The sequence below is a fragment of the Rhinatrema bivittatum genome, chromosome 5 (genome assembly GCF_901001135.1).
Source record: "Rhinatrema bivittatum chromosome 5, aRhiBiv1.1, whole genome shotgun sequence".
Classification (NCBI taxonomy): domain Eukaryota; kingdom Metazoa; phylum Chordata; class Amphibia; order Gymnophiona; family Rhinatrematidae; genus Rhinatrema; species Rhinatrema bivittatum.
In genome coordinates, this window is record NC_042619.1 from 312,323,006 (window position 1) to 312,395,094 (window position 72,089).

General features: G+C 46.7%; 1 protein-coding gene across 1 annotated transcript; it reads left to right on the forward strand.

Moving 5' to 3' along the window:
• The first annotated feature begins 12,063 nt into the window (after positions 1 to 12,063).
• On the forward strand, positions 12,064 to 45,584 carry LOC115092906 (neuropeptide Y receptor type 1-like). The gene is made up of 2 exons (XM_029604321.1): positions 12,064 to 12,259; positions 40,714 to 45,584. Exon 2 carries the CDS (start codon positions 40,819 to 40,821, stop codon positions 41,923 to 41,925), a length of 1,107 nt encoding a protein of 368 aa, XP_029460181.1. The 5' UTR covers positions 12,064 to 12,259; positions 40,714 to 40,818; the 3' UTR covers positions 41,926 to 45,584.
• The last annotated feature ends 26,505 nt before the right edge of the window (positions 45,585 to 72,089 follow it).

A 72,089-nucleotide genomic window follows, 5' to 3' on the forward strand; every position in this document is an offset into this window, starting at 1 on the left:
GACTTGCGCTGCAGATGTGAAGACAGGCCTTGTGCACGAAGCGCCCTACACAGCCCCGCATGGGCTGGTCATGGACCATGACGAAGGCACACCAAGAAGGAAACTTAGAAGCAGGACAAAGAACCAGATGCTGGTACATCAGGACCCAGACTGGAACATCAGGAACATGGAATGTCAGGGACACTGGACAGACGACAAAGGAGCTCCAATGAAGAACACGACCAGGAGAATTCACAGCAGACCAGGAACATCTAACATGAAAACCATCAAGAGAGGCGAAGACCACGGAGAACCTTGCATGATGAAGGAAGCACAGATGACCATGAGGATTCATGTGAAGGCACGTGATGGCATCATCCGTTGAGGCCGCGGGGCTTTTCCCACCGCTGGCCCTTTAAATATCCAGAAGAGGCACGCGCCTAAGTAGGGCCCAGAGACAGGCAGGAGCGGAGCAGCAGCGTCGGCGGCGTTCCTGCTGCGAAGAAGTGAAGCACAGCGACGGCGGCAGAGGGCTGCGAAGAGGAGCGTCTCATCAGCGGCTCCATGCTGTGAAGAGTGGAGTCTGTGGCAGCCCTCCCTGCCACGGAGCATGGCGTTGGCAGTGGCACCTCTGCTGCAAGATGAACATCCCAGCAGCGGATTTGTGCCACGAGAAAGAGGGATCAGTGGCGGCCTCACCGCTGCAGACAGTGGCGACGAACATCGGCAGCATCCAGGCCACACAGAAGCGGCCGATAACAATGGCCGATAACAGCGGCCACAGCCGCGGACAAGCAGCAGGGCTGGCATCAGGCCCGGAGGTGAGTGATGCTGCTTGCGGGATGAGCCCCGCGGCCAGCAAGCACAACACTTACCTGCTCTTCTGAGCAGAAGTAAGTTCCATGCGCTGGCAGCACTGTCCCAGCTGGCCCCTGCCCCTGGCACTCCCCTGTCTCGCCCCTTTTTAGAAACCTGACTCTTCCGCAAGTACCGGGAGATATGTGCTTGGAAAATACGCGCGGTGTGCGTGGCCCAGCCAAGCGCATTATCTCCCGGTTTTTGCGCATACCGACGATTAAAAATTTGCCCGAAATAGAGGCAATTGTTGAGTTTAATTATCAGAATCTCAGGGAAGGCCTGTGGGCCTGAAAGTTAAAATGGGGAGTATCTCAAGATGGGAAAATCTAGGGAATGTAGAAATGCATTGGGCAAAACTAAAAGGAGATATTGTAAGGGCCTATTTTGTTAGGGAAAATAAATGAAGGTAACAGGAAAAAGAGCGCACTAAAGTTTTCTTCAGAAGTAGCTTGAAAATTAAGGAGAAAAGGTTAGAATTCATAATTTACAAGAGTTTGCAGAAAGAGGAAGAGAAATTGAGAAAGCAGTCAGGTGAAGATACAAATGGAAGTAAAAATAGCTAGTACAGTAAAAATGGGGGGGAGGGGAAACGACAAGATTATTTTTAGATATCTTAGTGACAGAAGAAGTGCAAAAATGGCATTGTGAAACTCAAGAGGTGATGGGAAGGAATATGTAATTATTTGTTATGTACAGGCTGGTGCAAAAAAAGCAGAATTACTTAACAAATATTTCTGTTCCGTGTTCATAAAGGAGGGACCAGGAGAGTAGGACCACAGAAAAAGGGCACAAATAGGGGATGAAAGTGAGGTAAGCTTCAAATAATTTTCAGAAGACTGTGTTCACGAGGAGCTAACCCAACTGAAAGTGGGTAAAGCGATGGGGTCAGACAGGAGACCTCTGAAGGTTGTGGCAGTTCTGTTTGACCGACCTTTTCAATGCTTCCTTAGAGTCAGGAGCAGTTCCGGAGCACTGGAGTTAGGCAGATGTGGTTCCTCATGACAGAAGTGGAAGTAAGGAGGTGGCTGGGACCTACAGGCCAATTAGTCTGACCCCAGAGATGAGTAAATGAATGGAGAATCTCTGCCCAAACAGAGGATAGTGCAGTTTCTGGAATCTCATGGATTACAGGATCCAAGGCAGATCTTGTCAGAGAAATCTGATACAATTGTTTTGACTGGGTAACCAGAGGGTTGGATTGGAGAGCACTAGATTTAGTATACTTAGATTTCGGTAAGATGACATAAACTGGGTTAGAAACTGGTTAGAAACTGGGTTAGAAACTGGTTGATCAGTGACAAAACGTAGTGGTAAATGCTGCCTCGGATCCTGAAATCCATGGATTCCAGCTATAGTACTATCTTCTGTTTTAGCAGTGATTCTATTAGTTTGCTCACCAGTTTTCTGTTTCTTACTTCCACTTTTGAAGAAATACCTCTGCCTGTCTCCTGACCTTTAGAATCACTCCTGACTCTAAAGAAGTGTTATTTATATCAGACAGTGGCGCTGCCAGAAGTTTCCTAAGAACCCTTGGATGTATCCCGTCCAACCCTATTGCTTTATCTACTTTCAGTTTTGCTAGCTCCTCGCAAACACAGTCGTCTGAAAATTGTTTGAGGTTTACCTGGCTTCCAATCCTATTTGTGGAAGTCTTTTGTGATCCCACTCCAAGTCAGTGAACAGCAAACAGAAATATTTCTTAAGCAATCCCACTTTCTCCTCATCAGTCTCTACATACTGTACTCCCCCTTCACCTTTTAGTTTTACAGTTCCATATTTGAACTTCCTCCTGTCATTAACATATCTAAGAAGAAGTCTTGACTGTTTCTTCAATTTGCACCTTTGCTTTCTTGACTACTTTCCCAGATTGCCTGAGCTTTTCCAGATATTGCAGCCCCCGTCTTCCTCTTTCTGCAGTCTCCTGTAGTTTATGAATGCTAACCTTCTCTCCCTTACTTTTTCAGCCCATTTTAGTCTTGCCCACTGCTCTTCTACTTCCCCTAGCTTATCCAATCCACTTAATGACTCCTTGAGGTACTCCCCCCATCTTGACAGTTAACTCTCTTGAAGTCCAGCATGCTTGCCTTTGAATGAACCACCACTGTGGGTGATGTTAATTACCTCAGTATTAGCTGAGTGAATGTTACATCAAGGGCATGCTAGAGAAGTAAAGTTCCTAGATGAAATAAATGACTGCTTCAAGGAGCAGCTGATATAAGAACCAACAAGAGGGGAAACTATTTTAGACCTCGTCCTTAGTGGAACACAGGATTTGGTGGGAGCTGTAACCATGTTAGAGCCACTTGGCAACAGTGAACACAACATTATCAAATTTGACTTAATAACTGGAGGAAGCACAAAAAAAGAAATCAATTATGACAGCATTTAACTTTCATAAAGGTGACTATGATAAAGTGAGGAAAATAGTTAGGAAAAAACTGAAAGGAACAACTGCATAGGTTAAGAGTTTAGCTCAGGCACGGATGTTTGTCACAGAACCAGCAACCAGAGCTGGTCTCTGGGGATAGCCCTCTGCCACTCCGAAGACCCTTTTGGATCACAGGTATGCGTGAGCCACAATGCGACAGACACAAGCCCAGGGCTGGCCATGGTCCACATCACTGGCGGGTAAGCGTATCCAGGCATGGACTAGGCAATGACAAGGATCCACTAAGACCAGAACCAAGACTGCAGCAGCACCAAGCTGGAACTGAAGACTGAAGTGGAGCCAAGCTGGAGATTCAGAACCAGGATCAAGGCTGAAGACCACAGCAGGCAGAAAATAGAGGTCCAGGCGAAGACGAGGAACCAGACAAAGACTGAAGACAAGGTCCATACAATGATGAGGAAACAGGCAAAGAAAGACTGAAGACAGGGATCCAAACAAAGGCGAGTGCCAGGCGAAGACTGAAGATAAGGACCAAGTGGACACTGAAGACCAGGATGGACCACAGGCTGGAGCAAGTGCTTCGAAGACCAGGAACAGGACTCAGGAACAAGGAACTCAGAACTCTGGAACTTGGAACAAGACTCTAAAACTAAGAGGACTCCAAAAACTTACTCTAACGAAGGTGGACCCAGGACAGACAAGACCACAGGAGACCTGGAACAGATCAAGGACTTCAGAAGACCACAGGAGACAAGAACTGACAACCATAGAAGACCAGGACAAGATACCAAGAGACAAGAGACTTGCAAAGGTCCTGATGTAGAGACTGAAAAGCCCTTTTATAGGGCAACATGAGATGACATTATCCAAGGGCGCTGTGGGCTTTTCTGCCACAGGCCCTTTAAGAAAGGCAGAGATATGCGCCTGTGCACCTAGAGGACAGCGTGACGAAGGAATGTCGGTGGCGTACAGCCACATGGATAACCAGTGGGATCCATGCCACGGGAGGTGGCAGCATGGGTCCAGCAGCATCGGGGTAAGGCCACTCAAAGGACTGTCCTGTGAACGGCGCAGCTGATCATGTTGTTTAAAAATACCATCTTGGAAACCCAGAACAGATATATTCCAAAGATTAGAAAAGGTGGAAAGAAGGCTAAATGAGAACCGGCATGGTTGAAAGTTGAGGTGAGAGAGGCTATAATATCTAAAAGAACAACTTTCAAGAAATGGAAAATGGATCCACATGAAGGAAACAGGAAACAGCATAAGGACTGGCAAGTCAGGAGCAAAGCAATGATAAGGAAGGCAAAGAGAATCTGAAATGTAAAATGTTACAAAGTTCAAGCTAAAATGTTACAATGTTTCAATGTAAAACAAGAAGTCTACATTATTAGACTCCTCTGTTACACTGTAAACCGGTGTGATATGTCCGCTGAACATCGGTATAGAAAAACAAATAAATAAATAAATGAAGCTTGCCGTGGAAGCAAAAACTCATAATAAAACATTTTCAGGTACATTAGAGGTAAAAAGCCTGTGAGGAACTCAAATGGACCATTAGATGATCAAGGGGTAAAAGGAGCACTTAGGGCTGACAAGGCCATAGCAGAGAGACTAAATGAATTCTTTGCTTCTGTATTCACTGAGGAAGATGTAAGAGATATACCCATGCCAGAAATGATATTCAAAGGTGATGATTCAGATGTACTGAAACAAATCTCAGTGAACCTGGAAGATGTACTAGGGCAAATTGATAAACTAAAGAGTAGCACATCACCTGGATCAGATGGTATACATCCCAGATTGCTGAAAGAACTGAGAAATGAATATTATGGGAATGCTGGAGGCCATGACACAACTGCAGAGGAGCTCCGGAAAGCGCCGAGGCAGGCGAGGAGTGTCCAAGCACAGGCTAGAAATGCAGAACCTTGACCTCTGCTGAACCTGATCGCATAGAAGACACCCAGCAACGCAATGTTGCTCTCTGGAGTAGCCCTCCGGCCACTCGATAGCCCTTTTGGACCTGTGGTACGGGAATGGCAGATGCGACAGGATGGACAGAGGCTGAGGGCTGTAACAAATAGGTTCAGACAAAGACTCAGGATACTTGGAGTGAGACAAAGACTCAGGATACTTGGAGTGAGACGAGACTCAGGATACTTGGAGAATTGACACAAAGACTTGAAGGACTGAGACGGAACTCAGATTGGTTGAAGAAGGTCTGAGACGGAACTCAGATTGGTTGAAGAAGGACTCCGAAAGAGTCACAAATCAAGAGTTCTGAATTGGTACTGCCACACCAAGCACCCTATACAGCCAGTCAAGGCAGGTAACAGACCATGTTGGTGGTTACCCACTCAGGTTGCTTGGATGGTTCAACGACGAAGACTCCGGCGAGGCCCGCACCGAGGCGTGCCCTCCACCGCCAATCAAGGCCAGGCGCAGACCACGCTGGTACGGAACAGGTTTATGCAGAGTTCATTCACATGACTGAGGCAAACGCAAGGGGCTCCGAAGACCCGGACAGGATTCAGGATACAAGGCTCAGGATACAAGACTCAGGACTTGGAACTCTGAACTTTAAAAGCAAGGGTCTTCCGGAGGCTTGCTCTGCTGATGAGAAGGACATCTGGATACAAGATCATCTGGACCCAAGGACATCAGGAGAACAAGACATCTGGGACTTCAGGGGATCTAGAAGAAAGAACAACTGGAACATCAGGACATCTGGAATTTGACAAGACAAAGATGCAGGATTAGACAAGAGACCAACACGAAGACATGGAATTCCAACATGGAACGGAGTGCCTAGGAGAAGCTGGATGCAGAGAAGTCCTAAGGAGGACTGGCTTCTTGCGAAGGCAACAAAGCAATGAAGACAGGCCCTTTTTATAGGGCTGAAGAGGAGGCTCCCACGATGACATCATAGGAGGACCACTCCCACGCTGGCCCTTTAAGAATAGAGAGGAGGTGCGGCCCTGCGCCTAAGGAGATGGATGACAGGACCCTGGAGAGCGGCGCCCCCGCCACTGCACAGTGCAGGAGGAGAGCTGAAGCAGGAACTACGCCGCAGAACAGACCCCGAGGTCGGAGGCGGCACTCTGCCGCGGAGGAGGGGACTGAGGGTGGCTCCAGCCACTGAGCAGGTTCCAGGCACCCAAAGAACCTACGGCAGCCCTGCTAATGCAGGGAAGGTGTCAGCGGCCACTGGGCTGAAGAGGAGCTGGAACGGCACCCCGCCATGCGGGGCTCAGCGTCAACGGCCTCCAGGCCATGCAGGAACGCTGACGGCAGCTTCCTGGTAGCAAGGACAAGATCCGGGCGGCTCCAGCTGCAAGGTAATCATGGCAGCGGTTCCCTCCCATGCTCTGCAGAACGTCAGTGGCCTCCGAGCCGCATGGGGACAGGCAGCGGCCCCGGCCATGCAGGGAACGTCAGCGGCCTCCGGGCTGCAGAAGAAGCCGAAAAAGGAGGTAAGGAGGGGTGAGAGGTTGCCCGTAGCTCCGGCTGCGGGCAGAATCATAACCATGAAATTGCAGATCTGCTATTGGAGAAGAAATGGCTGATGGGAGATATGATAGAGGTCTATAAAATAATGAGTGGAATTGAATGAGTAAACATTAATCAGTTGTTTATTCTTTCAAAAAGTACAAAGACCAGGGGACATACAATGAAGTTACTGGGTAATACATTTAAAGCTAACAAGAGAAAATATTTTTTTACTCAACGCATAATTAAGCTCTGGAATTCATTGCCAGAGGATGTGGTGAAAGCTATTAGTGTAGCTGCATTTAAAAAAGGTTTGGACATGTTCTTGGAGGAAAAGTCCATTAACAATTATTAAGGTGGATTTGCAGAAATCCACTGCTTATTCTTGGGATAAGCAGCATAGAATCTCTCTACCCCTGGGGATCCTGCCAGGTACTTATGGTCTGGATTGGCCACTGTTGGAAACAGGATACTGGGCTTGATGGACCCTTGATCTGACCCAGTATGGCAACTTCTTATTCTTATGTTCTAACAGTGAATCACACCATCCAGTGATCCCTGAATCCCAGGTGATCCCCCACTATAACATCAGAAACACTCTCCCTATTTGTAAGCACCAGATCCAGTCTCGCTCCCCTTCCATGTTGCTCCACTTACCAACTGCCAAAATAGCTCTTCCTGCAGTCAGTCCAGGATCTCCCTGCTTCTAGATGACACTGCAGCTGGGTTGTCCCAATCAACATGTTTATTGCTGATATGTAAACCGCTTAGCATGGTTTTTCTATTATAAGCGCTATATAAAAACGTTTAATAAAGAAACATCCAGTAGACTGAAACCACCTTAGCTATAGCACCTTCCCCTTTCATGGCAATTTTGGGCATGTTTTCAACTAAATCTCTATCCATGACGTCTGTCTGTGAAGGGGAACTGTGCATCTCACCAGCATTGGTGGATACTCCATTTCCTCTTTCCAGAATAACTCCCCAGTGTCTACTCTGTACCTTTGAAGCCTGCAGATGTGTTGCTTTAATATTATTTTTTACATAAAGTGCCTCGCCTCCCTTTCTTCTTCCTCTGTCCTTCCTGAATAGACTACAGCCTGGTATAACTGTATTCCAGTTGGGTTTCTCTGTGTATCCTGTCTCTCTGACTGCCACTATATTCAAGTCAGCCTCTTCCATGACGGCCTCCAGATCACTGTGTTAAATATTTTCCAAGCTATGAGTCTTAGTGCAAATAGCTTTCTGGATGTGGTCCTTCCTCACATTTCTCTGTATTAAGTCTTTAAGGATTTTCATACCTGATATTTGTACTTATCTGAGGGCCTTGTCCACCCATTCCCTCTATTATCCTAGTTTAAAGGGCTCCTCGAGGTTTGCTAGGCTGTTTCGGTGTTACTTATTTTTATAGATGTAAGCAGAGGCAGTGAAGGAAATGATTTAAAGAACAGGGAATCGAATGTTTGTTTTAAAGGATATAAACAAGGCAGCATATAAAGTTATTCTCTAATGTCCTGCATTTGTTCATTCTCAGAAAGACATAGCATCGGGTTTGAATATTTATTAGTTTAAAGTTGTTAAATATGCATTCAAGAGTTGGCTTTCGCACGTTTTCTATGAGAAGTGTCTCGTTAACTGAAAACATGAGGGAAGCGTCATTGATAAAGAGCTTACAGCCTGGATTTGGGCCGACGAGCTGCAAATACCAGGGCCAATGTTTAGTCTCTATCCCTCACTGCCTACCAATGTGTCCTAAAGTCACCCGGAGAGCAGCCAGTGCCCCCCGGGTGGGGGAGGGGCAGGGCATCACAGGACTTGACATAAAGGATGCCAGCGAGCCACAGGACATGAATTCTCGACCTGAAAGCAATCAATAGGCCATGAAGCCACAGATTTCCACTGGAAAAACCACCAGCAAGCCACAGAGCCGAAGATCTGAAGCAAAGCTTTGGCACCAAGTCATGAGGTCAGCCATACCCCAGGCTTTAGGGAAACACTGGAAATGGAAAAAAAACATTGCTCTGCTGGTTCCTGTATTTTAAATTTGTGGATTTACTATTGCGGGCGTGGACCCTAAGGCCGAGATGAGGTTGACACAATCTGCAGGTCCCTACCATTGGCGGGTGGACTCAGACGAGGCAGAGGCCCAACTAGAGCTTTACCAGCCCTCGTTCCCCTCAGGGTCAGCCTTTGGGTGCCGGGACCGGCAGGTCCTAGGAGGGGGCCTCTGCGGACGGCAAGGATTCTTCGACGTAGCAGGGTCAGCGTGGACTGGGAACAGGCGTATACTGAGATGGGCCAGGATCAGTGGCAGAGATGTCGAAGAGTCAGGCAGTTGTCAGAGACAGGCGACAAGTCAGGCAAATAACGTGTATCTGTCCATAGGGCAGGAGGGACATGTAGGCAGGCAGGAAGGCAAGGAGCAGAACAGGTGGGCAGATGAAGCGACGGAGACCTGGAAACTGACCACAGGAACTAGAGACAGAGACAAGGGGCCCTGAAAGGGAGGACAAAGAAGAAAACCAGGAACTGAAGACGAGGATCAGGAGCTCCTGAGGCAACTCACACTAGAAGGACGGTAGGGAGTCCGGTTGCCGAGGCATCGAGGCAAGGCTAGCAAGACCTTTTAAAGGCCAGCATGTCCGAAGTCATCCAGGGGCGCCGCGGGCCCTTTAAATTAAAGTGCGTCATGCGCACACCTAAGAAGAAGTGCAGGAGTGGCAGCTTCTGCTGCGCATTGGTGGAGTCTCGCTGCGTTGGAGAGTGGCCAACTTAGGCGGAATCGCTGGCGGCCTCCTGCTGCATGCTCTGGAACTGGGCCTGGAGGTAGGAGCAGCAGTCCCTGGGGCAACCTGTGGGCTGCCGATCATAACATTTACCAGTTAATAAAGGAGAGGGCTAGTAATACCTCCTGAGAATGCCATCCAGATTCTTATGTGACAGTGAGAACCCCTCTGAGTCTCCACTCTAACCCAAGCTCCATGTGTGACCTCAACTGAGGTGCATTGGCAGAGCTGGGTGTGTGTGTGCGTTTCTGTGTCAGTACTGGAATAACAGGGCATGCTACAGGACAGGATTGAGGTGCATTGGCAGAGCTGGGTGTGTGTGCGTTCGTGTGTCAGTACTGGAATAGCAGGGCATGCTACAGGGCAGGATTGAGGTGCATTGGCAGAACTGGGGGTGTGTGCGTTCGTGTGTCAATACTAGGATAGCAGGGGGTGCTACGGGGCAGGATTGAGGTGCATTGGCAGAGCTGGGTGTGTGTGTGTGTCAGTACTGGACTAGTAGGGGATGCTGTGGGGCAGGATTGAGGTGCATTGGCAGAGCTGGGTGTGTTTGTGTGTGTCTACTGAAATAGCAGGGGGTGTGCTGCAGATCAGGATTGAGGTGCCTTGGCAGAGCTGGGTGTGTGTGTGTGTCAGTACTGAAATAGCAGGGGGGTGCTGTGGGGCAGGATTGAGGTGCATTGGCACATCTGAATGTGGGTATCAGTACTGGATTAGCAGAAGTGTGTGTGTGTGTGTCTTGATAGGGTCCCAGCTCTTGCCTGCACTGTACCTGGCTTTATTTTTTTCTATTTGCTGATTTAAAAAATTCCAGAAAACTAAAACGTAATCTAGACAGAGAATGAAAGGTGGAAGAAAACCAGTTTCTTAGCAACCCTGGCCTCTTTTCTCCTCCTCGTCCTCTGAATTCTGACTCCTCTTCTGCAGGAGCTTTTGTTTCTGTATACTGATATGAAGTTCTTTCTTGATAAGAATGTTTCACTTCTTAGTTTACTCCATAGGGTGAACCATTACTTGAAAAGCAGAATGCACAGGGAAGCTGCGAGTGCAGGCTGAGCCTCTCCCTTTCACCACCTCCCCTAACACAGACTGAGCCTCTCTCTGTCCTAACCCTATCAAGTCTCTGTCTCTTTCTACCCACACCCCCCACCACAGCTGAACCTCTCCCACCCCATGAGAAAGAAGGCCTCTCTCTGGCCCCCACCTCTCCTCCTGCACCCCCCCCCCACCCCTTTTCAAGACAGGAAGAAGCATTCCCTGTGCGCCCCCTCCCCTAAGACAGGCTGTCCCCATGAGGCAGGATGAGCCTCCCCTTGTCACCCCAAGATGGATTAAACCTTGAGCCTCTCTCTGCCTCTCCCCACCCCCCTCCCAAGACAGGCTGAGTCTTTCTCGTATCCCCCTCACCCCCACCTAAGACAGGTTGAGTCTCTCTATGCCCCTGCCTCTCTTATTCCACCCGCCACCAGGACAGGCTGCGCTTCTCTCTCAACCTCTCCACCCCGCCCCTCGACTATCGTCTGTGACACTGACAACTGGTGGGTGCCCCGAGTACCACGGCAAGGGAAGAGGGGCCCAGCCCGGCCACGGTGGATCCCATTCTGCCGCGGCCGAAGAGAGGACTAGGGAGGGGCCTCATCAGTTGGGGGGGAGGGAGGGGGAATTTGCCCTAAATCTGGCCCTGCTCCTCCTCCTCAGGCAGACTGAGCCTCTCTCTCTTACCCCACTCCCACAACCTCCTAAAGACAGGCTGAGCCTCTCTTTCTCCATTTTCACTTCTCCTCCCCGACAGGCTGAGCCTCACTGCCCCCTCCTCCCAAGATAGTTTGAGTCTCTCTCTTAGCCCACCCTTCCTCCTAAGAAAAGGTGAGCCTCTCTTATGCCACCCCAACCCCCTCCTAAGACAGGCCGAGCTTCTCTCAGTCCCTTCTCAATACAGGCTGATTCTCTGTCCCCCCCACCTCCCCACCAAGATAGGCTAAACCTCTCTTAACCACCCTCCCCCTACCCCCTCCTAAGACAGGCTAAGCCTCCCTCTTACTCAACTCTCCACCCCCTCCTCTGACCCTCCACATAATAGACTGAGCCTCTCTCTTACCCAAGATTGGCTGAGCATCTCTTCCCCCACCTCCACCTATAACAGAAGCAGGGCTTCTCTTTGCTCCACTCCCCACTCCCACCCCAGATATGCTGACCCTCTCCCTTACCCCACTCCCACCTCCCTCCTAAGACAGGCTGAGCCTGTCTCTGCCTATTAAATCTGCTTTGCTTCGAAGGTAGATATTTTGTCTCTTTTCCCCTTCCTCTCCCTCCCTGCAGCCTCTCTCACTTTCTCTCTCCCTCCCTCCTTTCCACTTCTTTTCCCTCTGCTCCTCTCAGCCTCCCTCTCCTTTCTCTTCTTGTTTTTCCATCTCTCTTCTTTTCTTATTTCGGTACCTTCCTCTCCCTCCCTCTTCTGTCTCTTCGTCCTTCTCCCTCCCCTCCTCTTTCCATCTGCTCCCTGTTTCTCCCTCGCCTCTCAGTTCCCCCCTTCTTTCCCTCTCCCTCCCCCCACCCCCTTCCTTCTTAAGACATCCCTTCTGCTGTCAGAGCAGCGCCCTCCTCCTCCTCCTTTTCAGAGAAGCAGCGGCCAGGAGGAGAGGGAGAGTGGAAAGGGAGGAAGGCAGAGCCGCTGAGCGCTGGCTGGAGAACGCAGCTGCGGGGGGCCTGGGGCAGGTGTACGGCATCCGCGCGCTATGTGCCAGCGAAGGGCTCCGAGGTGAGTGTGCGGGCACCTGACGGGCTCCACAGAGAGGCGGGGAGGGAGGCGGCTGAAGAGATGCTGGGGAACTCGGCTCCAGAAATTCTAACCCGGGCTAGATGCGATCAGGGAAAGAGGGAGGCAGGCAGCATTTTATTCGCTGTCTGTTCGCACAAACTCATGGAGCAGTGCAGGGAGCCCTTCACCCTGGAGAGTCAGGCAAGCAGACGGATGCACTCTATGCACCCCTGCTCTTTATTCACTCTGAACCAACTATTTATTTAGGATGCAAATATTTCTAGGTATATATTGGAGCATGCATGTATGGACATGCTTCTGTGAGCATGTACTTTTTCCACGTGGGTTGCCTACTGTATATGTACGCTTATCTATTTATGTGATTTCATGTGCACATGTGTGTGCTCATGTTTATGTATGTGATTGCATGTATATAAACATGGTTTTCTTATAACTATGCTTGCCTATACACATATTCTTGTGTGATTGGGAATATGTTCTCGTCTGTGTGTCTGTTCTTGTATGTATGCATGTCTTGTGTCTACAGGTGCTTTCATATGATTTTGTGCATCCTCCTCTGTAGACATCTTCGCGTGTAGTGTACACGGTCTCATGTATGTGAATGTGCTCACAGCTGTATATGAGTGCTCATGTGTTTGTGTGGAGGGAGTTGGTGATTTATGTTCATAAGCAGTAGGGATAACTCGGAATACGAGCGAGTCGGGTTTTTAAAATATTTTCTTTATTTAACAAATAGAGGTTTGGTTGTGATTTATTATCACTGGATGGAGAGGTGCAGGGAGATGTTCTGTTTGCATGAAGGTGTTGCAGTGGGGGTGTTGAGAGACTGTGTGGGGGCAGCAAGATGATATGAAGCCTGGTGTATTCAGTCAGCGTTGTCCCCGTCAGCGGTAAAAGCAGTGGAGAGCTCAGCTGCTCCATGCAGACTCGACACAGGGCACTGCAAAGATGGGAAGTCAATAGTGCAAAAGCAAAAGAAAATGAAATTAAATTCTGCAGACCCCAGAGGGACTCGGGATACTGTGTCACAACCTAAGAGGATTCTCTGAGAATGGTGCATCCCGTCCTAGAGAGACTGGGAATAGTGTGCATCATCCCAGAGGGGCTCAGGGCGCTGTGTCACAACCTGAGGGCTCTCTCAGAATGCTGCATCCCATTCTAGAAAGACTCTGAAAATAGTGTGCTCCATCCTAAAGAGACTCTGGGAATACCTCGTCCTCTCCTAGAAGGATTCAGGATAGTATAAGAACATAAATGCCATGCAGGGTCAGACCACGCCCAGCATCCTGTTCCAGACAGTGGCCAGTCCAGGTCACAAGTACCTGAGAGGCTCTCAAAGAATAGATTCAGACCGTCTTGCTTGTAACCACTAACCAGGGATAAGTAGTGGCTTTCCCAAGTCTACATGGCTGATAATGGTTTATTGGCTTTTCTTTTAGGAACGTGTCCAAACCCTTTTCAAACCTAGATATATGCTAACCACTTTCACCAACAACTCTGACAACCAATTCCACAGTTTAAGTGCATGCTGAGTGAAAACACACTTTCTCTGATTTGTTTTAAATGTGCTACCCATTAGCTTCATGGAGTGACCACTACTCCTAGTACTGTTTGAAAGGGTAAATAACCATTCCTAGTTTACCAGTTCCACACCAATTATGATTTTACAAACCTCTATCACATCTCATCTCCTCTTTTCCAGCTGAAGAGCCCTAACCTGTTTAGCCTTTCTTTATAGGGAAGTTGTTCCATCCCTCTTGCATTCTGGTTATCCTTTTCTGTATCTTTTCTAGTTCCCTATATCTTTTTTGAGATGGGGCAAGCAGAAATGCACACTCAAGGTGCAGTCACACCACGAATCGATACAAAGGCAGTATGATATTCTCATTTTCATTATTTTGCTAATAATAACATTCAGTTTGCTTTTTCAACTGCTTCTGCACAGTGGGCCGAGGATTTCAAAGCAGTGTCCACAATGATTTCAAGATGCTTTTTATAGTTGGTGATCCTAATATGGAACCCAGCATCATGTACCTATAGTTTGGATTAATCTTCCATGCAAGCATCATTTTGCACTTGTTCACATTAAATTTCGTCTGCCATTTAGACACCAGATCCCCTAGTCTTGCAAGATCCTCTTGCAATTTCTCACAATTGGCTAGTGATCTGATAATTTTGAACAATTTTGTGTCATCTGTGCATTTGATCACCTCATCCATTACTCCATTTTCCAGCTCATTTACAAATATATTGAAAGGCACTGGTCTGAGGACAGATCCGTGGGTCACTCCATTATTTACCTTTTTCCATTGAAAGAAATGACCATTCAGTCCTACTTTCTGTTTCCTATCCTTTAGCCGGTTACCAATCCACAATAGGACATTACCTCCAGTCTCACCTTTAAAGGATTATTTGGGAATAGTGGGTTCCATCCTAAGAGGACTCTCTGAGAATCATATGTCCCATCCTAGAGATTTCTGGGAACAGAGTGCCCCATCCTAGAAGGCGTTTGGGTATAGTGTGTCCTATCCTAGAGAGAATTCTGGAATCTTAAGTTGTGACCCCTTTCATTGGAGTGAAATAATAATCAAAAGATTTTATAGTGCATGAGCTTATGATACCACAGAAGCCTCTTCTTTGGATGGGATTTCTTCTACAGAGATGTGTCCCATCTTAGTTACTGTAGGAATAATATTTTACCTTGGAGCAATGATCCCCAAATCTGTCCTCAGGTACTTGCAGTAAGTTAGGTTTTTTAAGATAGTCACAATGAATATGCAATAGAAGTAATACATGCAAATATATCTCATCTATATTTATTATGGATTCCTCAAAACCTGATTGGGAGTCTCTAAGGACAAGTTTATTATAGGAGTGTTGAAGCATTAGTTGTGGAATTGTGTGTATATGATATGAAGAAAGAATGTGAATGATTTATGTGTATGATAACTTGTGTGCCAGAGCAATAATTTCATGTCCTAGTGCAGGGTATCCAATTCCGGTCCTCAAGAGCCATAAACAGGCTTTCAGGATCTCTGCAATGAATATGCATGAGGTAGGATTTGCATGCACTGTCTCCATTGTATGCAAATATATTTCATTATGAATATCCTGAAAACCTCCATCCTAGTCCGACCTAGTGCTATGAATTGCCATTGTGATATCCCAGGTGTAGGCAACTCCAGTCCTCGAGTTCTGCAAGCCGGTCAGGTTTTCAGAATATCCACAATGAATATGCATGAGATAAATTTGGATGCAATGGAAACTATGCATACAAATGCATCTCATGAATATTCAGTCTGGATATCTTGCAGCCTTCTAAGACCAGAGCTGCCTATCCCTGTGATATCATAAAATCCTGTGGATATATTGTGCTATGGATGTGTGCTGGCTAGTACCAGTAGATGAAACTTTAATAGGTCACAAAAGGATGGGGATTCTTATATAAACTGTGCAGAGTGTAAGTGTGAACATATGAGGTGTGACTGAATGAGTGCTGAAAGAGTGTAAAGTTGTGAAATAAAAGAAATAGAATAAGAGAGAGAGAGTGTGCACATTGCAAATGAGATTCTAAAATTAAAGTAGACCAAAGTGATTTTTAAAAGGCAAACACACCATCCACAGCAAGGAAAGTAGCAGAAGTTCTCTACAAGAGACTTTTGCATGGGAAACTTTAGCTAGGGTTTAAAAATAGGGGAAGGTTGTTCAATTTTTTTTAGGGGTGTTATCTAATAGAAACAAAGAAGAATGTCTTTCCTCTAAGTGTGAAAGAGTTTTTACAGTGGGAAATCATTCCTGTGAGAAGGCACAGCAGCGCTCCTGGTGAAGGTCACACCAGCCCCAAGCAGGAGTTATCATATTTGGGTCTGAAGGGTGCCAATGGTGAATAAAAGGCCCGTCTGTATTTGGATGAATGGAGGTTTCTGGGCAGGTCTTTGGGCTGTGTGAAAGGCATTAGTAGCTTCTCCTACGCACTGTGAAAGTCTTTTTTTTGGGCTATGACAAATATTTTCTTTTCTGCCAAACAGCTTTATCTCCTTTACACTTGTCAGTCAACTTTTTTTTCACTATTCACCCAAGTCTAGAGACCCAAGAGCAATTGGGGTGAATTGACACCTGTGATAATTCTCTCAGGGAATCGTGGGACCCATCCTACAGACTCTGGGAATCGTGTGTCCCATCCTAAGCGTGTTTCCTGGAAATATTGCCCTCTATTATAGGGTGGATTGACTTCATTAGGTTGCCTGTGAGAGGAGTAGTCTAGTGGTTAGAGCAGTGGGTTGGAAACCAAGGAAGGCAGGGGCTTAAATCCCACCGACTGCTTGTAATCTTGGGCAAATCCTTTCACCATCCATTGCTTTGTGGTATATTTACTAAGCCACAGGAGTCACTTTGTATCATATGAGGGGGACAAAAGAGACTATGTTTGTGTGCTCCAGGTTCCACCACCACCAGGGCTATCAAGATTAAAAAAAAAAAAAGGTGGAGGGAAGGTTTGATTACTAGAAACATGGAAATGATGGCACAAAACGACCAAATGATCCATCCAGTCTGCCCAGTAAGCTTATGGTAGTATTTGCTGTGCCATGTAGGTTACCCCATGCCTATCAGTTTCCCAGACAGTCAGAGTCAGGGCCCTTGTTGATTGCTGTGGAATCCAATCCCCTGTTATGTCTTGCTGTTGAAGCAGAGAGCAATGTTTGAGTTGCATCAAAGTATCAGTCTTGTCGGTTTAGGGTGGTAACCGCCTCAGCAGCAAGTTACCCCCATACTTATTTCCTCAGACGTAAAAGTCAGGGCCCTCAGTTGCTGAATGAATCCAATTCCCCTTTTCCCGCTGCCATTGACGCAGAGAGCAATGATGGAGTTGAATCAACAGTATCAAAGCTTATTGGTTAAGGGTAATAACCACTACACCATCAAGTTACCCCCATGCACTCTTTTCTTCATTTCCATCCTCTAGCCTTTAGGGATCCACAGTATTTATCCCATGCCCCTTTGAATTCTTTCACTGTTTTGGTTTTCACCACCTCCTCTGGAAGGGCATTCCAGGCATCCACCACCATCCATGAAGAAATATTTTCTGATGTTGGTTCTGAGGTGCCCTCCTTGGAGTTTCATTTCGTGACTCCTAGTTCTACTCATTTCTTTCCAATGGAAAAGGTTTGACGTTTGTACATCATTAAAACCTTTCAGGTATCTGAAGGTCTGTATCATATCTCCCCTGCATCTCCTCTCTTCCAGGATATACATATTCATGTCCTTTAGTCTCTCCTCATAGGTTTTCTGATACTGACCCCACACTATTTTGGTAGCCCTTCTCTGGACTGCCTCCATCCTGCCTCCATCCTGTCTCTATTCCTTTTGAGATAGGGGCTCCAGAACTGAACATAATACTCCAAGTGAGACCTCACCAAGGGCCTGAACAAGGGCATCACCACCTCCATTTTCTTACTGGTTATTCCTCTCTCTATGCAGCCCAGCATTCTTCTGGCTTTAGTATTGCCTTGTCACATTGCATCGCCATCTTAAGATCGCCAGAAACTATCCCCCCAAGATCCCGTTCTTGGTCTGTGCACATTAGCCTTCCCCTCCCCCCATCTCATACAGCTCTTTTGGATTACCACATCCCAGATGTACGACTCTGCACTTCTTGGCATTGAATCCCGGCTGCTAAATCTTTTTACCTCTCTTCAAGCCTTCATAAATCACTTTTCGTTCTTCTTACTCCTTCAGGCATGTCCACTCTGTTGCATATCTTGGTATCATTCACAAACAGACAAACCTTACCTTCTATCCCTTCCGCAATGTCGCTCTTAAAGGTACTGAACAGAACCGGTCCCAATACCGATCCCTGTGGCACTCCACTTAACACAGTTCTCTCTTCAGAGTAGGTTCCATTTACCATTACACGCTATCTCCTATCAGTCAACCAGTTTGGCGCTCACTCCAAGCTTCTCATTTTGTTCACAAGCCTCCTATGTGGAACAGTATCAAAAGCTTTGCTGAAATCCAAATAGATGACATCAAGTGCTCTTCCTCGATCCATTTCTCTAGTCACCCAATCAAAAAAAATCAATCAGATTTGTCTGACAGGACCTTCCTCTGGTGAATCCATGCTGCCTTGGGTCCAGCAAGTTATCGGATTGTAGATAGTTCAGTATCCTTTCTTTCAGCAGTGTCTCCATTAATTTTCCCACCACTGAAGTGAGGCTAACCGGCCTGTAGTTTCCAGCCTCCTCTCTGCTACCACTCTTATGAAGCGGGATCACAACCGCTCTTCTCCAATCTCGCAGAACCACTCTCATTTCCAGGGATTTATTGAACAGGTCATTTAGCGGACCCGCCAGGACATCTCTGAGTTCTCGTAGTATCCTGGGATGTACCTCATCCAGCCCCTTGACTTGTCCACATTCATGTTTTCCTAGCTCTTCCATATATACTCTTCTGTAAAAGGAGTTGTGTCTAGCCCATTCCTTTCTACGGTCTTGTCAACCAGCAACAGTCCTTTCTTCAGGGTCTTCTTTAGTGAACACAGAACTGAAGTATTTGTTTAATATTCCCGCCATTCCTTGTTTGTCTCAGCACATTGCTCCTTGTCATCTTTCAATTTCACTATACCACTTCGGGCTTTCCTTCTTTCTCTTATATATCTGAAAAATGTTTTGTTACCTCTTTATCTCTTGGGCAATCCTTTATTCAGCTTGATATTTTGCTTTTCTGATTTCTTTCTTCATCTCCCTCATTTTCACCAGGTATTTTTTCCTGTGTTCCTCTTTTTGGGATCCTGAATGCTGATCTTTTTGCTTTTATTTTTGCAGCCATCTTTTGAGAACCAAATTGGTTTCTTTTTCCTTGAACTTTTGTTTACTTTTTTAACATATAGATTTGTTGCCTTTGTAATAGCTCCTTTTAATTTAGCCCACTGTTGTTCCATCTCGCCCATTTTCTCCCAGTCTTCTACTTCTTCCTCCAGGTACATCCCCATTTTATTAAAGTCCGAATATTTGAAATTCAAAACTCAAGTCTTTGTATGACTTCTTTGTATCTTATTCACAATATCAAACCATACGGTCTGATGATCACTTGTACTCAGGTGGGCACCTGTCCGGACATTAGAAACATTATCCCCATTTGTGAGCACTAGGTCAAGTATCACATCCTCCCTCATGGGTTCCATTACCATTTGTTTGAGCATAGCCCCTTGGAAGGCATCCACTATCTCTCTATTTCTCGTAGATTCCACAGAAGGGATTAGTCTACATCCAGCAGATTAAAATCTCCAATGAGCAACCCTTCTTTCCCATCTTTTCGAGTCTAAGATCAGATCTCTGTCCAGCTCTTCTGTCTGAATTGGAGGCCTATAGACCACACTGATGTAAATAGAAGCATCATAATCTTTTTTTTAGGCTAGCCCACAATGCTTCTTCCCTACCCCACGTCACTTGCATTTCAATTGCTTGGATATTGCTTCTGACATAAAGTGCTACTCTTCCTCCTTTCCTGTCCTCTCTGTCCTTCCTTAATAGGTTATAGACAGGGATGGCTATATCCCAGTCATGTGACTCTGTAAACCATGTTTCTGTAACAGCAACGATTTTCAGATCCGCTTCCACCATTAGAGCCTGCAGGTCTGGGATTCTATTGCCCAGACTATGAGCATTTGTGCTCATTAGAGATGTGAATCGTGTCCTCGATCGTCTTAACGATCGATTTCGGCTGGGAGGGGGAGGGAATCGTATTGTTGCCGTTTGGGGGGGTAAAATATCGTGAAAAATCGTGAAAAATCGTGAAAAATCGAAAAAACGTAAAATCGCAAAACCGGCACATTAAAACCCCCTAAAACCCACCCCCGACCCTTTAAATTAAATCCCCCACCCTCCCGAACCCCCCCCCCAAATGACTTAAATAACCTGCGGGTCCAGCGGCGGTCCGGAACGGCAGCGGTCCGGAACGGGCTCCTGCTACTGAATCTTGTTGTCTTCAGCCGGCGCCATTTTCCAAAATGGCGCCGAAAAATGGCGGCGGCCATAGACGAACACGATTGGACGGCAGGAGGTCCTTCTGGACCCCCGCTGGACTTTTGGCAAGTCTTGTGGGGGTCAGGAGGCCCCCCCCCAAGCTGGCCAAAAGTTCCTGGAGGTCCAGCGGGGGTCAGGGAGCGATTTCCCGCCGCGAATCGTTTTCGTACGGAAAATGGCGCCGGCAGGCGATCGACTGCAGGAGGTCGTTCAGCGAGGCGCCGGAACCCTCGCTGAACGACCTCCTGCAGTCGATCTCCTGCCGGCGCCATTTTCCGTACGAAAACGATTCGCGGCGGGAAATCGCTCCCTGACCCCCGCTGGACCTCCAGGAACTTTTGGCCAGCTTGGGGGGGGCCTCCTGACCCCCACAAGACTTGCCAAAAGTCCAGCGGGGGTCCGGAAGGATCTCCTGCCGTCCAATCGTGTTCGTCTATGGCCGCCGCCATTTTTCGGCGCCATTTTGGAAAATGGCGCCGGCTGAAGACAACAATATTCAGTAGCAGGAGCCCGTTCCGGACCGCTGCCGTTCCGGACCGCCGCTGGACCCGCAGGTTATTTAAGTCATTTGGGGGGGGGTTCGGGAGGGTGGGGGATTTAATTTAAAGGGTCGGGGGTGGGTTTTAGGGGGTTTTAATGTGCCGGTTTTGCGATTTTACGTTTTTTCGATTTTTCACGATTTTTCACGATTTTTCACGATATTTTACCCCCCCAAACGGCAACAATACGATTCCCTCCCCCTCCCAGCCGAAATCGATCGTTAAGACGATCGAGGACACGATTCACATCTCTAATGAGCACAAATGCTCATAGTCTGGGCAATAGAATCCCAGACCTGCAGGCTCTAATGGTGGAAGCGGATCTGAAAATCGTTGCTGTTACAGAAACATGGTTTACAGAGTCACATGACTGGGATATAGCCATCCCTGTCTATAACCTATTAAGGAAGGACAGAGAGGACAGGAAAGGAGGAAGAGTAGCACTTTATGTCAGAAGCAATATCCAAGCAATTGAAATGCAAGTGACGTGGGGTAGGGAAGAAGCATTGTGGGCTAGCCTAAAAAAAAGATTATGATGCTTCTATTTACATCAGTGTGGTCTATAGGCCTCCAATTCAGACAGAAGAGCTGGACAGAGATCTGATCTTAGACTCGAAAAGATGGGAAAGAAGGGTTGCTCATTGGAGATTTTAATCTGCTGGATGTAGACTAATCCCTTCTGTGGAATCTACGAGAAATAGAGAGATAGTGGATGCCTTCCAAGGGGCTATGCTCAAACAAATGGTAATGGAACCCATGAGGGAGGATGTGATACTTGACCTAGTGCTCACAAATGGGGATAATGTTTCTAATGTCCGGACAGGTGCCCACCTGAGTACAAGTGATCATCAGACCGTATGGTTTGATATTGTGAATAAGATACAAAGAAGTCATACAAAGACTTGAGTTTTGAATTTCAAATATTCGGACTTTAATAAAATGGGGATGTACCTGGAGGAAGAAGTAGAAGACTGGGAGAAAATGGGCGAGATGGAACAACAGTGGGCTAAATTAAAAGGAGCTATTACAAAGGCAACAAATCTATATGTTAAAAAAGTAAACAAAAGTTCAAGGAAAAAGAAACCAATTTGGTTCTCAAAAGATGGCTGCAAAAATAAAAGCAAAAAGATCAGCATTCAGGATCCCAAAAAGAGGAACACAGGAAAAAATACCTGGTGAAAATGAGGGAGATGAAGAAAGAAATCAGAAAAGCAAAATATCAAGCTGAATAAAGGATTGCCCAAGAGATAAAGAGGTAACAAAACATTTTTCAGATATATAAGAGAAAGAAGGAAAGCCCGAAGTGGTATAGTGAAATTGAAAGATGACAAGGAGGGTGGGGGATTTAAAGGGTCGGGGTGGGTTTTAGGGGGTTTTAGTGTGCCGGCTCACGATTCTAACGATTTATAACGATAAATCGTTAGAATCTCTATTGTATTGTGTTCCATAACGGTTTAAGACGATATTAAAATTATCAGACGATAATTTTAATCGTCCTAAAACGATTCACATCCCTAGTGCTCATAGCTTTCCAGCATCTCTCCTTCAGGTTACTGCTCTTCTTGGACTTCTTTTGTGCCTTATTCAGCTGACTTCTGTTATCCCCTTCACCCATTTCTTTGAGATTTGGGGGGGCAACATTCCAATTTCCTTCTGCCACTCCCGCCCGCTAATTTAAATGCTTTATGGCATAAGATTTGAATTTATTACTTATGATCTTTTTTCCTGCACAGATAGATGTAAGCCATCTTTGACAGAGAGCCTTTTACTGTTCCATACATGGCCCCAGCCCCCAATATATCCAAAACTTTCTTCGTTACACCAGGTTTTGAGCCATGCATTAAAGTTATCTATATGGCTTAGCTTCTCCTTCCCCTTTCCATGAGCAGGTAACACTTCTGAAAGGGCAATTGTCTTTGCCATGTCACTAATCTGCTTTGCCAGAGGCTGGAAATCTCTCTGAACCACTTGGATGTTGGTTCTAGCAAGGTCCTTCCCAGATGGATGATAATATCAACTTCAGAGTCCTTACTTTCTTCTTTGATTGCATTGATTATCTGAATAGCATTCCTACCAGCTGCTGATCCTGGAAGGCTTTTAACTATAGTATTTCCCTCAAAGAGTTCCCAAATTAGTGCCTCTTATGACCGAGTCACCCAGCACGAGCTTTTTCTTATGGTTATTGGTTGTATTATGGAATTTCTGAATGTACTGGGTTCCTTCTTTCCTTTCAGATACCACTTCAGTCTCCATCGCTAGAGCTTCTTCATTATCTAATACAGAGAAGGCATTTTGTGCTTGTGTCACTTGAGAGAGTAGGTGTCTTTGTTTGGGAAGGAGGGGTCAAGTTTGCCACTCTCGTCTTTTAGCATTTTTTAAAATTCTTTGGCTACCTTAAGGGGCAGTGAGGAAGGGACTCTTGAGACTCCCTGTAGTTTTGACGTGGCAGAGGGAACAGGGGTGCATATCCATAATTGAGTAATATTAATACAGATATTATCACTTTCCCCTTTACTTGTGCAGAATTTATCCTGCAGTGTGCCCGGTGGCTGCATCACATGTATATTTTTATGGTTCTACGACTGTCAAGTGTAAAGCAGTGTGGTTGCTGTGTAGTCACTCGTTGTTCCCTGTTCCAGGTCATTTTTTAATATGTTAAACAGCACAGGTCCCACTACCGATCTCTGTGGAACGCCACAAATAACATTTCTCCATTTGAAAAACTGACCATTTAGTTCTACTCTCTGTTTCCTGTCTTTTAATGAATTACCATTCCACAATAGCATGCTGCTTTCTATCCCATGACTTTTTAATCTCTTGAGGAGTCTCTCATGCGGGACTTTGTCAAATGCTTTTTGAAAATCCAAATACACTGTACCAACCACCTGATCTTTATCTACATGTTTATATACACCTTCAAAAAAATCTAAAAGATTGATAAAGACTCCCCTTTGCCAAAACCATGTTGACTTTTCCCTATTAAGCAATGTCTAGTTATATGGCCAGTGATTTTGTTTTTAAAATAGCTTCTATCATTTTGCTCGGCACTGACATATAGGCAGGTATACAGCACTGACATATATATATAGTACCGAGCGTCTGCTTGCTTCCATAAAGTGCAGTTACATTTTCTGTAGTGTAACCAGAGACACAATTTTTGTGTAAGCAATTAAAAGTTGTGCTAATGAGTCACTCAGTCCCTGTCACAGGGAGACTCCACCTTTAAAACAGAGAGACTCAGACCTGGATTTAGGCATAGGTCAGCTACCTAGAGCGCCAGATTTGGAAGCCACCACACAGCAAGGAGAAGCCTGCCTCTGCTTGCTTTAGTGCTGTGTGCCAGCACAGCTTCAAAGGAGTGCCGCCACAGCAATGACATCTTAAATCTGACCCCGGAGAGACCCCCCCCATCGTTATAACAGGGCGACTGTCGCTGGAAGGTAACCATTCTGCTGGGGTCACTGGGCTACGAGGTTGGGTTTTGGTGGGTTTGTCCTGCTTTGTTTTCTGCCCTTCCATTCCAAAGCCGATAACCTTGAGTGGTCCTGTCCTCCTTTTAGTAGCTGAGGGTTGGCAGGGAAATTTCCTTTCAGACTAACTCCTCCCCCTACCATTGCTCTGCAGAAAAGTTGCCAGATATAGGATAATTGTTATATTTGTACAATTATTTTTTTACCCTTGTACAATGTATGATCGATGACAAAATTGGGCAGCAGACCCCTATTAGAGAGCCACAAGCGTGAGAGGAAGCCTCAGCCAATTCGAGCTGGGGAAATGGGAATAGCAGGCCAAATGCTCCCTGTCTCAAGGGTTGGCCTTTGACCAATGGTGGCGGTCGCTGTGGAGGGCAGTGGCAGGGCAGCGAATGGCTTTAGTCAGCTGCCTAGGAGGGGGTTACACTGAGCCATGCATGCCTGTCAGGCCCTTATAAACAAAATTGGTGCACTCGCCCGTTGTCAGTGAATGAGCAGGAGCTGATGGGTGAGTGCGCAGACCTGAGCCGCTGACCAACAGACCATTCAAAATAAAACAAACCTCCCCCGGCTGGCTCTACTCACTGCCATCATGGCCCTAGCTAATATTTAAATAATAAAAGACCATAATGTGGAGGTTCCAATACGGTAATTTCACACTTCAAACAGGGCAACACTGCTCTAGCAGCCACAGTCATCCTCCCTCCTCCAGGCACATCCTCTGTGATTCATCCCGGCCCCTGAAAGTCCCTGACAGACAAGAGACTAACAGTGGTCTCCTGTCACACAGCCACGCAACTGAGAAAGAGGAGATTGATAAAGTGGGGCTGTCTTACTGTTATGAGTGAAGTCTCTCTTATAGGCACAGGAGCGGCTTTAATGTAATTTAATAGAAACTAATATTTGCTGCCAAAGATATTGACAGTATAAGAGAAAGCATTTCAGAGGGAATGCACAGCTGATTTCCTTTGGCTGCCCAACCAATAGGAGATGACTTTTCTTTGCCATAAGAGAGGTTGCCCAGGCATTCCATGAAGCACTTGCAAATTCATAAGTGCCCAAAGGTATTCTTTTAATCTATTAAGAAGGAGATGGAGACCCAGACTCCTCCTGTTCTCATCCAGTGGAAAGGTCTATTTCTTATCCCCTGCAGATGATAACAGCTGTAGAAGGGTTAAGATATGGGGAGCAAGGGGGGGTGGTGGTAGTGCTGGTAGTGTCCCTGTCCGGCCCACTCTGAGCCAAGGACCCTGCACGGGGGGGGGACACAGAGCTGAGTCTGTTGTGAGCAGAAAACACCATCCTGACTGGAGCTGGTCCAGGAGACAGACACCACTGGAGCTGAGATAGGACAGTGGAGGCGTCTAATGGTGAGAGATGGGGGCCAACAGAGATTTGGGGTGAGGGTGTGTGTCTGTGTTTGGAGGAGCAGTGGCAAGGGAAGTCCTAAAGAGGAAAGGCAGGGGGAGAGTGGGAGTAGTGGGGGGGGGGGGGGGGGGGGCAGGAAAACTGGTAGAAAGAGTGCCCAGTTAAGGCTAGGCTATCTGTGCTAGTTCGAGAAAGTATTCCAACTCTGGTCAGTTTTCAACGAGGAAGACAAATAGAAAGTGCAACATTTGCATTTCATTTAGAAAGCTGCCAATTATGCACCCCTTTCCTAAGGCTCCCTCCCGTTCTCCCTCGAAATCATTCACCAACTTTGAAAAGTGGCAAAGTCTAATGTCCCTCAGGAACGTGCCTCTACACAAAGAGCTAGGCCTGTCTGTTTCAAGGCTGTAAGTTATACCTGGGGCAATTCTGTGCTACTGCGGAGCGCAGAATTTGTGCAGAATTTCCATTTTCTGTGCAGAATTTGAAGCAGGCCCTGGTGGGCCGCAAGTGGATCCCATCCCGCTGCAGCAAAGGTGAAGCAGACCCTAGCGTGCTGTGAGCGAAGCCCATCCCACTCGCAGTACAGAGGGAGAAGGCCCCGGTGTGCCGCATCACGGTGAAGAGGGAGAAGGTTCTGGCACTGCTGCACGTGGAGCCCATCTCGCTCGTGGTGAAGATGGAGCAGGCCCCAGTGAGAGTGAGTCCTTATGCAGAGGTTGCGTGAGAGACTGCGAGGCTGTGTGTGGAGGTGTGTGGATAAGATTGTGAGCCTGTGTGCAGGGGTGTGTGTGTGTGTGTATGTGAGAGAGCCTGAGTGAGGGAATGAGTGTATGCCAGAAAGAGGGAGTCTATGTGAGGAGATTGTGAAGGAATGTGTTTATGCATGAGATTGGGAGCTGGTGTGCATGATAAAGGAGTGCGTATATGTGAGAGAGTGAGAACGCTTGTTTGTGAGAGGGATGTGCGAAGGGATATGTGTATGTGTGTGAGAGAGAAGGAGCCTGTGTGAAGGGGATGTGTGTGTGTGTAAAAGAGGGAGCCAATAGGCAGGGGTGTGTGTGTGAGAGAGAGAGGGATAGGTAGCCTGTGTGAGGGTGTATGCATGAGAGAGAAAGGGAGCCTATGTGAGCAGGTGTGTGGATCGAAAGAGAGAGAGAGAGGAAGCCTGTATGAGGGGATTTGTGTGTGTCTGAGAGAGACAGAGGGAGCCTGTTTGAGGGGCAGTACTGAAAGAGGGGTCAAACTCAGAGTGAAGATAGAGTGGAAGGGATTGAGCCTGGAGGGGAAGGGGAAAGATAGTGGAGGTTGGAGGAGTTGGGGGGGGGGGGGCCTGAGAAGGCAAAGTGAAAGGAGACTGGCCAGGGGAGCAGGGAGAGAGCATGGAAGGGACATTCTTACAATGTATTTCTCCGGAAATTCTGCTCAAAATATTTAAAACTCTGCATCTTTAAGCAAAAACCTTTTTTCTCTATTACATTTTAAATTAATTACTTAAAGTTTGTCATGTATATTGTATTATTTTGACCAATATGAAGTATGAGAATTTTGCAGAATTTTTGGGTACAGATATTTAAGCAGAATTTTAAAATTGTGTGTGCAGAATCTTCAATGTTTTGCACAGAATTCCCCCAGGAGTATATAAGTATGTGTGTGTGGGGAGGGAGGAGGCACACATAGAAACACATAAGCTGCATGCATTTCTTATGCAAGACTGCCAACATTGTCTCCCTTCCATGACTTGTTTTGATTTACCGAGTAAAAGGCAGTTTGCTAAGATAAGTAAACTAAACTAATTCTAAAGCACTGACCAACTTTGGAAAGTAAAACAGATGCCCACCCAAGGACCTACCTCCCTACACAAATTCTGGTGCATCTAAGTCCAGTCGTTCCAACAGTATAAGGATGGGACACATGCACATGGATACCTTCCTCTGTTCTAGCAAACCAAGACTACAAACATGGACAATTACAGGAGATCCAACTTTTGTACTGTAAATGAAACGGCATTTATGTAATTCTTTTGGCCAGTGTGTCACATCAGTCCCTGACTGTATACAATTCAAGTGCTGTTTATTTTTAAAGAACTGAAAGGAATTAACCCACATGCACACACACTACATGCAGAGACAGACCAATCACGCAGGCATTTAAAAAGTAAAGTAGATCCCTAATAACAGTCAAGGCCAATGTTCCCTCTCATTTTTTTTGTGGGCTGCATGCGCAAAGCAGTTCTCGTATGCAATGCAAACTCTGCGCGCAGTGTTCTTTGAAACGGCCTTCTGTTTTCCTTGTCTTGTGCACGCCATGTTTTCCTGGGTGCGCTTGTTTCACAACCTGTGTGTGCGCGCGCCCGCGCCCATGTGCACAGCTTACAGGGAGCACTGCATTAGCAGTAAGTTTGCAATATTGTTTTGGTTATGTAAAAGTCCTTGGCCTTTGCATGCCTGTGAAAAATCTGAGAGGCACGCACCGCTGTTACATTTTCTGAGGAGCCAGACCACGTGCAAGCCACTCTCTTCAGAATATGCCTTTCTATATACTCAGTCCTTGGAGCACTTACATCAAAACATGACATGTCCAGGAAGAGGTCCAAGCAGAGCTGGCAACCCCAGCTCTGACTCTTCAGGAAGTGAAGAAATGGATGGAAAAAAAAAAATGCTTCAGATGCTCTCCGGGGCTCACAGTAATAATACAAACCTCAGCCTTCAGGAATCTAGGGACTCTGGGGGTGGGGAAGAGGAGGCAAATGGCATGGATAAAACCATAAAACAATTCTTTGGCAAAGAAAACATAGCCGAGTGTTCATGGCCTTGAACAAGCAGAATGGAATTAACACTGCCTGCCTGGGGAAAGGAATGCTAGCCTTGTCCTTATTGCGTCTCATTCAGCTCTCATCAGGCACCATCATGCACATCCTCTTACACACAACACTGTTTTTCTTCCAGCTGTCAACAAGAAGCCATCCCACTCAGCCTTTCTCCTTCTTCCTTCTCGTCCAGCTCTCTTTAGGGAGCCATCTCAGCTAACCTGTCTACTTTTTGCTCTCATCCAGCTCTCCTCAGACAGCCATTATGCCACGCCTCTGACCTTACGTCTTCCAGACCTGCTCTCATCAGGGAACCATCATGCATGATCTTTTCCTTACTGTTTTCCATTTGGCTCTCATCAGGGAAGCTATTCTATATGGCCACTCTCCTCACAATTTGCCTCTCACCTGGGAGCCATCACTCATTGCCTCTGTCTTTTTTAATCACCATCAACCCTCTGGCTGTCATCGATGAGCTGGACAGCTCTGAAATTGAGGGGGAAGAAGGGAGAAAGTTCTCCTTATTACAGTAAGAAAAAAATGGCTCCCCTTGTTAAGAAGGGTGAGGATAGAGCCTCTGCTTCAGCAATAATTATAAAGTGGCCGAGCCACAGAAGGAGCTGCACCGAAGAGCCTGCTTGTGCACAGCAGAAGAGTGGACCAGAAGAAGATCCAGAGGGCAGAGTCCACAATATATCTGCTCAGTCTCTTTCTCCCTCTTCAAGCCTTGCATTATGAGAGCCAGAATGCCAGCCTGACTTGATGCCTCCTTTAAAAAGATGGCTGGTCCTACCCAGACAGAAGGAATACAGATGACAAACCTGAGACACACACACACACACACACACATTCCCAATCTCACACACATTCACACTCTTTCACAATCTCCTCACATAGGCTATTTTTCTTTCTGGCACCCACATCCACGCACCCTCACACAGGCTCTCTCTTGTCCCCCACCACAGGCTTGCAGTCTTACACACACACACACACACACACACACACACACCTACACCTCCAATGCTCTCTCTCCACACACACACACACACACCTCCAATGCTCTCTCTACACACACACACACACACCTACACCTCCAATGCTCTCTCTCCACACACACACACACACACACACACCTCCAATGCTCTCTACACACACACACACACACACACACACACACACACACACACACGATAGAGCAGAGAAGAGGGTAGAGAGAAAAGTACTGACACACATGGGGGCTCATATCCAAGCGCATATTCTGTGCATCCCACTAAAAAGTTAGTGCATGCTCAAAAAAAATGTTAACTCCTGATGCAGGGGCCGATGCAATACAGAGCGCTCAGCCGAGCACATTGTTTAACTCATTGTTGGACGTGGGTTAAATAGGCGCTAATCCACCCCCTAATGTAATAGGGGGATTAGCGCCTATTTAACGCGCGTCCGATGCGGAGTCAATGAGTTAGCTCTCTTCACATGCAAATGCATGTGAATGAGGCTATTACTCATTCACTCCAAATGTAAAAAAATAAATGTGTGGAGCAGGCATTAATAGCTGAGCGTACTGAAAAAAAGAACAGAAAAGCAGAAAAAACTGATTTTCTGTACTTTTTTTTAAAGTTAAAAAAAAAGAAAAAAAAACCTCTGCCGGCCGCTTTGAAGACCGACGCCGATATGCTCAGCGTCGGTTTTCATAACCGGCCGGCTGCAGTAATGAAACGCCGATAAAGTCGGTGTCGCTTTTCATAACCGGCTGACTGCAGTCAGGCGCGCGGGGATTTACTTCTCCCTCTGGGAGGCGTAAATCCCCCACAAAGGTAGGGGGGGTTTAGACAGGGCCGGGGGGGTGGGTTAGGTAGAGGAAGGGAGGGGAAGGTGAGGGGAGGGCGTTAGCGAATTCCCTCCGAGGCCGCTCCGATTTCGGAGCGGCCTCGGAGGGAACGGCGGCAGGCTGCGTGGCTCGGCACGCGCCGGCTACACGGAATAGGCAGCCTTGCGCGCGCCGATCCAGGATTTTAGCGGATACGCGCGACTACGCGCGTATCTACTAAAATCCCACGTACTTTTGTTTGCGCCTGGAGCGCCAACAAAAGTACACGAACACGCCGTTTTTGAAAATCTACCCCATTGTATGTACAGAAAACCTGATCTGTGCACAAATCAATCTTTCTGTGCCTAAATCCTGAATACAAGATCCCCGCACCACAAACTCCAGGTTCCGCTCCAGAGATTTTACTCCATCTTTCATCAGGAGTTAAAACCTAAGCATTAACAAACCATGGGTGTAGTCTAGGCACCTCTCTGCATTGAAGTGTAAAAGCTAATGCCTTCATTAGCATCAGATTTCCATGTGAGAGCACTACACAATATGCACAGTTGTATGCACACAGACTTTGCATGCGAAACTTCATCCTGCGTTGGGAGTAAAGTAAGCACGCAAAACGTGTGCGCAAAAACTGCAGGTGAAAGTATGGCAAAAAGTGACAAGAGCAGAGATGCACGGGGAGAGAGGAAAGCAGGGACACTCATGGAGAGAGGGGAGAAAGAAAAGCAGAGACGCACAGCAGAGAGGAAAGGGAGAGAATACAGAAAGGGTGAAAGGTCACAAAAAGTCAAAACAAAAAAGCCCTTTTCCGATGTGCTCACTAACGGGCCGATACAGTAAAAACGCGGGAGAGTGCGCGCGATACATTATTTTAATTTATTTTAATTAGGGCCGGCGGTAAAAAGAGGCACTAGGGACACTAGCGCGTCCCTAGCGCCTCTTTTTTGACAGGAGTGGCAGCTGTCAGCGGGTTTGACAGCTGATGCTCAATTTTGCCGGCGTCGGTTCTCAAGCCCGCTGACAGTCCCGGGTTCGGAAACCGGACGCCGGCAAAATTGAGCGTCCGGTTTTCGACCCGCCAGCCGTGGGCACATTTAAATTATTTTTTTTTTTACTTTTTTAAACTTTCGGGACCTCCGACTTAATATCGCCATGATATTAAGTCAGGGGGTGCACAGAAAAGCAGTAAAAACTGCTTTTCTGTGCACTTTCCCAGTGCCTGGAGAAATTAGCGCCTACCTTTGGGTAGGTGCTAATTTCTGAAAGCAAAATGTGTGGCTTGGTTGCACATTTTGCTTTCTGAATCGCGCGGGAATACCTAATAGCGCCCACAACATGCATTTGCATGTTGCGGGCGCTATTAGGTTCGGGGGGGGGGGGGGGGGGGGGTTGGACGCACTATTACCCCTTACTGAATAAGGGGTAAAGCTAGCGCGTCCAAACGCCGGCTAACAGTGCGCTCCATCTCTGCTTAGATATGTCTCTGAGGATCTCAGTGTATCACTGCACTGTACTGTATCGGCCTGTAAAAGAGAAATGCGATGCAATTGGCTTTTTGGTCATTGGCTTGCAGAGGGCCAGGAATAGGAGGAAGGAGGCAGGCACCACTGGGCCAGCAGGAGAGAACACCTGGAACAGGCATCGTCTGAAAGAGGAGGCAGTCAGGAGGAAGAGGCAGTGATCGGGGCCTTGAGGAGTTGCTTGGGAGAGTTCCCCCTTGGTGAGATTTTACAGCTCATGCATTCATGGGGGAAAGGGGAAGCAGTAGGAGGTCCCTACTGAGCAGGCTCAGCTCGGGGCTTAGCTGGACGGACTTTGCATCTGAGATATTGCCCCTGCGTTTCAGGGGGAGGGCTCACGTTTAGCTGGGTGGTGACCCCCACCGGGTTTCCAGGGATAACTTCAGCAGAGCACGCGTGCTCTGCTGAATGTTTGAAGAAAGTGGGCCTCCTGAACATGGACTCCTGTAATTATTCCCTTAAGGAAAGAGCCTTTCAGTGACCCGTCTGCCATTGCTCTGTTTGCGCCGGCGACTTAAGCACCTGGGGGAAAGCAGAAGGAAACATTTTCCTCTCCCCTGTCAGTAAGACGGAAGAAATGAAGTTCAGCAAACGAAAAAGTGTGAGGGGAAACCTTTTTAGGGGGCTGACTTCACAGCTTTCTGGAGTTACCGCCCCCTGCCCCTTTGGACCTGAGGAAGGAGTTTTGAATTCCTGCAAACTGGTTAAGAAATGCATTTAGTCGGTTGAATAAAAAGGTGTCCCATCTCCTAATATTTTGTGGATGACCTTAATGCTCGTGCCTGGGAGGGGACTAATATGTGAATGACGGGATTTCCCCGAAGCTGTGGCTGCTCCGGGCCTGGGCAGCTTGTGGCTCTTTAGTTTAGGATTCCGTTTGGTGATGGCTCTGTACTGCCACCTACAGGCCAGAAGGATTAGCAACGAGGTTTTCCGCAAGCCTTCGGGTAAGTCATTCAGTCATGTCAAAGTGGCAAGTAGAAAAACGTTTCTGTTCCCTCCTCCACCCTCTGCCCGCCAATCCTGCTTCTCTTCCCAGACATCAATTCTTATTTATCTTGTTAAATCAATCTCACAAGAAGTACTTATCAGGACTGATAATCTCAGACAAACTGGATATACAAACCTTTATAAACTTAAATTTACTTTAGCCATTTCAAAGATTTCACCACGAATCATAGAAAATATGGAATCTCTACCACCGTATGCACTATCTCTCTGCCTGAATATGTCTCTCAGTGTATTGTATCACTGCACTATACGTGTGCTGTCTCTTTGCATGGATATGTCTCAGGGTCTCAGTGTATCACCGCACTATGAGGTAGATTTTAAAAACATACGCGCGCGCGTACTTTTGTTCGCACACCAGGCGCGAACAAAAGTACGCTGGATTTTATAGGATACGCGCGTATCTTATAAAATCCGTGGTCGGCGCGCGCAAGGGGTGCACATTTGTGCAACTTGCGCGCGCCGAGCCCTGCACGCGCTGCCCGTTCCCTCCGAGGGCGCACCGAAATCGGAGCGGCCTTGGAGGGAACTTTTTTTCTACCCCCCCCCCCCCCACACCTTCCCTTCCCTTCCCCTACCTAACCCACCCCCCCGGCCCTGTCTAGACCCCCCCTACTTTTATCGGAGAAGTTACTACTGCCTCCGGGCAGTAGTAACTTACGCGCGCCGGCGCGGCAGGCCCCAACACAGGCCGCTGTGTCGGGGCACTCGGCCATGCCCCCGGACCGCCCACATGCCCCCGGACACACCCCAATCCCTAACCACGCCCCTGGCTATGCCCCCCGACCACCCCTTTTTGCAAGCCCCGGGACTTACGCGGGTCCCGGGGCTTGCGCGCGCCGCCGAGCCTATGCAAAATAGGCTCGGCACGCGCAGGGGGGGTTTGGGGTAGGTTTTGGGGGGTACGCGCGTTCCCCTTTGAAAATCTACCCCTATGGGGTAGATTTTCAGACGAGCGCGAACAGCCTACTTTTGTTTGCGCTCCAGGCGCAAACAAAAGTACGCTGGATTTTAGTAGATACGCGCGTAGTCGCGCGTATCTACTAAAATCCTGGATCGGCGCGCGCAAGGCTATCGATTTCGTATAGCCTGCGCGCGCCGAGCCGCGCAGCCTACCCCCGTTCCCTCCTAGGCCGCTCCGAAATCGGAGCGGCCTAGAAGGGAACTTTCCTTTGCCCTCCCCTCACCTTCCCCTCCCTTCCCCTACCTAACCCACCCGCCCGGCCCTGTCTAAACCCCCCATCCTACCTGTGTCGGGGGATTTACGCCTCCCGGAGGGAGGCGTAAATCCCCGCGCGCCAGCGGGCCTCCTGCGCGCCGGGCCGCGACCTGGGGGCGGGTACGAAGGGCGCGGCCACGCCCCCGGGCCGTAGCCACGCCCCCGTACCCGCCCCCAAAACGCTGCCGACACGCCCCCGCAACGCCGCGCGCTCCGGCCCCGCCCCCCGACACGCCTCCCGACACGCCCACTCCGAAAACCCCGGGACTTACGCGAGTCCCGGGGTTCTGCGCGCGCCGGGAGGCCTATGTAAAATAGGCTTCCCGGCGCGCAGGGCCCTGCTCGCCTAAATCCGCCCGGTTTTGGGCGGATTTAGGCGAGCAGGGCTCTGAAAATCTACCCCTATGTGTGTACTCTCTATATGGATATATCTCTGAGGGTGCATCACCGCACTATGGGGCGGATTTTCAGAGCCCTGCTCGCGTAAATCCGCCCAAAACCGGGCGGATTTACGCGAGCAGGGCCCTGCGCACCGGTGAGCCTATTTTACATAGGCTCACCGGCGCGCGCAGAACCCCGGGACTCGCGTAAGTCCCGGGGTTTTCGGAGTGGGCGTGTCGGGAGGCGTGTCGGGGGCGGGGCCGGAGCGCGCGGCGTTGCGGGGGCGTGTCGGCAGCGTTTTGGGGGCGGGTACGGGGGCGTGGCTACGGCCCGGGGGCGTGGCCGCGCCCTCCGTACCCGCCCCCAGGTCGCGGCCCGGCGCGCAGGAGGCCCGCTGGCGCGCGGGGATTTACGCCTCCCTCTGGGAGGCGTAAATCCCCCAACAAAGGTAGGATGGGGGTTTAGACAGGGCCGGGCGGGTGGGTTAGGTAGGGGAAGGGAGGGGAAGGTGAGGGGAGGGCAAAGGAAAGTTCCCTTCTAGGCCGCTCCGATTTTGGAGCGGCCTAGGAGGGAACGGGGGTAGGCTGCGCGGCTCGGCGCGCGCAGGCTATACGAAATCGATAGCCTTGCGCGCGCCGATCCAGGATTTTAGCCGATAAGCGCGACTACGCGCGTATCTACTAAAATCCAGCGTACTTTTGTTTGCGCCTGGAGCGCAAACAAAAGTAGGCTGTTCGCGCTCGTCTGAAAATCTACCCCTATGTGTGTGCGCTGTCTATCTGGATATGTCTCTGAGGGTCTCAGTGTATCACCACACCAGGCGTGAACAAAAGTACGCTGGATTTTATAAGATACGCGCATAGCCGCGTGTATCTTATAAAATCCGGGGTCGGCGAGTGCAAGGGGGTGCACATTTGTGCAACCGGTACGCGCCGAGCCCAGCGGGCGCTGCCTGTTTCCTCTGAGGCCGCTCCGAAATCGGAGTGGCCTCGGAGGGAACTTTCCTTCCGCCTCCCCTCACCTTCCCCTCCCTTCCCCTCCCTAACCCATCCCCCCCGGCCCTATCTAAACCCCTCCTACCTTTGTTGGCAGATTTACGCCTGCCGGAAGCAGGTGAAAATCTGTGCGCGCCAGCAGGCTGCTGGCGTGCCATCACCCGACCCGGGGGCTGGTCCGGAGGCCTCGGCCACGCCCCCGGGCCGGCGCCACCACCCCGGACCCGCCCCGAACCACCCCCTGACCCCGGACACGCCCCCTCCCCCGCCCCTTTTACGAAGCCCCGGGACTTACGCGCGTCCCGGGGTTATGCGCCCACCGGTGGCCTATGCAAAATAGGCGCGCGAGTGCCCTGCACGGGTAAATCCGGCCGGATTTACGCGCGCAGGGCTTTTAAAATCCGGCCCCCTGTGTGTGCACTCTCTCTGCCTCTTCATGTCTCTCAGTGCATCACTGCACTATGCAAGTGCTGTCTCTTTGCTTGGATATGTCTCTGAGGGTCTCAGTGTATCACTGCACTATGGGGTAGATTTTCAAACCGTGCGATTTGGCCTACTTTTGCTGGCGCATCAGGCGCAAGCAAAAGTACGCTGGATTTTAGTAGATATGCGCGGAGCCGCGCGTATCCGCTAAAATCCGGGATCGGCATGCGCAAGGCTATGGATTCTGTATAGCCGGCGCGCGCCGAGCCGCGCAGCCTACCTCCGTTCCCTCCAAGGCCGCTCCGAAATCGGAGCGGCCTCGGAGGGAACTTTCTTTTGCCCTCCCCTCACCTTCCCCTCCCTTCCCCTACCTAACCCACCCGCCCGGCCCTGTCTAAACCCCATCCTTACCTTTGTCGGGGGATTTACGCCTCCCTCTGGGAGGCGTAAATCCCTGCGCGCCAGCGGGCCGCTAGCGCGCCGGGACGCGACCTGGGGGCGGGTACGGAGGGCGCGGCCACGCCCCCGGACCGCCCCGGGCCGTAACCACGCCCCCGGGCCCGCCCCCAAAACGCTCCCGACACGCCCCCAAAACGGCGCGGCGCTCGGCCCCCGCCCCTGACACGCCCCCGACACGCCCCCCTCCGAAAACCCCGGGACTTACGCGAGTCCCGGGGCTCTGCGCGCGCCGGTAGGCCTATGTAAAATAGGCTCACCGGCGCGCAGGGCCCTGCTCGCCTAAATCCGCCCGGTTTTGGGTGGATTTAGGCGAGCAGGGCTCTTAAAATCCGCCCCTATGTGTGTGCTCTCTATCTGGATATGTCTCCGAGGGTCTCAGTGTATCACCACACTGTGTGTGTGTGTGTGCGCTATCTATCTGGATATGTCTCTGAGGGTCTCAGTGTATCACCGCACTATGTGTGTGCTGTCTATCTGCCTGGATATGACTCTGAGGGTCTCAGAATATCACTGCAATATGTGAGTGCACTCTCTCTGACTCTACATGTCTCTCAATGTATCACTGCACTATGCGTGTGCTGTCTCTCTGCTTGGATATGTCTCTGAGGATCTCAGTGTATCACTGCATTATGTGTGTGTGGTGTCTCTCTGCTTGGATATGTCTCTGAGGGTCTCAATGTATCACTGCACTATGCATGTGCTGTCTTTCTGTCTGGATATGTCTCTGAGAGTCTCAGTGTATCACTGCTATCTCTCTGCTTGGATATGTCTCTTGTGGTCTCAGTGTATCACTTCACTGAATGTGTGCTGTCTGCCTGGATGTGTCTCTGAGGGTCTCAGTGTATCACCGCACTATGTGTGTGCTGTCTATCTGCCTGGATATGACTCTGAGGGTCTCAGAATATCACTGCACTATGTGAGTGCACTCTCTCTGACTCTACATGTCTCTCAGTGTATCACTGCACTATGCGTGTGCTGTCTCTCTTCTTGGATATGTCTCTGAGGATCTCAGTGTATCACTGCATTATGTGTGTGGTGTCTCTCTGCTTGGATATGTCTCTGAGGGTCTCAATGTAACACTGCACTATGCATGTGCTGTCTTTCTGTCTGGATATGTCTCTGTCTCAGTGTATCACTGCTATCTCTCTGCTTGGATATGTCTCTTGTGGTCTCAGTGTATCACTTCACTGAATGTGTGCTGTCTGCCTGGATGTGTCTCTGAGGGTCTTAGTGTATCACTGCACTATATTTGTGCTGTCTCTCTGCCTGGATATGTCTCTGAGGGTCTCAGTGTATCACTACACTATGAATGTGTTGTCTTTCTGTCTGGATATGTCTCTGAGAGTCTCAGTGTATCATTGCACTATGTGCCTGCTGTCTCTCTGCCTGGAAATGTCTCTGAGGATCTCAGTGTATCACTGCATATGTGTGTGTGCTATCTCTCTGCCTGGATATGTTTCTGAAGGTCTCAGTGTATCACTGCACTATGTATGTGCTCTCATTCAGTCTGGATACGTTTCTGAGGGTCTCAATGTATCACTTTATAGAGTATATGCTGTATCTCTACCTGGACATGTCTCTATCTCAGTGTATCACTGTACTGGGTGTGTGCTGACTCTCTCTGCTGGATATGTCTCTGAGGATCTCAGTGTAACGCTGCACTAAGTGAGTGCTGTCTCTCTGCCTAGAAATGTCTCTGAGGGTCTCAGCTGCACTATTTGTATGCTATCTCTCTGTTTGGATATGTCTCTTAGAGTCTCAATGTATCACTGCACTATGTGCGTGCTGTCTCTCTGCCTGGAAATGTCTCTGAGGGTCTGTTTATCACTGCTATCTCTGCTTTGATATGTCTCTTGTGGTCTCAGTGTATCACTTCACTGAATGTGTGCTGACTGCCTGGATGTGTCTCTGAGGGTCTCCGTGTATCACTGTATGTTTGCTGTCTCTTTCTCTTAAATATGTCCGAGGATCTCAGTGTATCACTGCACTATGTTTGTCCTGTCTCTCTCTCCTGGATGTGTCTCTGAGGGTCTCCCAGTGTATCACTGCAGTGTGTGTGTGTGCTGTTTCTCTCTCCTGAATGTGTCACTGAGGATCTCAGTGTATCACTGCAGTGTGTGTGTGTGTGTGTGTGTGTGTGTGTGTGTGTGTGTGTGTATGTGCTGCCTCTCTCTCCTGAATTTATTTATTTTTATTTATTCAATTTTTATATATCGATATTCGTAAAAATTCCATATCGGTTTACATCATAAAACATTAAAACCAAAGTATAAAAAACATGATACAAAGGTAGAACAAATCTAAAATAATAGGTAATACATTTTAAATCCCTTTAAATAATACAATCAATAAAATTTAACAAAATCCTAACTGCCCATAAAACTAGTATATAAAAGATAAATAATACAGTAGGCTAAAATTATACAATTAAGAGACCAACTTCAATGCAAAAACGCCTGTTCAAAAAGCCATGTCTTGAGTTGTTTTTGTTTTTTTTAAAGTATGTGGGTGTGTTTCGAGTCTTATGTCAACCTGTAGTGAGTTCCATATTTTTGGACCTGCCAATGATAGTGCTCTGTTACAGGCTGTGTTTAGGTGTGCCAATTTTGGAGATGGAATAGATAGCAATGCCTTGCTAGAGGATCTTAGGTTTCATTGAGGGGTATGAATGAGTAGGGCGGCATTCAGCCATTCAGTTTTTTCACCATATAATGATTTGTGAATTAGGGTTAAACATTTGAACTGAGTTCTGTATTATAAATAGGAAGCCAGTGGAGTTCTTTCAGGATTGGGGTGATGTGATCATATTTATTTTTTACTTCCTGTTAAAAGCTGAGTTGCGGCATTTTGCAAAGGTTGCAAAGGGCGGATCGTAGTAGCAGGGAGACCTAATAGCAGAGCATTGCAGTAATCAAATTTAGAAAACAAAAGAGCCTGAAGGACAGTTCTAAATCATTAGTGTGTAATAGTAGTTTTAATTTTTTTTAAATTTGCAATTTGTAAAAACCTTCCTTTACCATGTTACTTATAGATTTCTTAAAATTGAATTCACGATCCAAAATGATGCCTAAATCTCTTACTTTCTGAGTAATTATTTGGGGATTATGTAATGCTTTGGTTTCTGATATAACCTTTTCATTTAATTTATTGCAGATCAGTAGAATTTCTGTTTTTGAATATGTCTCTGAGGATCTCAGTGTATCACTGCAGTGTATGTTTGTGTTGTCTCTCTCTCCTGAATGTGTCTCTGAGGATCTCAGTGTATCACTGCAGTGTGTGTTTGTGCTGTCTCTCTCTCCTGAATGTGTCTCTGAAGATCTCAGTGTATCAATGCAGTGTGTATGTGTGCTGTCTCTCTCTCCTGAATGTGTCTCTGAGGATCTCAGTGTATCGCTGCAGTGTGTGAGTTTGTGCTGTGTCTCTCTCCTGAATGTGTCTCTGAGGATCTCAGTGTATCGCTGTAGTGTGTGTGTGTGTGTTTGTTTGTGCTGTCTCTCTCTCCTGAATGTGTCTCTGAAGACCTCAGTGTATCACTGCAGTGTGTGTGTGTGTGTGTGTGTGTATGTTGTCTCTCTCTCCTGAATGTGTCTCTGAGGATCTCAGTGTATCACTGCAGTGTGTGTGTGTGCTGTCTCTCTCTCCTGAATGTGTCTCTGAGGATCTCAGTGTATCACTGCAGTGTGTGTGTGTTCGCTCTCTCTCTCCTGAATATGTCTCTGAGGATCTCAGTGTATCACTGCAGTGTGTGTGTGTGCTGTCTCTTTCTCCTGAATGTGTCTCTGAGGATCTCAATGTATCACTACAGTATGTGTGTGAGTGTGTGTGAGTGTGTGTGTGTGATGTGTGTACTGTTTCTCTCTCCTGAACATGTCTCTATGGGGCTCTTATTGTATAACTGCACTGCACTGCAGTGTGCTGCATTTGTTCAGTTTATATGGCTGTTCACCCTGAGAGTTTGTCAGCATCCTTTCAGTGCTATTACAATGAGTTCCTCTATTCCCACTCCTTTCCATCTGAAAAGAATAAAATTACTGCAAATAACAGTGGATGAATTTTAGTTGTGCGTAGTAGGGCACATTTTCAGAGGTAAGAAGTTAAGGCATTTTAGGACCAAAAGATTATTTGCACTGAAAACTAGATATATAAAACCCACCTGAAGATCAGATGAACACTTACATGAAACTCATAGATACATACATATATGGGATAGGATTACTGACCTGTCAAATATTATGTTTAGATTTCTAATATACTGTAAATTATCTCAGTACATCCACTGTAGGGTCATGACTCCAAACTGCCAACTATTATGGGCGTCTAACTTTGGGCACCTTACTATACTAACTTAGATCACTGAAAGAACTTGTAATATTTAGTGCTTTATTTCTCTATGTAGGTCTTGAGAATTAAGAATTGCACACCTGTTACAGCTGGATTTAAGAATTTCCTGCAGCTTTGCTGACAGAGGCGAAGAAGCAGTCTCTGGAGCTTTCTTAAGATAATGGATGAGTTCCTGAAGCTGATGTATATGAATATTTCTGACCGCCTCAACGTGCCATGGGAGGAGGACAGTTTCTGCACTGACTCGGTTAGCAACATCACCTTCCTGATTGTGGCATACAGTGCAGTGATTGCTGTGGGGCTGATTGGCAATGTCTGCCTAGTCTTTGTGATAATGCGACAGAAAGAGATGAGGAATGTCACCAACATCTTCATTGCCAACCTCTCCTGCTCTGATGTTCTCATGTGCCTGGTTTGCCTACCAGTCACAGTGATCTACACTTTGATGAATCGGTGGATGCTGGGAGAAGCTCTCTGCAAGATGACGCCCTTCATTCAGTGTATCTCTGTCACAGTATCCATTCTCTCCTTAGTTCTGATAGCTTTGGAGAGGCACCAGTTGATCATCAACCCAACTGGGTGGAAGCCAATTCCTTGGCATGCATACATGGCCGTAGTTATCACTTGGATAGTGGCTTGCTTCATCTCCTTACCCTTCCTGTCCGTTAGCATCCTGACCAAGCTCCCATTTCAGAACCTCTCCTTACCTTTTGACCCCTTTGTCAACCACTTTGTATGCATGGACAATTGGCCTTCAGAGAATCACCGGCTGGCCTATACCACATGTCTTCTCATCTTCCAGTACTGCTTGCCCCTGCTTCTCATCTTGGTCTGTTACCTGCGAATCTTCCTGCGGTTGCGTCGTCGAAAGGACATGGTAGAGAGAGCCAAAGATGGGTGCCGCAAAGCTAACCACAAGAAGATCAACATCATGCTGGCAAGTATCGTGGTGGCCTTTGCCATCTGTTGGCTGCCACTGACTGTTTTCAATGCCCTCTATGATTGGGACCATGAGAAAATTTCTGTCTGCTATCACAACCTCATCTTCTCCCTTTGCCACCTGACTGCCATGGCCTCCACTTGTGTTAACCCCATCATGTATGGCTTCCTCAATAATAATTTCCAGAAGGAGGTGAAGGCCTTGATCTATCGCTGCCGCTGCAGTGGAGAACAGGACAAATATGAGACTTTTCCATTATCCACAGTTAGCACAGAGGTATCTAAGGCCTCATCATTACAAAGCAGCAGTGTCAATAACAATGGGTAATTGTAGTGTGTCCTCTTACTCAAGAAATCCCTTCTTCTGATTCATGTCTCAGAGGAGATGAGGACTTTTAATAAGAGCAAACTGAGAAGTTTCATCTTATTGCCCCACAAATGATGGGCTTCTGATATAGTGTGCACTTTCAGATAATCCATTTTTTATTCTTATATTGTACCCATTAAGGCTTATTTATTTCTCCCACACAAACTGTTCTCCATGTCCTCAGTTTCGCCCAGCAGCACCAGTTGGCTGGTGTCCTATGTTACTATCCACGTTTGCTCCATAGCAGTTCTAGGAGGATTGACGAAGACACAAGCTGGGAAGGTGGATGCCTGTCAGTGTCATTCTGTGTATCTCCAGCACTAGGATAACTACGTGATTTCAGGAACACCAAGACATTTTTTAGTTACTGCCCTTTTACATAGCAGCCATCCTGAAGCATTCTGGGATATGTAGTGTTAAAACTTCAGTAGGGAAAGCAGAATTATGTACTCCAAAATTCTTTGGGTCGGGTCCTAAAAAAGAATTCAGGATAGGCCAAAAATGTCCCAGTTGTTGTGATGCCTTCCAGTCATCTTATTCCACCATTCACTTGCCCCGTGCTGACCAAGAATGGGAGCAACCCACTGAGAACAGGAATCTGGGCTGTAGCTTCCACAGAAGTTAGCTCTGTTGCTGTTTCCAGGTCAGTAGGTGTTGTGCTTGGCTTCGGCCTGTCAAAAGATGGGCTGTAGCATGAGGTGTACTGGGACTGTTGCCAAAATGCAAACTGAATTTTAAAAGTAATCCCTGCTGAGTTTATTCAGCTTTAAAACATGGAAAAGTGATGATTTTTTTTTTTTTACCCTCAGAAGAGTGACTAAAAATGACATAGGCAGTTTTCTTTGTCACAAGGTACTCTGCGAGCGGCATGGCACCACTGCGAGGTGATGGCCACAGGAATGAATTCCAGGGTCCATCAGCAGTAAATCAAGCTCCAACTCCCATCAGTAGCTCTCTGCTGGGTTCCTTCTTGTCCCTGGCTCTCACTTCATGTAATACATTGACCCGTGACTTAAGTCTTCAATGCCTCCTACGGACAAAATGTCTTTCCTCACCCCTGCTAAGTAAGGCCCGGTGATGTCGGGTCTTCTTTCTACTTCTTTGCCATCCTCATCCTCAGCAAATAGGAACTACTGTTTATATAGCACAGACAGAAGGAAGTGGTTACAGATTGCAAGGTCTGCATAATGCATTGGAGGTCATGTTTAAATTGGATCCTCAAAATTATTTGTATAAATATTTTTCAACTAAGCCTGAGAAACCCAGGGCCAGTGCAAGGCATTCTAAGTGATTCTTGTCATGCACCCCTCCCCCCCCCTCCTCTCAACTCCACAAGGCCCAGCAGAATTCCCATTCCTCATCCCCTCTCTCCCCCTTTATCCCCAAGGGCATTCTTCTCTTTCTCCATATCAACCCCAGCCCCAGGACCCAGGGTGTGCGGAGAACATGGTGGGAGCATTTGTGCTGGCTCCCGCCACCTTAGGTGAGGTCCTGGGAATGCAGCCAGCTGTTTCAGTGCTGCCGTGAACCCGGCAGTGAAACTGGGTCACAGTGCTCCTGAAAGCAGCCTCTCCGGCAAGAGACAGCTTGGCAGAGTGAGAGAGAAGTAGAGGAAGCTGCAGAGAACCCGCTGAGAAGCTCTCATCACTACTCAGGCCATGATCAATGCTAGCCTGGTTCAGTCCTGCTGCTGCTGTCCTCAAAACTGTAGCACTTTAGGTGGCCACCTAGTCACCTATTGCTTCTACTAGCCCTGCAGAAACCTGAGAGTGAAAGAGTTGGCAGAGCTGCTTTGCAAGAAGAGCTAGATTTGATCTCATTTTAACTATATCTTACAGTGCCAGTGGGCAAGTACCCATCAGCACAGTTAACTAACCATGGGCTACAGGATCCATGGAGATATAGTTCAACTATTTTTTTTTTTAGGCAAATCAGAACTACAATTCCCAGCATGCCACAGGTCTAAACCAGGACTGGATCAGCCTTTTTGGGTCGACCTGGGTGAGATGGCAAAGTTAACATTACCTAAAATCTCAGTTAAAAACAAAGGGATCAATATTCAAAGGGTTTAGGCTCCTAACGGTTAGAGTTAGCCTCCTAAATTGGCTCATTTGTAAACTTACTGGGTCTGAGTTCTTAAATTCAGATCCCTAATTTAAACTAGGCCCCTAAATACAGGACCCTAAAAAAGTGGGTGGCTACAGAGGGAGATTTAGGGAGGGGAAAGAAAGATAGGAACTTAGCACCAATTTTCAGAATTAGACCTAAATTAGGAATCCTAAATTTAGAGGCTCAGCTTTTTTTGAATATAGGCCTCAAGAAGTCAACACAGCTCCTAAATGCAGGCACTTAAATTAGCTCCAGACAAGGTAATTCATCAAAATGCGTTATGGAGTTAACACCCACGATAATGCCAAAATGCCCGGCAAAACGCATGCGATAGTAATGGTAACATGTGGTGCGAACGCAAATTTTTCAAAGGGTCGGGACTGGGGAGGGGATGGGCGGGAAGGGCATTTTCGCACTGTGTGATAGCATAACGCACGCTATCGCACACTTTTAACGCCAAAAATAACTACACATTTTTTCCTGGTGTTAAGCTGTGCGAAATGCCTGTAATGCAATTCACGATAAAGATTGCAAATTGCATTTTGGTCATTTTTGTCTTGTGGAGTATGGAGAGAGAGAGAGAGAGCCTCTGGGGAGACCTTCACAGTATTCAACTATTTACATCACTATAGGATGGTCAGCTAATAACCTGAGGTGAGGTTTGGTGATCGTTTAGGGTTTTGGGACCAGTTTGACTTGCAGAGTGAGACATGCAAATAGCACAGTACACCTCGGTGAAGATTTGACATCATTTGGGGTAAGGAAAGTCTCCCAAAGATGAGATTTCTACAATGTTCTCTCACCCTAGCTTGATGGACTCTATAACAGGGTACTGACAATTTTGCTTATTCCTGTAACCACACACTTTTTAGGCTTCCAAATTTAGAAGCCTAGTGAAACTAGAACATCAGAAGTTAGGCCCTCTAAACTCTTTGAAAATTGACCCTGTCCTATTTTAATTATGCCAATGTTTAAATTCTACTTGATTTCCTTGATTTTCCAATGCTGAAACCTTACTGCTGTATGGATGCACATTAGAGACAATCATCAAGACTCACAGACTCAGAGGAGGTTTTAGGAAATGTATTTGTTACAGAAAATATGGTTGAAATTGACAAGGCCAGGGTTCAAGATTTAAAAGCAGCCTCAAAAAAAGGTGGGTTTTTAAGTAGGATCTGAATGAATATGGCCATCAGGCACGTGGCAATCTTATTTTTACTATGAATGTTACCAATTCTCCATTTGTATAAACTCCCCTGAAAGTATTATTAATATAAATATATCTGTAGATATCAATCTGTATAAATATATACAGGTGTACATACAGACTTTATAAAATGTATTTTCTTGTGGCATCGTATTTTTCTCTCCACTTTGCTACAGCTGTAAGACTTTGAAAACAAATCGAAAGCTTTGGGAATTTTTGGAAAACTTCTAGGAATTTTGTTTTTCTAAAGGCCAGTTATAAATAAAAGCAAAGCTCTATCCTACCAAATAAAAATACTCTGTGGTTTGAAGAATGCTGTCTGAGTATTCTGTGAAAGGAATTGGGGTGGAAGACAAATCCATGTATGGGATGAATGGTGAGTTTCTTTTAGAGATGAGGAACTTGCTGGCTTAAAATTCAGATTCTTCCAAATAATCAATAAATAGCACAGGGCAGGGGTTCTCAACTCAGGCCTCAGACATATCTAGTCAGTCAGATTTTCAGGATATCCTCAGTGAATATGCATGAAAGAGATCTGCACGCACTGTCTCCATTATATGCAAATCTCTCTCATGCATATTCATTGTGGATATCCTGAAAACCTGCCTGGCTCCGTGTGTCCAAGGAGTGAGTGGAGAATCACTGGCATAGGGGAAGACACTAGCAGACCCTGCCCCTGCCCCCCTAGTTCAATCAGCTCTTTGTAACTTCGCCAGCCTCTTCTCCAGACCATTTATTATCACAATATAGATCAGTGGCATCCCTGTGTGCAGGGACTTGTAATCGTGCTTTTCTAAAGAAATGTAAGAGGCAAGTCACAACTACAATAGGGTAAAACCAAGACTGGATCAACCTGTCCTGAAAACCTGAAGCCAGCTGGGAACCCTAGGGATGCCAAGTCATCTAGGTCAACCCCTAGTGGCCCTTCCCAATCCCCCAGCCACAGATTCCTTCTGCCTTCCCATTATGGTTCATGATGAACTCTGACCCCGGTGCTGATTAAAATCCTTCAGCACGACAAGAACAGCTTTGGATTACCAGCGCCATGCAGCTTACGCTCCATCAACCGAGCTAGGAGGCAGGAATAGGGGGAAAGGGAATGGAGGGAGTGTATGTGAAGGACCCAGAGTGTTGCAAGAGGATACACAAGTAAGGGAGAGGGTGAAAGGAGACGAGTGCAAACCTCCATCCTTACCAGTACTGCCCATGCAAGAGGGAGAGCACTGACATTGCCCTCACAAAGGCCAAACCAAGGAGCAAGGTTACTAATTTACCATGATGAATACTTTGCCAGTGATCCAACCAGGGGACAGCTGTGAGATTTAGAATAGGCAGGTCGAAGGTGCCAACACAGCTCAAAGTTCTCCTGCAGGCAGGGAGGAAGGGCTGCGGCAGATGCAAACTACTACTATAAGTAATGCGAGGTAAACCAGTACATTTACATTACACTCATACTCTACAGGAGATAAAAACACATTTTTATAATAAAAGAACAATTTATTTGCATTGGAAATTTAGAAAAGTTAGCTTCTTGAAAATTATAAAACAATTCACTCTTTCAGTTCTCAGTTCAATCAAATTAAAAGTCTGTCCCTAAAGCCCTTACAGGCCGATACAGTAAAAATTGCGGGAGAGCGGGTGAGCGCACGCTCTCCTGTGCGCATGATTCAGTAAAAAAAATTATTCAAATTAGGGCCCACGGTAGAAAGAGGCGCTAGGGACACTAGCGCGTCCCTAGCGCCTCTTTTTTGACAGGAGTGGCGGCTGTCAGCAGGTTTGACAGCCGACGCTCAATCTTGCCGGCGTCGGTTCTCAAACCCGCTGACAGCCACAGGTTCGGAAACTGGACGCCAGCAAAATTGAGCGTCCGATTTTCAACCCGCGAGCTGCTGGCCGATTTAAATTTTCTTTTTTTAAATTATTACTGTTGGGACCTCAGACTTAATATCGCCATGATATTAAGTTGGAGGGTGCACTTTCCCAGTGCCGGCAGAAATTAACGCCTACCTTTGGGTAGGCGCTAATTTCTGAAAGTAAAATGTGCAGCTTGGCTGCACATTTTACTTACTGAATCGCGCGGGAATAACTAATAGGGCCATCAATATGCATTTGCATATTGCGGGCGCTATTAGTTTCGGGGGGGTTGGACGCGCGTTTTTGACGCGCTATTACCCCTTATTGAATAAGGAGTAAAGCTAGCGCGATGAAAACGCGCATCCAAATGCGGGTTGTGCGCTCCACCGGAGCGCACTGTACTGTATTGGCCTGTCAGTGAGGTTGATATTCAGCACCATTTACCTGGACACGTAAGGATTTTCAGGCTAAGTGGCAACATCTAAATATTCAGCCTTGTTCAGTGCCCATCCCGTAGCCAGATAATTACTTATGTGGCTAATTAGTTAGCTGGCTACATGGTGGATGGGACGGAGTATATTGGGAAGGAGCTACTTATCTGGTGAAAATGTTTAGTAAATAGGACCCTGAGTTCGCTGGATAGGTTAAACCTGCTATGGTGCTGGCCTAAAGTTAGCCGTATATACTTATCTGGCTAACTTTAAAGTTATCCGGGTATATTCAGTGGCCCAACAGCACTGCTGAATATCCCACCTAAGTTAGCAGGATAAGTTTATCTGGCTGACTTAACTAGCTGACTAGCCTTTCAATATCAATCCCAGTATGTGATTTCTCAGTTCAATCTCACATATTTGCTGAGTGCTTTACTGAATTTGTCTGCAGTCCTTGGGCGATGACTCAGTTGCTGGATGCCTGGAGACCTCATGAAGACTTCTATGCCCTCCATATTCACAGGAAATCACCTTGACCCACGTAAAAAAAATCTACTCTCCCCAAAAATGAAACAAAAATCCTTCTCTATTCTAAAACAAATTGCAACAATTCTGATTATTCCCTATAATCCTGTTTGTCTACTACTAATAAAATGTATGCAACTATCCTTGTACAGTTCTGCTAACTGTAAATAAAACCAGAAGTTATCTACAATTTACTGAACTATTCTTGTCAAAACCAGTTTCGACTGAATTCAGGTTACTAGCACTAAGAAACTCATCTCTACTCTGAATAAATAATTTCTTGACAAGTTAAATTTACTACAATAACTTCCTGCTCAAATAAACTGTGATGAGTGGCATGGGTGTGAGCCCTTAATTCTGTGGCGTAGTTGATGCAGCCTCGTAGGTGAACCTACAGGACAGACTGGAGCTTCACCTGTACCAGCCGCCTCCTCTGCAGCTTGAGCCCTTGGGTTCTGGTGTCCGGCAGGAATTAGATGGGGCGGTAGGGTGAGCAAGGGTCCAAGAACAACGCTGGGGTCAGGATAGGCAGCAGACAGGAGATACCAGGGACATGCCGAGGGTCGGGGCAGGTGGCAAGCAAGCATAGTCAGGTCCAAGGCAATGGTCAGATCCAGGCAGCAGGCAAGCGAGGTCAGGTCCAATTCTGAACCAGAGATCAATACCGGGAGATCAGGCTGAAGAATGGATGAGGACAAGCAAGGAGAAACTAGACAAGATGGGCTGGGCTGGGCAAGGCAAGGCTGGTAAGTTAAGGCAGGAACACAGCAATTACAGGACAACAGAAACATGAACGTAGGAGCAACACACGCTGCAGTAGGCAGAAAACCCATTTCTGTGGCAAGGTTAGGGCACGCAGTTGGGGCTTATGTACCCAGCCACGTGACATTATCCAAGGGCTCCAGCAGATTGGATTCCTATCAAGGTGCTTTTAAAGGGTGGCACACTGTGTGCATGCCTAGGGAAGACCCTGCAGGAAGAGCAGCATGGCGGTGCCCCTGCCGCCATGGAGGAAAGCAATGGTGTCCTGCAGTAGGAAGATTTGCAGTCTTAGGGATAACTGCTGTCAGTTATGGGTGGACCCTAAGATCAGCAAACATAACAGAAACATCTTTTCTTTTTTTTAACTTGTTCTCAGCAGCCCAATAGCAGGACGCAGGTAACATCTTACCTCATGGCTCCTTCTCTTTCTCCCCTCCTGCCTCTGCCTTTCTGAAACAAAGACGAGCTCATCTCTCTTTACCATAGAGACAGCTGTGATTAGTTAATGAATCTTATTGGTATTTGACCCTTGTCTGTTACTGGCTAAAGGGATGAATAGGTAATGTATCACTTAACTAAGTGATACAAGCCATACAGCACTAGTCCTTGGTTGCAAGACAAAAATTTACCAGTCACCAATTTGAATGTCAACATTGTTTGCTGGGCTCCCAAAGATGAGTTGATTTTAATATCCCATCCCATCATCAGGATGTCACTGAGTGCCAGCCAATGGCACAGCACTGGCTTCATGGTAACATAAAAAATGCTGGGATAAAATGTCCAAACTGGCCCATCCAGTCTGCCCAGCAAGGTGTTTAAGTTTGTAACTGCTGCTTCATGCAGTTAATGTTACTCTTTTCCAGCCAACAAAGTCACATATTTCTCCATAAAGTTCAATTAAACTACAAAGCACAAATATCTCTCTCCCTCTCCCCCTGGAACATCATATTGCCATAGGAGCAGCCAGCAAGAAAGAGAACTGAAAGATGTACTGAGATAGCAGAAAGGGAAGAGGATAACACCAAAAGAATAAACAAAAGGAGAGGAAGACTAGGACAATGAGAAGAGTGAAAAAAGAGAAAAGAATGAGGAGAAACAGAAATCGAGACAGAGGATAAAAACCCCAGACTCAGCTTTTATCCTAATCTTGGTCAGGATGGCAATGATTATTTGTTTCTGTGGCACAGCTCTTGTTCAGCGCTGAGGCACATGAGAACATAAGAATTGCCATGCTGGGTCAGACCAATGGTCCATCAAGCCCAGCATCCTGTCTCCTACTTAGTGTTGCCAACTGGCTCCAAATTGTCAGGACAGGTTGATCTAGTCCTGGTTTTAGCCCATTGCATGCCATGGACATAGCTCTAACTTCCCTATTGCAGTCCCTTAGAAAACCAAGACTACGAGGCCCTGCATTCAATGGGATAAAACCAGGATCCAATCAGCCTCTGCTGAAAATCTAGAGCTAGTTGACAATCTTTATCTCCAACAGTGGCAAGCCTAGGTCACTTGGAAGTACCCAGAAGATCTCTTCCCTGTTGCTCATTACCAGATAAAGGAAGTGGTAATCCCCATGCCTGCCCTGCTAATACGTGTTAATGACCTGTCCTCCAAAAAACTGGTTCAAACCTTTTTTAAACCCAACCATCCTCCAAAATTAAATTCCACAGTTTAATTGTGCACTGACTGAGAAAAACACTTTCTTACATTTGTTTGAAATCTGCTACCATTTAAGTTGCAGGGAGTGTCCCCATGTTCTAGAAATATTTGAAATGGTAAATAACCATTCTCAATTAACTTGTTTCACACCACTCATGATTTCAGAAACTCTCTCGGTCATCTCTTCTCCAAGCTGAAGAGCCATAACCTGTTTAGTCTTTCTTCATAAGGGAGCCATTTCAGCTCCTTTATCATTGTTTTTTGCCCTTATCTGTACCTTTACTAGTTTTAAACTCAAACAAAGTACTCTAATCACTTGAGGTACACTGCAAAAATAGCAGAATGTAACATCATTTATACCCTTATCCACAAATTTATTAAAGATAACACCGACGGAGAGTGGTATCAGACTCTTATATGGTGTATCCAATCTCATGGGCTCTTGCCCTCTACAGGGCTGCAACCCCTCTCTTGTTTCAAACACCAGTTGTTCTCACCTCATTTACCAACTCTCCGAAGGTGAAATTTTCATTTTATCTTTTTTATAAGTGCAAAAAATGCCTCTCTTACTTCACCAGTGCCCTTATTTATTAAAAATTAATAAGGGCACTGGTGAAGTAAGAGAGGCATTTTTTGCACTTATAAAAAAGATAAAATGAAAATTTCACCTTCGGAGAGTTGGTAAATGAGGTGAGAACAACTGGTGTTTGAAACAAGAGAGGGGTTGCAGCCCTGTAGAGGGCAAGAGCCCATGAGATTGGATACACCATATAAGAGTCTGATACCACTCTCCGTCGGTGTTATCTTTAATAAATTTGTGGATAAGGGTATAAATGATGTTACATTCTGCTATTTTTGCAGTGTACCTCAAGTGATTAGAGTACTTTGTTTGAGTTATTAACATTGAGGTGAGGAGCCATTTCATAATATAACCTTTACTAGTTTTGCCATTTTTTTGAGACATGATGACCAAAACAGCACGCAATACTCAAGATGTGTTATGTTTTGGCAGCCCACGAGGCAGTCCAGTGGGTTATAGCCCTCACCCAGACCCAGTGGGTCTTCCTTCCTGGCATGGATGCCACTGATGAGGGAACGCGGAAAAGCATGGCATGCTGCTCCTTGATGCCACCATCCTGCTCGTTCTCCTCCAGGCCTTCCTACAGACACTCTTAGACACTTAAAGGGCCCATGGTGGAAAAGGCTCGCGGTGCCTTGGGATGAAGTCACACACTTGGCCTATTTGAGGACTCCAGACCCACAGCTTCCTGTCTCAGCCACAGGTCTCCTGTTGTGCTTTGCTTACCAGTGTGCGTTGCCTTGTTCCTGAGTTCCTTGTTCATTCCTGTTTCTGTCTTTTGCCTTGTTCTTGTGTTCCTGCCTTGCCCCATCCTTGATCTTGCACGTGTCTTGTCCTTCCATAGCTTGATTTCCTGCATTCTGACCTTGGCTCTGAACCCTGACCATGCTCGTTTGCTTCCCAGACCTGACGCCTGCTTTGGACCTGACCTCATCTTGCCTGCTGCCTGCCCTGACCTCCAGCTTGTCTCCTGGTGCTGCCTGCTCTGACTTTCATCTGGCCTTGGATTCTTGTTCTTGCCACTGCCCTAGGTACCCACTTAAGACCTGCCAGCCGCCAGAACCCAAGGGCTCAATCTGAGGGGAAAGTGGTTGGTATAGGTGAAGATTCAGTCTGTTCCGACACAGGGTGTACCCGCCTGCTGATGGAGTGGACCCATCAGGTTTTCTTTAGGTTATGTCAACCACTCCTCGGCGTCAAGGATCCACCATCCACCATCCAGATCCATTACAAGATGTTGTCACAGCATATTTATTTATTTATTTCTATCTCGTTTTTGTCAAGCTGGAATCAAGGCAAATTATAATCAAATTTATAGTTAAATTCCTGCCGCATTTGCATCTCAGTTTACAGTAAGCCTAGGGAAACACGAAAGAGAGGCGCAAAATCTGATTCAAGTTAATCTGGCGGAAGCCAGAGGAGGAGATGAAAGGTGGGCCATTTGGGAAGAAGAAAGTTGCCTTGTGGGAGCACAGGAGAGCAGAAGCTGGGAGAAATGCTCAAGCACCATTTTGTAGGGATGCGCAGTTCCAAAATCTTTGGTTTGGTGTGTTTATTTGTTTTAACGAGATTATTTTTCATTTTTATTTGGTTTAATGTGATTTTTTTGATTCAGTTCACTTGCCAAACCAAAAAAAAACTTTAAAAAAATCCTCCCATAAAACAAAACGTAAAAATCAGAACCAATTTTAAGAAAATAAATAAATAAATAAATAAAAACAACAGACCTCAGTGGCCTTGGCTCGCCCCACCCTAAAAATACATCTGTCAAAATAGTGCTGGCTGCACTGGTGGAAGGTGTCAAAGTGATGTCACTTCAATGCTGGCCTCTAAACAGTTGGCAGCATTTTTGAAGTGCTGGAAGCCGGACAGGAGCATCTAGGCATCGATCCTGCCCTCTTACCAGCCAGACCTGGGAAACAGGGTAAGTGGGTGCTGGGGTGAGAGCTCCCAGCCCCAGCAATGATACATAAGGAGGGCACCGGCACCTGCCCTGGCCTCAGCCTCTGTGCTGAGCCTGCTTCGGGTCTAGGCCTAGGCCTTGGTCTCATAGAGAGCCCAGGTAGTTTTATGGTTGGGAAGGCCCAGCTAGGGCCAGCAGAGGCCTTTTTTTTTTTTTACTACAAATAAGGAGGCAATTTTCAATTTGTCCAATTCAGAAAGAACCAAAAATAGCCTCAGTTTTTGCATTCTTAGCATTCTTTAGAAATGAATGCACCTCACAACCATATTGTTTAGCCACTTGAAGACAAAATAAAGAGTTTTGAATTGTATCCTGTTTTCAAATGGGAGCCAGTGCAGTCGACTTAAGATTGGCCCTATGTGGTGAGTTGCTTTGATCCCCACCAGAATTCTGGCAGCTGGACTTTGTAAGAGTTGGAAGCATTTGGGATTATATTGTGAAATGCCATAGAACAGAGAATGAAAGCAATGATAGAAAATTCACTCAGATAAACAATGCAGCAAGTGTGCAAATATAGGTATAGAAATGGAAAACGGACCTCATATACAAGACACGTACTGCACTATCAGCATCGGTATCTTATGTCATACGGTTGCTTGAGTGCCCATATATTTATAATCATTGGCCCGGGATAGAGTAACCATTCATGAGTCCCAGGTATATATTTTTTTAAATAATATTTTTTGTTGCAAATAAAATCTTACTATTGAGAACAAAATACGCAGATAAAATTATGACTTATCTTGCAATTCTAGTTCCAATCAGCACTGCTCTAACCTGCTTGTAAGATGTATACTTATGAGCTGCTTTGTTAACTATTCAGACATACCCCTGACAAAGATGTAAGAATCTGAAATGCCGCAGCCATGGGTATTTGTATTGACAGCACTATAAAATTAACCTTGGGCTCCTGTGGATTCGTCTGTTAAGCCTGTTTCTCAGAGTGGTGGCTGACATGTCATGCGTCCATCTGTGAAACTCCAATGAAAATACCACCTTCAGTGAACTGGGCTGGCTCAGAATCACTGTGAATTCTTGTGAAAAGTTATGCTACAATGGTAATTTATAATGCACTTCCTTAGTTCAGGGGCAAGAAATGAAACGTTCTTCATTTTAGTGAACAATTCACCAGGGCTGAACACTACAGTTTTTGTACTTTTTGAGTTCTGGCACAAATTTTTCCCAGCACTTTCAGTAGTGAACACTGATTAGCCTGTATGGAGCAATGTCCTCCCATGATGTTACGTTGGGTCAGTACTGGCTCAGAAGGAAGAGTGACCCTAATACCATGCTGGGGCAGTGGGTCAGTACTAGCTTAGAGAGAAAAGTGCTCACAAACTCCATGCTGAGAACAGTCTTTTTATTGGCTCAGAGGGAAAAGCATTCTCTGTTGAATCACCATCACCACTTCCTGCATCATTTTCTTTTCCTTGGGGGGGGGGGTCTTCCATTCATGTGCAAATCAAGCCTAACCTTGCTACGTTCATAAGGTCTTGCAGTATCAAAGAGTACAGTGGTATAGTAACAGACAGACATCCTTACAGATAGCCTGTCTGAATTGTTTCAAGCTTTTTGCACAGCATCCCAGCTCCCAGGAGGCCTCTGTTCTCAGCTAAACTACTTCTTCAAGGCCCAAGGATGCAGCTGGTTGCTAGGCAACCAGAAGGGCTATCCGAATTAGGAAATGAGGAGGAGGAGGAGGATAGGAGAGATTCAGAAACATTCTATATCACAGATGTTAGAAAGTAGCAATACAATTGCATCTAAAAATAAGTATTTCTTTCAGAGGATAAGAAGGACCTTGGGATATTGCTGACTCAGCTGAAATAACCTTGCATTAGGCTACATATCCTGACCCTGCAATGCTGTTTTTCCACATATGAATCACAGGAAAAATAGGCAGGAAGATTTGAATTCCATACTTGTGGTAACCCTTTAGCACCTGGGTGCTTTGATGTGATATCTTATCCACTTCCTAAACTAACACTGTGTTGTCTAGAAGCTTCCTGATCCTGCTGTTTCATAGCTGAGTTGTTATTTATTTATTTCAAAATACTTATAGGCGCAGCCGGTGCATTTACAATATCCTTGCTTTTTCATGACAGATATGTTAAAAGAAATACTTAGTTCTTCTACTATGTCCCTGGTAAAGTCAGTTCTCTTACAAAGTCCATGCAATTTCATGGTAGTTATGTTAAGGCAATCACAAACAAGAAGGGAGTCAGAAATTTGAATGCACTTAATGAAAATAAACCAATGTTGAGCATTCAAAAACGTATGGGAATTTCTTGTTAGATAGATATCATAAGGTATAATGACAAACACCGAGATAAGACCCGAAATGGTGAAGCAAGTATTTCAGCTTCCCCATGTAAGACGGGTCATATTCAATCATAGGTCTGCAAAATAACTAAAGTCCAGATAATTTTTTTTAAATTTTATAATGCAAATAAAAACAGTTACTTTCTTTAGAGATTGAGAGAGCTGTGCCAACTTAAATGAAAAAATTACTGGGTTTTGTTTTCTCATTGAATTTGGTGCACCTCTAGCACTCATCTCTAAGGGAAATGACTGTTTTTATTTGCATTATAAAATTAAAAAAAAATTATCTGGACTATAATTGTTTTGCAGACCGACGATTATATATGACCCGTCTTTCATGGGGAAGCTGAAGTACTTGCTCCACCATTTCGGGTGTTATGATGGTTTTTGTCATTGTGCCTTATGATGTCTATCTAACAAGAAATTCACATACGTTATAGCAACAAGCAAATGTCAGTCCCTTAATCTACAGTCACTTCTGTTTCATGGCACACGTTACATGAGCCCTTGTGCAAAGTTATTGTTTCTGTCCTGGTGAGACCCTCACAAGAACGCTCAACTCTGCAGACAGAAGAACTCGTTCTCAAGCAATAACAGGATGAAATGAAGAATAAGTCCCACTCCTCCACATTCCCCAAAGTGTCCCCAAAGCAGAATAGGCAAAGGACAGGCTCTTACTTCCTTCCACACAATGGCATACTGAGTGCTGGCACAGCTGACAGCGTCCAGCATTTAATATTGAGTTATTCACTTCTCTCCAGGCTGTGAAAATCCTTATTCAGAACTCAGTACAGAATGGAGATTGGCTACTTCCCTGTCACTCACTGAGTGCTGAACAGGGATTGATCTTTATCCAGGTAACCTTAGGTGAGTATATTCAATGGAACACTTATCCAAAGACGTTCTCACTGAAGAATCAGCTAGAGTTATCCGGGTAACCTTGTGCAAATAACTTCTCCGCTCACCAGTTTACAGAAAATTGACCTTCTAATGACTTGAAGTTAACGCAGAGGCATTTGAAAAGCCCTGTAAGTGATCAGTAGCCATTGTAGGTTCTAATGTGGTCTCTGTAGCTGCAGTCAGATAACATCCTTGCTGCAATGTTCTGCATTAATGTAGATGTTTTATGAGGGAGACCTAAGTAAAATATATTGTGGCAATCTAGTAGGGAAAGGACAAATGCATATATCACAATGACCAGGTTGTTTCTCTCCATGTCTGGTTTTATCTGCTTGAGTCTCTAGAGGTGGTATTTTGGTTCGGTGATTTGAATTTACATATTTGGTTTCCAGGAGGATGCTCAGATTTTATTAAGAGAGAGATGGAGTTCAAAGCCAATTTTAAGTCCTTCAAGGGGCAGGGGACATATTTAGAGTTGGGATTTATTATAGTTTCCAGATCTGTGCAAGCCAGTAATTTGTCTTTTGCATGACTATGTCACTGTCAGACCTGAATGTTGTCAGCAAGGCAAAAAACTGGAGCTCAGATTTCTTAATCAGTTTAATTAATGGTATAAGATATATGCTGAATCTCATTTCATCCACATGTACCCAAGGATAGTTTTTCAAAGTTAGCCTCCTGGGTTAGTTGGTTCTGTCCTGGAACATACTTTCTCATACCTTTATATATCAGAGATCATGGATCTGGCCACCCTCATGTCCACGTTCATAGGAAAGGGAAAATGGAAGATATTGTCCTTCAATCAAAGGGCACCAACAAAGCTATGAGTATCTAAGTTAGTCTTGATAAGCATCACGCTGTGAATGTTTGCACAGTTTGGAAACTGAAAGGAAAATCATACAACAGCTCCAAATCATTCCCCTGTGGTGGGGAGAGGTCATTCTGTTTCTCACTGAATAGCCTAGATTGTTCCTAATTTAGAAGAAAATCCCCTAAACAAGACTAACTATCTGACTATGTGCTCCATAAGAGGCCACACATAAGAAATAGAGATGTCCTTTCTAGCTATAATAGTTTAACACCTTTTAATTCACTTTCTGTGACCAAACGTAGAAAAGACCTCTTTAGCTCCTTTGCACAGCACGAGGTAAGACCAGCCCCATATATGAGCTGTAATGACATATGTAGACAGCTCATGCCTCACTGACTATACTATTTATATCCAGTGTAACTGTACTGTTTTTTCACTGCTGTCAAACTAAGGACTTTTCTTCTTGCCTTGCAGATATGTCATCACTACCTCACCTCTGCTGCTCAGTGTTCATCTCCTGCTTGCTCCATTGTGTGCTCCTTCATGCATGCCATCATGCACCTATCTGTTTTCTTTTACCCCTGGATTGCCTATCTGTTGATTTTGTTTCTGTTTTGATGATTGGTGTCCCTTTCAGTTCTCCCACTCATTACTTTCTAGGCCCTGGCTTCGGAGCGGCCTCCGGAGAAAGGTGAGAGGCCTCCTGTGGCACAGCTACAGGAGGAATCGTAACATTAGTTATAAGTTTGGATGTGGAAAAAGCCTTTGACAAGGTCTAGTGGGATTATATATTTTGGATTTTAGAGAGAGCGATGAGATCACTGGCTCTTTCCGCTCCTGGATACGGCTTCCTTAAGCCAGAATATGAGTAAATGGTTCTGTATCCTCAGTGTTCCCTTTATTTAGTGGTATACGTCAGGAGTGTCTACTGTCCCCACTTTTATGTTTACTTACAGTGAAGCCCTTGGCTATTAAAAGAGCATCATTGGTTATTCATGGCGTATGTTCAGGTTCACTAGAATATTGCATTTGTTTATTTGCAAACTACTTTTTTGGGGTAATCCATAACTAGGGATCTCTCACACATTAGACTTGTTTAAACATTTTGGCCAATTTGCAGGCTTAATGATTAATTTCACTAAATCTGAAACTTTACCTCTTAGTGATATTTTACATTCTATTTGGGTTGGAAATGTTCCTTTATGTTGGGCTGACAATAAGAGAAAATATCTTGGAATATGAGTGCCTAGGGATCCAAAGTTGTTATATGCATTAAATGTATTTTTTATTGATGAAATATCAGTCTCAGTTTCAAGCTTGGATGGAGTTACCTTTGTCTTTGTTGGGGAGAAGTACATTGTTTAAAATAATACTTTTCTCTAAAAAGCTGTATAGAATGCAGATGGCCCCTGTTGGATTGTGAATAAATATCTTAGAACTATATTATTGTGTGATTTCTTTGGTGAGGCAAAGGGGCCTGTATTAGTTTTGAAAAGTTGATGAGACCTAGATGTTATGGTGGTCTTAACTTGCCAGATATTCGTTTCTATAATGTAGCTTGCCAACTATGGTTCTTTTGAGAATGGTATACTTCCTCTTATACATTTTGCATACCTGAACTAATGGTATCTGAATTAGCTCCATGGTCACCCTTAGAGTCCTTGCATATTGTAGGAGTTGAATTACCAGATTCTGTTTTATGTTACTGTTTGGTTCAACCAGATTTGTTAATCTGGCATTATTTGTGTAAATAGTGGGATTCAATTTCTAATGTTTCTGGGTTTTTGCCCTTGGTAGGTAACATGGCATTTGGGTTGCGCTGGAGGTGGACCCTTGTGCTGAGGTGGGGTTGACGCTAACTGTAGGAGGGACGGAGGTTGGCTGGCGCTTCACCAATACCAGCCATCATTCCCCACGGGTTGAGCCTTTGGGTACCGGGGCCGGCTGGACTTAGGTGGGCCTCCGTATATCATCATTGATGGAAGGATCGAGAGGTCAGCCCAGAGGCAGCAACAGTGGAGAGAAGAAGTTCACACTGGATGAGGCGGAGTCCCGGAGACCCAGGCACCAATAGAACCAAAGTCAGACAGGGGGCACCCGAGCAAGAACAGGCTGAAGCCTGAATAGGCCAAGTCCAGGATGTAGACTGAAGAGGCATCGTAAGGCAAGCTGGAGTCAGGGCCGGCGGCAATCTGGAAGCAGTGGAAAGCAAGCCTGAGGTCTGGACGAGGAGAGAGTCAAGAACGTAGTCAGGCAATGCAGAGGTCTGGGCTTGGAGAGAGGCAATAGAGTAGTCAGGCAATGCAGAGGTCTGGACTTGGAGAGGCAATAGAGTAGTCAGGCGATGCAGAGGTCTGGGCTTGGAGAGAGGCAATAGAGTAGTCAGGCAATGCAGAGGTCCGGGCTTGGAGAGCGTCAACGGCGTGGTCAAGCAAAGCAGAGGTCCGGGCTTGGAGACAGTCAACGGCGTGGTCAGGCAAAGCAGAGGTCCGGGCTTGGAGAGAGTCAACGGCGTGGTCAGGCAAAGCAGAGGTCCGGGCTTAGAGAGAGTCAACAGCGTGGTCAGGCAAAGCAGAAGTCAAAGTCTGAGGAGGCAATCTGAGGGTAGGTTAAGAATCAGGAACTCAGGAATGAGGAAACCAGGAACAGGAGTCAGCGAGGATCAGGAACCAGGAACCAGGAAGAATCAAAAGGAGGCAACGAGTACATGACCAGTGTGGAGACCTGTTGCAAAGGCAAGCCTAGGGAGCAGAGCCTGGCCTTAAATACTGGAGCTCCGCTGATGTTATCATCCAGGGCTGTGGCTAGGTTCTCGCTATGGGCCCTACTTAAGACATAGCAATGCGTGAACGCACGCCTAGGAAGGGGCACAGCACTGAGTGGCGGTGTCTCTCCGCGGGCCACACGGAGAGGCCCGACGCGGAGCACATGGATCTGTGGCTGAGCCGGAGGCACTAGGGGCAGCCCGAGGATGGAGCCAGTGGCCTACCGCTGCCAGGGATGAGGAACCAGGCAGTGGATTCGTCTGAGAGAGGTGAGGGGGCTGGGCCCCAGGTCTGCCGCAGCCGGCACATGTAACACTTTGTTCCTGTGCTTGAGGGGGGATTTTTACAGAATGGCAGACAAGAGGCATTTTAGATATTTCCTCCTTTTATTGTACAATAAATAATACTGTTTATTCCTTTTAACAGATGCAAGAATTATATTACTTGCCGAGATCTCACTTTTCTGCTTATTTACAAGCAAGACATTACATTATGCAATTGTTGACAAAAATGTAAGGATGTTTTTCAACTGGACTCCTTGACAGAAACTCTTTGTTCTGTGGGAGGGAAGAGAAACAAATGGGTATAAACTTGGTATAAACTTGTTGGTATAAACTTCACTCATTGAGGATTAAACAAGAAACACTTTCTGATCTGGCCCATTATTGGCCTTGCTCTATTGCTATGGAAATACATCCTTGTCAAATTCAACACATTTTTGCGAATGGTGTAATATCAGGAAATGTTTCTAAATATTTTACACTACAGCTGTATTGATAATGTTAAGACATACAAGTTTGGTACTGCATATTTAGAGGATTGTAATAAATGCCAGATGGAGAAAGGATCATTTCTTCATAAACTGTTTTTATGTCGTAAAAGTTTTCCATTTTGGGAAACTTTACCATTAAATAGGTAACAGGGGTTCGTCCATCTTTTGATGGTCATCTTGGGCTCTTCAGAATTTAACCTACCACTAGCTAAAGGTTTACGAAGTTTGTGTATGTAGCCTTGTTAATGGCCTATTAAAATTTTGGATACAATCAGAACCTCCTCCTTCCTCTTTATGGTTTCTTGTGATGTCTGATTGGATGCACTCAGAGAGACCAGATGCTCTGCTTATGCATCGTGTTTTTCAAAGGACTATACCAAAATGTGGGTCTTCTTTTATGATTTATTGCCAGTCACAGAGAAAGATTGTTTAAAATGCTTGGGTTTTAATCCACAATGGGTCGATGATTAGAGCTTTCAGCTCTGGAGTGAATGAGGATGTGTGAATGTGATGTCTTGTGTTTATGTTGGGTAACACTTGCGAAACTCAATGTTATTTTCTTGGGGAAAAAGGGATGTGGACTATGTTTTATATGTTGTACTGTTTCATACTGTTGTGATGTTATATTTCTTGTATTTCCTGTATTTGTTGTAGCTGGCATATTCACATCTATTTAAGTAAAAATTAAAAGAAAAAACAAGAAGTGCCTGGCTGGATATCAAAAGGTTGATAGATTCCATGCTGCTTATCCCAGGGATAAGCATTGGATTTCCCCAAGTCCAGCTTAATAATGATTTGTAGACCTTTTTTAAACCCGGCTACAGCAACAGCTTTTATCACATCCTCTGGCAACAAATTCCAGAGTTTAATTATCTATTGAGTAAAAAAAAATATTTTCTCCTATTTGTCTTATATGTATTACCTAGTAACTTCATTGCATGTCCCCTAATTTTGTATTTATCAAAAGAGTAAACAACCATTACTCTTCTCTACATGCCTCATTTTACACTTGTCCACATTAAATGTTATCTGCCATTTGGATGTCTAGTCTCCCAGACTCGGAAGGTCTTCCTGCAATTCCTCACAATCCTCTTGTGAGTTAACAACTTTGAATAATTTTGTATCATCAGCAAGTTTGATGAACTCATTCACTGTTCCCATCTCTAGGTCATCTATAAATATGTTAAGAAGCAGTTGTCCCAGTACAGATCCCTGGGGCATTCCACTATTCATCTTTCTCTACTGAGAATATTGATCATTTAGCCCTGCTTTCTGTTTTCTATTAACCCATTCTCAATCCATAATATAACATTGCCTCCTATCCCTTGAATATTTTTATTTCCTCAAGAGTCTCTCATGAGGTTCTTTGTCAAGTGCTTTCTGAAAATTCCAATAGACTATATCAACTGGTTCACCTTTATCCACATGTTTATACACACCTTAAAAAAAATGTAGCAGATTGGTAAGGCAAGACTTCCCTTGGCTAAATCCATGTTGGTTTTGTCTCATTAAACTATGACTATCTATATGTGCAGTAATTGTGTTCTTTATAATAGTTTATAAAGTAAACTATAAATAGTTTATAAAATAAAATTATAAATAGTTTATCATTTTTCCCAGCACTAACATCAGGTTCACCGATTTGTAATTTCCTGGATCACCCCTGGAATCCTTTTTAAAAACTGGGGTTTCATTGGCCAACCCCCAATCTTCAGGTATCATAGCTGATTTTAATGATAGTTTACAAATTAATAAAAGTACATCTGCAATTTCATTTTTCAGTTCTTTCAGAACTCTGGGATGTATACTCTCTGGTCTAGGTATTGCACGTCCCGGCCGCACTGGTGCCACGACCGGGCCTGCTCACCTCGGGCTCCCCTCCGTTCCGTCCTCCCTAGCAGCAGCAGCCAGCTCTAGGCGTCCCCAGTGCCTACCCCGAATGCCTCTGTCGTCACAGGTCTCTCTACGGAGATCCCGCAGGGGCTCCGCTTCCTAGGTATCCTCTGCCCCGCCCCAGGTGCGCGCACGCGGCCGGCGATCCCCTTTTAAAGGGCCCTTGGCGGGAACCTTGGGCCGGTTGCCTCCCGATGACATCACCTAAGCATCCTATATAAGGTGAGGGCCTTCCCCCAGTTCCTCGCCTTGGCAAATGGGTCATCACACTTGTGAAGCTAGTTGCTGTCCTGTGTTCCTGCATTCCTTGTTCCTGTGCTTGTTACAGTGTTCCTGCGTTCCTTGTTCCTGTGCTTGTTCCATTGTTCCTGAGTTCCTTGTTCCAGTGCTTGTTCCAGTGTTCCTGTGTTCCTTGTTCCTGTGCTTGTTCCATTGTTCCTGAGTTCCTTGTTCCAGTGCTTGTTCCAGTGTTCCTGCGTTCCTGTGTCTTCCAATGTTCCTGTGTTCCTGTGTTCCCGTGGTCCTTCCTGTGTTCCAGTGTCTTCGTTCCGCTACCCAGGTTGTACCTTCTCAGACTGATACATGGTACTGACCTCGGCTTGCCTTTGACCACATTTGGACCGCTGCCTGGATCTGACCTCAGCTTGCTACTGACCACACTCGGACTGATACCTGGAACTGACCTTTGCTTGCTACTGACCATGCTCGGACTGATACCTGGAACTGACCTCTGCTTGCTACTGACCACGCTCGGACTGATACCTGGAACTGACCTTTGCTTTGGCTGACCACCCTCGGACAGATACTCTGGCTTTGACCCTTGCTCTCCACTCGGACACTCTCTTTGCTTCTCCTGTGACCACCAGGTCTGCCTGCTCTGACGCTGCCCGCGGCCTTCCACAAGCTAGACCACTAGGCGCTGCCTATCCTGACCGGAGGACCTTCCCTTCCTGTCTCTTTCCAGTGGTCCCCATTACACTCCGTTCTGGTCTAGCTTATCTGTTCTCCACTAGCCACGCACCCTTGCTCTTGGAGGGCATACCGCTCTGCTACCTCTCCGGGAGACCTAAGTCCAGGCAGTGCAGGAATCCAAGGGCTCAACCCACGGAGCTACCAGAATGTTATTGGTGAAGCTCCAGCTAGCTTCTGTCTCCTCGTGTACTCCGGCTCCTGGCGGCAGGTGCCCTCTGGGAACCCTCAGAGAGCCATACTAATCCTGCGCAAGGCCAAGGGTTCACCCCCAGTGCAACACTAGGTGATTTGCTACTCTTTAGTTTGTTAATTTGCCCTATTACGTCTTCCAGGTTCACTGAGAGTTATTTCAGTTCCTCTAATGTATCACCTTTAAATATATATGTACCAAAAAGACTCTCTACAAAAATTATATGCAGTGATAACAGCGAAATATAGATCTCTCAAAAATATTTTCTCTCACTTGAGGTGATTTTACAAATTCTGGTTGAAAAAATTGTGATGTTACAGCAGCTTTTTGAGAGATCACCTTTAAATATCACATCTGGCATGGGTATCTGCCTTACATCTTCCTCGGTAAAGATCGAAGCAAGGAATTCATTTAATCTATGTGCTATGGCTTTGTCCAAGGACAACTGTTGCCAAGGACTCACTCATACTTTCTCAGGTATTTCTGGAGAGTGTTCTTCATCTTGAGATGCTCAGTCTTGTATCCCCCCTCTAAGCTCTGGTCCTCGAGAGTCACAAACAGGCTAGGTTTTCAGGATATCTACAATTAATATGCATGAGACAGATTTGCATACAGTAGAGGCAGTGCATGCAAATCTAGCTCATGTATGTGGGTATTCTAAAAACTTGGCCTGTTTGAGGACTAGAGTTGCCCACCCTTGGTCTAGTATATAGTCTTCTTGGTTTCTTAAATTCTAACCATTCTCTTTTGCCTCAGCTGACATCTAAAATTGACTAACAATTGCATAGTGCATGTTGATGTTTGCCACTGCCATCTAGTATTGAAGACTTCCTGGACTCTATTGCTGCTCTAGGATGGGAGCAACTCATTAACTCCCCCATATACCGACACAGGCACATATTGGATTTGGTTTTCCTACATAACTGACCTAATGTTTTATTTAAATGTCAAAAAGTTCTTTGGATTGATCATTTTCTGTTCCAACCAAAAATCTTAGTCCCATCTCCTAAACATAAATGTTCTAATATGCTCATCTGAAGCATCCTCACGTTGAGACTGAGCAATGGCGTAACCACTGGCTGTCTAAATTGTCTGCCGCCTCAGCTGGGAATTGTGAAGGAGCTGTATCTCTTTGACATAAATCTTTGGATTCAGCTTTAGGTACCTTTGCCCCTTTGAAGACCATTAAAAAGCTTATGTAGTCATAATGCTCCTTGGTATATGCCTACAATTAGAGATGTTCTGAGTGGCTATGGAGTAAGACCAAATTGCCTAATAATCTTGCAGTTCATAAGGCTTTATTAGCTGATTATCAGCAGATCATTGACAAAGCGAAAAAGGTTTATTTTTCTTCTTGCATCCAGGCTGCTGCCTCCCAACCACGTGAGCTATTTTACATTGTTAAATCTCTAACTTCTCATCCTAATGAGAACTGCACCTGAATTCTATAAGCAGCTTTCACGTTTCTGCTGTGAAAAGGTTTCACAAATCATTGCTCAAGTCCCATTGTCTTCAATCTCACAAGTGAACAAAGTCTTTCTGTCATCTAAAATGTGCTGGGAGACCTTGAACCCACATCCTCATCCAAAATCTCAAAGGTAATCCAAAGCATGAAAAATAATCTTTGTTCCATGAATCTTTGAATGCGCTGATGAAAGTGCTATGCTCTAATTTGAGGGATTTTATTGCTAACTTGCAGCTAGATCCACCATTTTGCTATAAATATAACAAAAATAGCACCTGTGCTGGAAAAGGGGCATGGTTAAGATAATGTGCTGCCAGAGGGAAAGAATAGTTAAATAACGCACACGGCAAAATTTCATTGCACGTGGCAAAATTTGATCACACGCGGCATTATTTCATCACACTGTTATGGTTTTGAGGTGTTGGAGTGGATTCTTGGGTACTGCCGTGAGGAACCGCAGTACTAGGCTAGACACACACAGACAGAGAAATAGTATTTATTGTACAGCTTGATGGTACTGTCTAGGGACAGCAATTAGGTAACCCAGTAGAAGTAGTCCAGGGGTCCTCAGCAGGAGACCAGTCCCACACTCGAGTAGATAGTAGGCAATGCAGGGTAGCCGAGGAAGGTCCCGGATGAAGACTCCAAGTGCTGAAGCTGAAGGTGAGACAGACTGACAGGGTTAGTACTCACTGAAGTAGACAGCTGTATTGATGAAGATCATGGCAGGCAGATGTAGTTCAGTAGTAGGCACCAGAGTAGGGAGAGCAGGCCCTCGAGGAGCGAGTACCCGATATCCCAGATAAGCACCTGAAAGAGAGCATAAGGGCCCCCGAGGAGCGGGTACCCAGGTTAGCGATGAATTACCCCGAAGGGCAGAGAGAGGACTTCCTGCGGCAGCAAGGAAACGGCAGAGCAGCTTAGACCGGAGGCAGTCCAGTCCTTGCTAACTCAGTTTCAGGTCGATCCAGTAAGGCCGCGGTAAAAACAGTGAGGTAGTGTCAGGCGCACCCTTCCTCCCCGCACGCACAGTTCTCTTCACTAACTCCCCGATACTCTCCTCTAATCGCATGCAAATGCATGCCGCGGCTGTGAAGCGTTAGGGAAGGGTTATGCCCGCGCAACCCATTTTACTGTATAGGCGCTGTAACAGCGCCTATACAGTAACCTGGGTGCGCTGGTACCTGTCATTTCAAATGACATTTGAAATGACAGGCACCAGGAAGTGTAAAAAAGTTTAAAAAGTGTAAAAAACAAAAAACCTGTGTGTTATATAAAAAAATAAAACAATTTTAAATACCTGTCGGAGGGCCGTGGGTCCCGGTGGGCGGCGGGCAGCCATCAGCGGCATCCGGTAGTCCCTTCTCCCTTCCTCCCTCCCTCCCCTGCCTGGATGAGCGCCAAAATCGCACGGGCGGGGCGGCAGCGGGGGGGGCGGCAGCAGGATCCGGGAGCGGCGGGTAGGCGGCAGCGGGGTCCGGGGGGGGCAGCGGCAGCGGGGTCCGGGGGTGGCAGCGAGATCCGGGGAGCCAGCAGCGGCAGCATGTTCGATCGGGCAGGCAGCTAGGTGGCAAAGTAAAGATGGCCGCCTGCACGGGAAAATCGTGCAATTGGCCGCTGAAGACGTGACGTCACACCCCGTGACGCCAAACGTCGTGACGTCACGTCTTCAGCGGCCAATTGCACGATTTTCCCGTGCAGGCGGCCATCTTTACTTTGCCACCTAGCTGCCTACCCGATCGAACATGCTGCCACTGCTGGCTCCCCGGATCTCGCTGCCACCCCCGGACCCCGCTGCCGCTGCCCCCCCGGACCCCGCTGCCGCCTACCCGCCGCTCCCGGATCCTGCTGCCGCCCCCCCCCCCGCTGCCGACCCGCCCGTGCGATTTTGGCGCTCATCCAGGCAGGGGAGGGAGGGAGGAAGGGAGAAGGGACTACCGGATGCCGCTGATGGCTGCCCGCCGCCCACCGGGACCCACGGCCCTCCGACAGGTATTTAAAATTGTTTTATTTTTTATATAACACACAGGTTTTTTGTTTTTTACACTTTTTAAACTTACCATAGCAGGCCCGAGCCTTGCTACTTTTTCGTTTGTTTTTTTTTGCCCTGGTCCCGTCCGGTCTCCTGCAGCCCCGTCCGGTCCGGACGGGGCTGCAGGAGACCGGACGGGACCAGGGCGGGTAAGCAATGTTTTTACCCTACACTACACTACACTAACTCCTACTAGGGGGAGGCGGTAAACTAGCAGGTTAAGGCCGCGGCAGAACAGCGGGTTACGGAGGAGATAATATCAGCGCCCGTTACAGTATCGCAGGGGAATAGCTAATTCCTTCATTATACAGCTTTTTCGTTCATTTACATGCCGGGTGCGGAAAGGGTTATGCGTCTGTTTTCAGAAGCGATACGGACGCGTGAAACTGGAGACTGTATCGCCGAATTGCCTTGCGCGCCCGAATTGTGCGCTACGAGCACGTTACAGACGGGCAATCCTCGAGCGGATGATACTGGATCGACCTGTTTGTTAGCAAATGAAGGGCAGGCTAAATACCAGGATGTGATGACGTCACTCGGAGGAGACGCCCCCGAGGTTCCCGCCATGAAGTGGATAAAGACGTGGGTGGCGTGCGCATGCGCACCCTAGGAGGCCCTCAGGAAAATCATGGCAAACACCATCGCCGTTGCCGTTCCAGGGACGCCGGAGAGAGCGGCATGAAGACGCGGCAGCAGCCATCTTCCCAAGGCTTGAGGATAGAGAAGGAAGAAAGGTGAGGCACAGAGGTCAAAGCCGTCTGAGACCGACGGACACAACACACGTGGCATTACAGCAACGCATGCAGCGATACATCATCGCGTCGTGCGTTGCATCATCATGCATCACGTTATTTTTGCAGGTTATGTATACAGCCTTCTTGCAGCTGTCTCTTTGAGGGTGTGTGTAGGTGTGGTTTAGAGGAAAGGGTAGTTGTTGTGGTCATAGGAGATAGTTCATAATTGCGATTTATGAGTACATTGTCTTGTGATTTTCTGTGCTTCCTTTCTTTAACCTTTACCTTTGTCTTTAGTCTCTCTGTGTGTGTGAAAATTTGTGTTTGTTTGTGAAATTTGTCCATTTGTCTTTTTCTGTAGTGAAGTGAGGAGGTGTGTGAAGGACTGGAGAAGGTGGTGTGTGGAGGAGGGCATGTGTGGAGAAATAGTGTGTGAGGGGTGGTGTGTGGAGGAGGTGGTGTGTGGAGGCATGGAGGAGATGGAGAAGATGGAGCGTGAGAGGCATGGGGAGAGAGGAGAGGTGAGACGTGAGGAGAGGAGCGGAAAGAGGGAGGAGAGGAGGTGGGAGGATGAGGGCAAGAGTGTAAGGGGAAGGAGGAGTAGGAGATGTAGAGACAAACGCAGAGAGAGGCAGCATGGAAGTGATAGAAGGAGGTGGGTAGGGGAAAGGGGATAGGCAGGCAAGCATGGTGGGAAGAGTAAGCCAGGCTACGGTTAGGCAGAGGGGAAGGGAGTTAGCAAGGCAGGGCCAGGAGGGGGGTTGGGGGAGGAAGGGAGGGGAGAGTTGAGTGGGATGGAGAGTGAGGATAGGAAGGACACCTCTGCAGAAGAGGAAGTGGCACCCCCATCTGGCAGCCAGGCAGCAAGACACAATCGTCTCCATGCCATTAAGTTCAGCGTCATGGAGAATGAAATGGTAATTGCAGGAGTCCTGAAAAACTTTGCCACGCTGTTTGGCAACCAGGCGGCTAAAACATCAAAGGTAGCCAAGGGTCAGATCTGGAGAAGCCTAGCCTAGGCCATCAGTAGGCACAGTGGCAGGGAACAGGTCACCCACCGGTACAGAGATATTAAGGTGCAGCTTAAATCCAAGGTGCCAGCCCAAAACAAACACCAACGAATGACGGAAGGAGGAGCCCCTTGTCCCATAGTCATCACCGAAATGGAGAATCGACTAATCCAAAGGTTGGGACCGGACGTATTCGAGGGAATGGATGAGCGGCTGGACACCACAAGAGCCACAGCTACTAAGTTCATCTCACCTCTAAAAGCGGTGGCAGCTATGGGTATACACATCATTTGACAGATGCTCACAATGCAAAGAAAAGTGCACTTCTGATGCCAAAAGAAAAAAGGGTACTTACTCCCATTAGTATTTATGTCTTATGTTTCGTTTCCACAGCTCTCGCCCACCAAGCTACCGGTCCCAGCCAGGATGCCCCAGGAACCAGCCAGGATGCCCCAGGGACTAGCCAGCAAGGGCCATGAACCAGCCAGCCACCACCAGTTATTGAAAAGCCATTTGACATGGATGTCCAAACACAGATCAGTGCTGAGGAGGAGGAGGAAGAGCAGCAGAAGCAGCCACAGGCTGCTGGCACATTTGTTATGCTGGAACCACTGGCGTCACCCAGCCAACTAAATGTCTCCCTCAACCTCTCCCAGTTAATGGAGGAGCATAGCCTGGAATGGGTACCTCCAGGATCAGCAGAAAGATGAGCCAGCACACCACAGCACCATCTGGAACCACCACTAGTCTGCCAGGCGGAGGCCACCAGCCCGATAATGCCAATTTTTCATTCACAAAGCCCAGCACCATCAACAACACAATCACCGCTAGCAGCACCAGCACCAGCACCAGCACCATCAGCATCACCCCCACCTGAACAGTTCCATACAGGAGTAGCTGCTCCAGCTGCAAAGGAGGCATGTTGAACACCAGAGACACATTCAGGCAGAGATAGTGGTGCTAAGGAGGGCTGTAAATAGACAAACCAGGATCCTGCAACAGCAAACAGCAGCCAAACCCACAATGGAACAACACTGATGGGAGCAATTAGCACTCTTACCAATGTGCTCATGCAGATCCTACAAAGGATGCCAGAACCGGCATCTGAGTCGTCACCGAAATCAGTGGAGTCGACACCACAGAGCAGTCCCCGTGATGGTAGACGAGCAAGGGGTAGGCCCCATAAAACCATGCCCTTCCCCCCAACTGGACCAAAAAAGCAGGAGGGTAGGCTATCTAAAAAAGCCGTTTGAGCATTTGTGAATATTATTGGTACTCACCATATTGTTCAATCAACACACACAGGCCCCTGAGGCAGCCCCGATGGGGGGCGAAACTCTGGCCTGAATTGGGCATACACATAAACCATTCTTCCCCCCAACTGGCCAGCCACAACATGTAGCGTGAACTACATAACCACCTGGCCTCTAAGGTAAAACTACCACATTTATAGGACAAACCTGGCCTGGCTGTGCACAGAGTTCCTATGCCGGCTAGATGGAAGAAGCCTGTTGGGCCCGTCCTCACTACAGAGTTCCTGTGCTGGCCAGATGGAAGAAGTCTGCTGGGCCCGTCCTCACTGCAGAATTCCTGTGCTGGCTAGATGGAAGAAGCCTGTTGGGCCCGTCCTCACTACAGAGTTCCTGTGCTGGCCAGATGGAAGAAGTCTGCTGGGCCCGTCCTCACTGCAGAATTCCTGTGCCGGCTAGATGGAAGAAGCCTGTTGGGCCCGTCCTCACTACAGAGTTCCTGTGCTGGCCAGATGGAAGAAGCCTGTTGGGCCCGTCCTCACTACAGAGTTCCTGTGTTGGCATGCAGAATGGAGTTTCAACTGCGTTTTTTTTAGGTCCTACAGACTAACTGTACAGACCTCTTCCATGCTCTGCCCATATTCAATCTTCCTTAAAGCGTTATCCAGTGATGTTGCAGCTGCTGCCTCTTTTCATCATATAGAAACATAGAAATGACGGCAGAAAAAGACCAATCGGCCCATCCAGTCTGCCCAGCAAGCTTCCACATTCATTTTCCCATAATCTGTTTCACCAACTACAAAGTTCAGGGCCCTAGTTGGTAACTGTTTGATTCAAATTTCCTGCCATCCCCTGCCATTGATGCAGAAAGTAATGTTGGAGTTGCATCAAAGGTAAGCATAAGACTTAATGGTTAAGGGTAGTAACATAGTTACTCCGATGTTTGTTTATCCAGACTGCACAAACCAATGCCTTGTTGGATGTTGTCTTAATGTAAATCCTCTTTTCCACATTTATCCCTGCCGTTTAAGCAGAGAGCAAAGCTGTATATGTATTCAAAGTGATGTATCAGGCTTAATTGGTTTAGGGTAGTAACTGCCATAATAAGCAAGCTACCCCCACGCTTATTTGTTTACCCAGATTGTGAAGTTCAGTCCTTGTTGGTTGTTGTTGTCCGAATGCAAATCCTCTTTTCCACATTTCCCCCTGCCGTTGAAGCAGAGAGCAATGCTGTATATACATTCAAAGTGATGTATCAGGCTTAATTGTTTTAGGGTAGTAACCACCATAATAAGCAAGCTACCCCCACGCTTATTTGTTTATCCAGATTGTGAAGTTCAGTCCTTGTTGATTGTTATTTGAATGCAAATCCTCTTTTCCACATTTCCCCTTGCCGTTGAAGCAGAGAGCAATGGAGTTGCATTAACCATGTGAAGGCTTATTGAGTAAGGGTAGTAATCACCATGTAGTAGCCTCCATTTCAGTAAGCCACCCTCATGGCTCTTCTCTTCATTCCCATGTCTCATCTCCTGCTCTGGATGCTGATATCTCCTCTCCTCTCAACTCCTACTGATGCTCCTGTCTCCATGCTGCTGCTGCATCTTCACTTGGGGCTCCTGTCTCCATGCTGCAGCACCTTCATCCGGGGCTCCTGTCTCCATGCTGCTGCGTCTTCATCTGGAGCTCCTATCTTCATGCTGCAGCATCTTTATCCTGGACTTCTGTCTCCATGCTACAGCATCTTCATCTGGGGCTCCTGTCTCCATGCTGCTGCATCTTCACCTGGGGCTCCTGCCTCCATGCTGTGCTGTACTGTCCTGGTCCTGCTGCCTTACCTTGAACTTTGCTGCCATGGCCCTTAGGCTGGCCCCTTTGAGTGCACTCTTTCAACATGGACTGTCTGGTGCCTTTATTTGAACTTT

Bases quoted from the DNA above. Each gene is read 5' to 3' on its own strand.
- LOC115092906 (XM_029604321.1), top strand. From the start codon at position 40,819: ATGGATGAGTTCCTGAAGCTGATGTATATGAATATTTCTGACCGCCTC.